This window comes from Topomyia yanbarensis, chromosome 2 (genome assembly GCF_030247195.1).
Source record: "Topomyia yanbarensis strain Yona2022 chromosome 2, ASM3024719v1, whole genome shotgun sequence".
Classification (NCBI taxonomy): domain Eukaryota; kingdom Metazoa; phylum Arthropoda; class Insecta; order Diptera; family Culicidae; genus Topomyia; species Topomyia yanbarensis.
In genome coordinates this window covers 602335-674423 of record NC_080671.1, presented here as the reverse complement: position 1 = coordinate 674423, position 72089 = coordinate 602335, and the positions used below count along the sequence as shown (strand labels likewise).

Genomic DNA, 72089 nt, shown 5'->3' with positions numbered 1-72089 from the left:
GTAGGATCTCAAACAAACGTGCCGCTATTGAAAGGCTATTGGCGTACAGAGACGGCAAAAAATCAGCGAAATTATGCCGTCATGCGGCTACGATCATTGCACTTACTGAGCTTCGCGTGCGGAGAGCTCACCAGCTGCGTTGCGTTGCGTTGTGACGATGATTTTGGCGGATTGCACTTCATCATGTTTGACTGCTGATATCCAATAGGAGTTGCTTAGGAAATGGTAAGTAGGAATTCATACCAATCCGACCTATGTTAAAACCTCAACAGCATGATAGCCATCATTGCCGGCCGCCCCCATCTTCATCGTTCACGGGGAAGGATAAAGGTTAAGGTAGACAGGAAGTTGCGATGCTCCACCTACTTAACAGAAGGACTCTTCCGTAGGTGTCGCGGAGTTGGTAGTTTGGAAGGGTATCAGGTCTAGGATTCGCTCCAAGCAAGCGATGCGACCTGTAAAGCATATTTTATTAGGTAGTTGTTTAGTCAGTCTTCGAGTGCACGATCACTCGAAAAAGAAAAGATCTTGTTTAGTTTTTGGTTCTTTTTAAACTCTGGGCAGCCGGCTACCGAGAGTATTTTATGTTCCCTAAACAAAAGCAATTTGAACTCCACACAGCCGACCGTGGTAGTATTGCCTAGGTAAGCTAATCTTATCTGCGTAATGGGCCGGATCACTATTTATTGTAACAGTATTTAGACGGAATTTGTTACTTCTTCTCAACGATATATTTATTGGCTTGAAAACTACCGAGTGATAACACATTATACAGGCAAAAATAGCGCGAGATGTTATAAATCATGGAAAATATTTCTTATTTTCCATATCAGATTGTTTGTGGAATACAAGTATACGAGCGATAATAACGAACACTGAAGGGAAATATAAAGGATTGTTAACCTGATGCTTGTTAGCAATAACGGAGCTTGAAATTAGGTTCATAAAAACAGACGCGGCGAATTTTCATTACGTATTGACCCGTGATCATAGATACTAGTCAGATTATTCGTATTGGGACTAATTTCCGATCAACTATTCATGTTTACGGCAATGTTTTCTCGACTAGATCTGTTCGCACCCTCTCATTCTGCTACTATCGACAGAAGGGTGATAGCACCCAGTCGTCGCCGGTCTAAGGACCAAATGTCATCAATAGACTAAGACTCGCGTGGAGGCATGAGATAGGAAACTTGTGAGAATTTCGTTATCCCACCGTTTGACGACGGTACTTTTGGATGAATTATTCAAAAACCTCAGTTCCATTTCATGGGCGTATGTAGTTGAGGAATAGGGCGTAGTGAGGGGCGGGGGTGGTTTCGTCTTCAATATATAGAAATTCGAACGGAATTAAGTTGGCGATGTTCAGAGTGATTGCATATCCTTTCTATAGGAGAAAGGGAAAAATGGCTCTCTCGGTTTTCTCGATGCACCACTATCGAGCGTAATGCAATAACTGTCTTAAAGCAGTTTTCTGTCAGAGTGTCTTTAAAACTGATGTACAAATGATGTTTGCAATACCGTCAAACCCGTCAGCCTAGGGGAAGGAAAAATACTACTTTTTTCTTTAAGAAAAATAACAAACAATGGTTTAGAATGGTCAGCAATACAGAGTGCGCCATCTGGATGTATCAAATTTCAACATTGAACAACTCCGTTATTTTCCAGCCGATTCTGAAACGTCATTTAGTGCCATTTTAGCTATGAGTCGATTTACACCAAAAGAACGCGCTGAAATCGTAGCGCTTTACATTGAAAACGAACGTTCAATACTGAAAACTGTGCGTGTGTTTTGTGACAAAATTTTAATGATGAAATAAGCTCACTTCACCCTTTCCGGTAGAACAAAAAATAAACAAAATTGTAGAATTTGGAATACAGAACCCACACGTTATACATCAAATACCGCTGCATGGCCAGAAAGTAACTGTTTGGGCCGGAGTGTGCTGCAAAATAATCATCGGTGCTTATTTTTTCAAAGAAGGAGAGACCATCGACGGCACACGCTACCGTTTGATTTTGGCGCACTTTGTCCACAAATGTAGGAAAAAAGTCTGCAAAACTTCTATTTTTTACAAGACGGGGTACTTTGCCACACCGCAGCCGCTACAATCAAGTTCTTGCAGAACGCGTACTCTCAAAAAATGGTGATTTGGGATGGCCTCCTCGTTCTCCGGATTTAACGGTACCAGACTTTTTTGTGTGGGGTTATTTGAAAAGCAAAGTTTATTCTAGCAAACCTAAGAACCTTGACGAACTCAGAGCTAATATACGAGCTGAAATTGCTGTGATTAAGCCTGAAATGCTTTCCATTATCATGCAAAATGCCCGCAAAAGAGCTGCTTTTTGTGTATCAAATAGGGATGGTCATTTAGTCGACGTTGTATTCTAAACCTGGTTTATAATAAATGGCATAATCCTAAAAAACTTGTTTACTTGTGAAAATCGGCTGAAAAATCACGGAGTTGTTCAATGTTGAAAAAGGAAACATTCAGCTGTCGCACCCTGTACTTTATGTGTTGTCTCCAATATCACTGAGAACTGACATACAAGTAAAGTAAGTAACTTGTGTAAGAAATAAAACTGTCGCTTTGAAATGACAACAGCGAGTAGCAACTTGCCACTAGTCGGCACTTCGATCGGCCAGCAATTGCTATACGGGACTTGTGTGCAAACTAGGATACAATGGTGATTCACGCATGCGAATGCGATGGTGATTTTTAACGTATTTTAATTTAAATGTTTACACAGGTTTTTCGGGAAAATTTGTTCTAACTTATATGTCTGTTCTCTGTGCCAATACTAAGACAAATAAAACAAAATCAGTTAGAAAATGGTCTCAACAAATGAAATTTTTGCCACCAATCATAATAGTTTCAATAATGTTGGGTTTTAAAGAAACATCAGAAGAAAAAAAAATCACACTGTTATGTAGATTTTTATGCAAAAGTGCTCAAGATCAATTATTTATGCTTTCCATGAATTATAAGCACAAAATAATATTAATTTTATTCAGCTTTTTGGCCTAGTTACCCCATAGTACAATGCTAGATTGTCGGTCATACATGCACACATACACTCTCAAATACACGCACACACAGACATTAGCCGAACTCGGCGAACTGAGTCGAGTGGTATGCGAGACTCGGCCCGCCGGGCCTTGGTCGATTATCATAGTGATTGAATTACTTTTCTTCAGGAGAAAGAAAAAAAACGTCAAACTGGTTGGACGACTTATCGTACTGCAACTACAACCTTGTGTGGCGAATCGGTCATACGACAAATCGTTTCAACAATCTATAAGATTGGTCCTACAATACGTCGTACGACCAATCGTATCGTGTATGGGCCGCATTAGTCTCAAATGAAAGGTACAACGTTCCCATAAGCTTCTATTGAATTTCATTAAATTCAGCGTTTCGGTTCCGAAGTTACGGGTTTAAGAGTGCGGACACACAGCAAATTCACATTTTTGCCTTTCTCCTATAGAAAGGTTATGCAATCACTCCGAACATCGTCAACCTAATCCCGGCCCGGAGCGCCATTTTTTTACTTTTATGTATTTTAACAGTGTCGTAGTTAGGGGGATACGGTGAGGGGCACCCTCCCGTATCACTCACCACCCTTCCCTAAACTGCCCTTCACTCATCAAGTACCCCTCCACGCGAATAAAATTTTCTAATTCTTCTAGAATAAACTTTCATAGTGGGTCTGAAAAACCAGTGAAAAATTTGGTTTGAAATGATTTTGAGTTGAGAGACTAATTTAAAATTTCTTAACAAGTTGAAAATTTTTGGCGGGGGTCCAAACCCCCGAACCCTTCTGGATCCGCCGCTGGTTTCAAGTGTTTCAGCGTCGACACATAGCAACTCAAGTTCGTAGCTGTCGATTCATTGTACGTATGTGTAAATCGCACTAATCTAATAGACAGTTCCACCATTCTATTAAACATAACCAGCCATGGAATCTTTCCGTTTTCAGTTTCTTATCATATATAATCAAAAATACGACGGTGGCCAGTGATTTTAAATGGTATTTTATTTATTGATCTAGACTAGCAAATCCACGAAATGCTGGACCCATTTTAATAAATTCTGCATCATTTTTGATATCATTCACTTTTCTTCTATATTTAGGAACATATTTTATTCATCAATATACAAATATTTATCTTGCACAGCCTTATGTAATGATTAATTTGGAGTAACTTTATTAAGAGTTCTATTATCTATATATTTATACGAGAAATATACATCTATGAGTTGGTAGGGATTTTCTAAGAGATGCCAAAGGACCTAACCACTGATTGTCAACAATTTCGAAGAAAAACCAAAAATTGTAATTATAATAAATCAATAAACGTGATTCATATGCTTTGCTTCAATCATAAATTAAACGATAACGCCAACTGAACGTAGGTCGTTACAGTTCTCGACAAATTGGTAAACCTGGTTGTTTTGATCTAACGAAACGAGATGAAATTATTCTCATTGTGCAAGTATGATTGTAGCAAATAATTTCACATGCCGTCAACACAGGAATAGCATAGTAGGTACAGGGGAACGCGGAAACGTCACAACGCCTGTGGTCTCATCGTTCGTAATCCATTCTGGATACACATTTGTACGCGATATAGACCGGCTCACAACCCGCACAAATAGCCATATCTACGTAAAACCTATACATCCACAGCTCTGGAACTAATTTAGGTACCTACTAATTCATCATCGGTGTAATGAAATCTCGCATTTGCTAAATCCGCCCGCAAAACCGGTTCGCTTTTCCTGTAGCAGCAGCAGCCGTGGTTAACCAACACGTGTCACCTCGTACACGTATAACAAAAGGCATTAATTTACCTGCTCTGCCTCGGAAATTAGACCGAACCGGTAATTGCTGTGCAGATTTGCATTGTTACGTGGCAAAATGAAGCTCTAATTTGTGAAATTAAAACCAGGTTAGCTGAAATTTGATAAATGACGTTACTTTAGCGTTCCATTGATGTATGCATGACTGGAGTGTGGTTTTCCTTTGTTTCGGTGAAATCGTAGCAGGCACTGAAATTTATTGAAAAATTGTTTCGTACATCATACGTTGCGTTGGCATGACAAAATGGGGCAAATATTATATCTTCAACTACAGACCCAGACTGACACGTTTGTCTTTCGTTCTGATTTGGATGCTGATGGCAATGAAAAACTTACCGACGTGCACTGAATAAATAAATTTAGGCTTCCGACTGAGCAATATTCCTTTGAGACAACCCTCTGAGTTGACATCCAGCTTGCTCCGCTAGTTTCTCTACTATGCCACCTAACAACGGTTATCTGGCTAGTTTGGTTAACCAAACCATTTGTCTAGCAACCCACTAACAAATGACTGCTGCGATCGCAATTTTTCTTCATCTGTGACGCAAGTGCCTGCGCCATTGCAGGAATGTGTTTGATCTCTTTGAATGGAATATCACTACAATCAAGCTGCTTGAACAAACGCGGCTGCCATAACACAGGATGTTTTTTTTTCGAATCGTCTCGCCTTCCCACACAATTTCATTTGTGGAAAAATAATCCATAATTTCTGCTTCTGATCCGTGGGTCCGATTGTTGTGCGAAGTTGAGGTTGACGTTCAAATATTTGCTCGGTTTAGTAAAACGTTTCTGTAGTTCAGGAAATACCCGTTGCTCGTGTCATTTATTAATTCCAGCGCATAAAGCTGCAACCATCATCACCAGAGCAGCTCACGACGATTAGCCACTGTTCGTCGAAATCGATTTCAATGTACTACCACCAACTGACTGCTAACTGGGAATGTTTTTGTTTTAAATATGCACATAAATAATCAAATAATTGCGCAAGCATAATTAAGCCAACCGACCAGTGTGTTATCGAACCGGTTAAATTCCGATCTCGCGGAACATTCCCGGGCATTTCGATCGGCTGGAAGTGGGATTGACGTGCTGGCGTTTTAGGAATGCGTGATTCGCTGTGCGGTTGTGCGGTTGGTTAGTTCCGAGGCTCTCTAGCTCTCGGTAGCAGAAGCGAAAGCAGCTGGGGAATGTGGATCAAGTTTGCCGTTCGTACTGATGGATGGGCGGATAAAGTGGTCAAACAGATGAACTTTTAGTTAGGTTCGTGCGCCGTAGGCGGGGGAGGGGGGGGGATCAGTGGATGGCTTGGATATGAACGGTTACTGGCAAGCGTTTAATGTTGTTCCATTAGTCGGCCGACTGGTAACTACTGTTTGGGAAGTGCAGCAGCAGCAGCAGTAGCAGCAGCGTATAGTTCATTCGCATCCGGTTGGATCAAAGCAATCCATCCCATCATTATGTAGGTACCGACTGGGAAAAGTGCTACTGATGGGATGAAATGTTTTAGCAGCACTTTCGGAGGGGTTGCTTCAATGGGGCCACTTGAAAGCTTTTCCGACCATCTTTCTGTCGGGTATTGTTCGTAAATGTGTTGCTCTTTGAAAGGTCTGAAAAGTACACGGGGTTTGTAGCTACGGAGTTTTGAATATCCCAAAAACAGCAAACCTATTTTAGGTACATTACTGATTCCTTAGCCTTGTCTTAGCCAGAGCCGTGGCGTTGGATTCTGGCGCCCTTGGTGGGGTTTCAGTTTATCAGGAATCAGAATATATTGGCTTAAATGGAACGTTCCCCGTATGTAGTCGAGGATTTGTGCCTTGCCGTGTGTTTTCATCATTTTCTGAGCGGAAGGAAAGGACAAGGAGGTGTGGGGAAGTAGAATTGGAAGTGTGGGAAAAATAACAGCACAAAAACAAAAATAAACAACAAGTAAGTTAAACTCACAAGTAGCTCAACTTTTCTGCGAGTAAGCCTAAAGCTCTTTACCACATTGAATAAGAAGCTTTAGTATGTCTCTGAGTTTCAGTCGTTCAAATATGGTTTAAATTTAAGGACGGCCGAAAACTCGAAATCGCAATTGCGCTACCGCTGGACACAGTGGCGTAATTTTCTTATTTTTTGGGGAGTAGGTGATATGCAATATTTTTGTTTATATATATACAGAAAAAATGTTCAAAAACATTCTGAGCAGTAAAAAAATGTTCAAAAACCAACAACTCAGCACTCAAAACAAAATATAAACGTTATGCCTATTAATTTCACAAATAGATTTTTGCAATTAGCGGAGGCAGATAGACACTATTTGCTGACACATTAACCTCATGTGTGTATTAACAGAAATATTAATCTTACATTCACATTTCATAACTAAATGGCACATAAAACCCGATTCTATAACAAAACGAACATATAACTTACGTGTGTGCATGTATAGTTTATACAGTTAACACATAGAAGGTATGTGTGCGCGCGATAACATTAGCATTTCTTCTTCATATGGATTTTAAGTGGTTTGAAGCAAATAGAATTAACGTTGCAATTTTTATCAATGAAGGAACGAGTTTGGATAGTCAAGGTAGGAAAGCTAGCTGTGGATCTAGAATTAATGCTCTTCCCCTACGAGGACAATATGGGCGGCAAACTTCAGACTGTCTAATTTACTAAGCCCTTCGGTTCCCTTGTGCTATTCAGCACCACTTCCTCGTTGAGCTTCCGACTGGTTCGCGTATTACTCGGTCTAGTCCCCAACGATAGATCTAGCCTACTCCGACGAAAAGTTTCTCGGCGAGAGAAGTACGAAAGCGAGCCAACCAGCCAGGTGCTGAGGTCCAGGTGCGACTTGTGGTGTGTCGTCGCGGTCTAGTTCCCGGCGGTGAATCTGACAATACGCTGACGGAGAGGTCCCAGACGAAAGAAATTCTCCCGATACCGATTCTTATTTGGTTTCAGTACCACAACTTCTTGAGCCCTTAAGGTGAAGATATGTGGAAGCCAAGTTGCTAGGCACCGACTCGCTTGTTTACATTGAGAAAAACTGAAATCTGAAGTGAAAATTCAAACGCACAAATGAGAGTTTCCGAACATTTTCCTTTGGTCATCTGCACCTTGGCAGAAAATTTGAAGTTTTGTTAGTAATCGATTAAAGTTTCGCGAGTGTTTTTGCAGTGGTGTGTGAATAAAGTGCATTTGAAAAAGTGAAATGAAAACGAGAAGAAGAAAAATAAGAGTGTTTCGAAATGAAACCCCAAGTGAAGAGGGGTGATATTTCCGCACAAAATAGGAGCTACAGATGGCATTCCGTCATAAACTCGGATTGATTGTACAGGAAAATGTTCTAGCTTCCTTAAGTAGCAGTTTCGTGGCACACCAGCAAGGTTAGTGTGTTGAAAAACGTATTTTTATATTTGCTCATGTCAGGTACATGGTTAGGCAGGGGAGAGGGGTGTGTGCGGCGTGGTAGCTATGTTGTGGCTCGCATATATAATGTCCTTAAGCTCCGTGACCGGTGCCATTTAGCACCGAAATTCCTTTAAGCCCTTTAGTTCTCTTCTTGGACCATTTAGCACTACTTCCTTGATGATCCATTCAGCTCCTCGACTTATTCGCGAATAACTCGGTCTAGTCCTGACGATGGACCTGACCAACTCTGACAGAGAATTCCCCGGCGAGAGAAGTTCTCCCGAGATCGAGCTAATCAGCTAGGTGCCGAGGTCAGTTCGGCGATTCTAGTGAAACAAGGTGTCCGGTGCACTGGTGCGCCGATGACCCGCGACTAGTGGTGTCTCGTCGCTGTCTACTCAGTCTAGTCCCCAGCGGTGAATCTAGCTTACGCTGACGGAGAGTTTCCTGGCGAAAAAAGTTCGATTCTTCTTTGGTTTTCGCTATTTTTCTATCGGAACAACCGGTGGGGTGCCGTGGTCGGTCTGGCGAATCCGCATGGAGTGTGACGTCCAGTTCGCTGGCGTTTCGATGACTCATACTCGGTGCTCTATTGCAGTCTAGTCGAGTAGTACTCGGCGGTGGATCTAGCTTATTCCCGTGGAGAGTTCCCTGGCGGTGATTGCTCTCCCGAAACCGTTGCTCGATGTCCACTCCGCTGTAAGACGGTCATGATCTACATTATATCTCTGTTCACTGCGTTCCACGTCTTTACGTCGCTTGTCATTCTGTAGACTACATTATCCGGGTTGATGTCCGATCCTCCCGTTTTAAGTAGCTCCCTGCACGTCACTTCAAACCTCGGACATTCAAAGACGCTCCGGCGTCTCCTCGACGTTCTCACACTCCGGGCACAGTGTTGACGCTGCGTACCCACACTGATGAAGATGATTCTTAAGCAGCCGTGACTCGGTAGGAGCTTTTTCAGGTGCAACAGGTTTGAATGAGCCGGTAGGTCCACTTTCCTTTCTCCGTATTGTCCCATTTCTGCTACCACGTCACCATTGAATCGATTCCCATCATCTTCCTTACGTTTCTGACGTTTCATTGATTGTAGCACTTGATATCCTCCGCCAAGGTGATGCAGATGGGGATCATCTCGGCGATAACGCATACTGCCTCCGATACACAATCGAAACTCGTACGACCACCTGCCAGAATGTTCTGTTCAGCTTTTCGCGGTTTCACTTGATTTTCAGCGCCGCACTCCAAGCAGGAGCCCCATATCGCAGTATCGATGACGAAACACTAGATAAAGACCCGAATTATCACTCCCAATTGCTTCAGTGCACGCTTCGATGCGTTCACATGTCCTTCGACGGTGATCTGTATCCGCTGAACCGCTTTGGTACTGTCCGACAACAAATCCGTCTTGTGGTGAGCTATTTTCAGCTTGACCCCGTTCATCCAGCTCTCAATCGCATCTATTGTCTCCGTCACCGACACCTCCATTTCTTCAAGTGTCTCACTCATCACCGTTAGTGACTCGTCGTCCACGAAACCCACGATTTTCACTTTCCTGGGCAGCTGCAGTGTTAAAACCCCATCGTACATCCCATTCCAAAGAGTTGGACAGAGAATGTAGCCCGGAGGCACGCCCGCTGCAACTCGCATTGCCTTCTGCTCTTTGTTCGTCTGGTACAGCAGTGCTCTACTCTGGAAGAAGCTCTTCAGGATCTGGCTCATTATTTTATGCCACGCTGCGGCATTAGTCTATACGAGGCTGGATGGCCAGGTGACTTCCCTAACTTTGGTAGCAACATCAGTTTCTGTGCGGTGCACAATGTATGGGATCAGGAATCTGGATGGCTTGTCTTGATGGTGCTCCAAAACGACGACGGTTGTCGATTCGGAACAGCAATAGGTTGTCCGTGTGCTAGTCGAACTGGTGTCCACAATAGATTACCGCGGGTGGGGTCTAAATGTGGATCAATTCGATGGGACGAACACTAATTGCTTCTTTGGGTTGCGCACTCCAATGCGCAGCAAGTCAGTGGACTGTATTGCGATGGCTCAGCTACAGCAGCAAACGGATGCCTCAGATCCAGCAGTGGAGGACGAAACACGAATGGTGCTCTTTCGGTGGCAGAAAGGAAAATTCCGGATTCTCTTTGGATTTGTTTATTTCGCGATGTTTACGGTTTGAAATTTACAAAAATACTGATATGATACGTACAGAATGCATTACTTTTATACCTGATTCATTTCCGATGTCTGAATCGGCGTTGTGTGATGTTGGCTCCTCTCACCTCCATTGAAACGAAAAAATATGATGGTACGGCTGGACGGGAGGGGAATTCTTGCTAGGACATGATTGAACAGGATTTTATTTCTACTTATGAACTATGGGGGAATGATACAAGTAATGGGATAAGATTTGTATTCAAGAATAAGATTTAATAATGGATTGGGTGATAGTGGGTGGGGAATTTAAAGCAAATATCGGTCAGGGAAAGACAAGAGGAATTTTTATGAATTTAGACGTTCGATACCGAACAGTTTCTGTACCTTCCTCATTTCGGGGATTACCATCGACTAAAGACTTCAGCAGTAGCATCCAGAACATGTCCAAATATGCCAGAATCGCAGCTTTCAGCGCCACGATTGGTATTCCATCCGGACCGGGGGTTTTCTTTGAGTTTAGTCACATCGACGCTTCTTTGAGCTCGTCGTTAGTCACTTACCACTCGGCTGTGTTACCTCCTTCTTCTTCGCCGTACGGTGTCGGTGACCAGGTAGTTGAATCGTGATTCGGGAAGAAACCCTCAACGATATCTTTAGCTTACCCGGACATATTTCAGCTGGTGTCGACGGACCCTCGTCTTCATCATGACGACTCAGTACGCGTCCTCCAGGGATTGGCGTTTATTTCACAGCACAGCTGCTTATTGCAATTGGCTTGCTAAGCTTGATCTCCTGTACCTACCTTCTCGAAACGTCGCTTGCGCTCCTCTCTCACTCTCCGATCTTGCGCTCTGAGCCCGCCTTCTGGCTCTAAGACAAGCAGCGTGTAGCGTACTGAGCTACTCATTTAACAAGTAAGCTGCGCGCCGTCTACTGCATGGCCCTAGTTTTCGTGACATTGTAACTTCACAATCCTTCTTGTTAGATCAAACGCATCAAACGTACTTGATTCCGTTGTTCGCCGAAGTAACTCAACTAAGAGGTTTTCGTTAAAGGCTTTCGTCTTCCACTTTAGCTTGCCGCCCGTCCTTCTCCGTACTGCAGCAGGGTTCCATTGGCCGATGCGGTAGCGAATCGCCTGGTGGTCGCTATGGGGATACTTCTGGCATACTCTCCGGTCCATGTTCGCCGTCCGTCAAGGACTACAGAATGTGGCGAAATTTCTCTCGGTACCGATATCCGTTTCGTGAACCAATAAGCTCCCAGCTCCTCGCTTCGCCGCGATCTACTCGTTATAGTTCTCGGCGGTTAAGCTAGCCTCCGCAACGCGCGGACAGGTAGGTGTCGAGGTCTGCTGCCAATTTGCACTAAAAGGAAATATTCTAACAAGATAAATTTTGCAAATGAAACTTTGAGAATTTCACCAAAATATTTCGGTGGGGGGGGGGGTTTCGTCACCAACCCCCCTTACCCCGCTACTACCCCACTGGCTGGACAGTTGCATATCAGATGATATGAGGTTCCGTAGTAAGATTCACAAAGATCACATGAAAAAGACTCAGCGCGCTGAATAGTTGCCATGTGATAATTGAGTTTGCAGTGGCCGGTTAAAGCAGTGGAGCTTCGAAAAATGCAGGAGATTTTTCGAAATCACTGGGCACGGTTGTTCTAGAAACGCCTTTGCTTGGAGATACGTTTGTAGATTTCTCCAATAATTGCGGTGCTCGGACGATGCCCAGGACCGAATTTTTTCCCTTATCCAACTTGTCGAAATTGGCAGGGCGGGCTCAGGACCAACGAAGTCAATCGCTGAACCTACCCTGGCCAATTCGTCAGCGCATTCATTTCCAGTAATACCGCAATGTCCGGGCACCCAGACAAGGTAGATAGTGTTGACAATGCTTAGTTATTCGATTTGGGTTCGGCACGCGATCACTAGCTTTGACCGTGATTTGTCTGAGCTAAGGGCCTTGATTGCAGCCTGACTATCAGAGCAGAAGTTTATAACTCTGACGGACAAACTCAGTTGAAGGGCCGATTGCACCCCGCACATAATCGCAAAGATTTCTGCTTGGAATACAGTACAGTATCTACCTAGTCAGTGAGATTGTTCCAGTCTCATTTCACGACAGTAGACACCAGCACCAGCACGTCCCTCCATCAGAGAACCGTCAGTGTAACAGACCACTTGCGTTTGTTGTTGTCTTTCCATAAAGCCAGACAACCACTCCTCTCGAGAGGGAATCTTCACATGGAATGTCCTGTAAGACAAACTACAAGTGAGTGTAATATCGCTGGGAGCAAGAATATCTTCACCCCATGTAACCATTTGTGATCACAATCGTGTATGACTGGTAGCAAGATCAACATGATTACTGTTCCAAAGCCCAGTAACCTGCAGTCTGTATGCACATGATAGTGCTTCTTGTTTTAAGTGTATGTGTAATGGTTTGATATTTAGAAGTGCCTCAAGAGCAGTAGTCGGAGTCGTGGTGAAAGCACCAGTCAACGCCATGAGCGCCATTCTTTGCAGATGGTTTAGCTTTGACTGGACTGTCACCACCTCTCCCCTCTGCCACCACACAAGGCATCCGTATGACAGTATTGGACGTACAATTGTCGTGTAAATCGAATAGATGTCTTTAGGTTTGAGACCCCAGGTCTTTCCAAAAGTTCGTCTGCACTGCCCGAAAGCCATGCATGCTTTCTTGACTCTGAACTCAATGTGAGCAGACCAATTCAGTTTGGAATCCAATATGACTCCAACGTATTTGACTTGATCTGCACACAGTAGCTCAGAATCAAAGAACTGCAAGGGACGAACTCCGGTTGTTATTCGCTTCTTCGTGAAAGAACCATTGAAGTTTTGCTTGGGTTAACTGATAGTTTAACCTGTCGACACCACTGTTCGACGGCTCTTGATGCCTGTTGCATTAAGTCAAAGATTGTTCCGATGCAAAATCCAGTAATTAGTATTTGGTAATCGTCAGCAAACCCGTAGGTTGGAAATCCAAGCTCATTGAGTTTCTTCAACAAGCCGTCAGCTACTAAGTTCCATAACAAAGGTGACAGAACGCCGCCCTGAGGACAACCGCAAATACTCAACTTCCGTATCTCAGCCTGTCGCAGTGACGAGCAAAGTATGCGGTTACTAAGCATTGCGTTTATCCAACCTGAGATACATGCAGGTATCCCATGACCGCGCGTCGCTTCCAGAATAGACTGGAAGGACACATTGTCAAAAGCACCCTCAATATCTAGGAATACACCCAAGCTAGATTGCTTGAGCGAGAAGGCTTTCTCAATGTTGTAAACAACATCGTGAAGCAGAGTGATCGTGGATTTCCCACACTGATATGCATGTTGCATTTTGTGCAGTGGATATTCAACTAAACTAACGTTCCTGATGTGATGATCGATTATCCGTTCCAAAGCTTTCAGAAGAAAAGAACTTAAGCTGATAGGCCTAAAACTCTTGGCTTCTTCATAGCTTGAGCGCCCCCCTTTGGGAATAAATCTAACAGTTATTTCTCGCCATGCTTTCGGGATATACCCGGTAGCAAGACTGGAAAGCAAAATCTTTTTCAAGACATGTTTAAGAATATCAAATCCCTTTTGCAGTAGCACGGGAAGTATTCCATCTTTTCCGGGTGATTTGTATGGAGCAAAGCTGTCAACTGCCCACTTGACCGATTCAGTGGAAACCAATGTGCGTGCTAGCGCCCACGAGTCCGAATCACCAGAATGATATCTGTGAACATTGATCAACTCCGGATCGATACAACCTGGAAAGTGTGTGTCGAAGAGACAATTAAGAACATCTTTTTCGTCCGTCACATAAACACCATCTCTGGTTTTCAAGGAGTTCATCTGAAAATCATTCGATTTGGAGAGAATTTTATTTAATCTGCTAGCCTCGTTCAGACTAGAGACATTAGTGCATAGGCTTTGGCAGCCAGACCGTTCTGCAGATCTAAGACATTTCTTATATGCACTACGAGCTGACCTGAAAGCCCTGGAGTCATCACGCTGACGCCGGTTCCAAGCTCTTCTCATATCATTCTTAATTCTTTAAGGCTCAGCCTTCCAGTCCAGGGTTCCCCTAGTCAATTTAATAGTACGAAGTGGACAAGCTTCTTCGTAGGATGCTAATATGAATGAGTTTGTCGTATCCACGACGTCATCTAAGTCGTCTAGTTGACTAATTGTTGGAAAATATCCATAAAATTTAGTCGCCAAGTTTTCTAAAAAGAGGTCCCAGTTTGTGGATTTAGGATTACGATCAGGGATGCCACAATGAAATCTGTGTTTCGGCCAAAAAAATCTTTTTACCATCTGTGATGACTAAAACAGAAAAAAAATCTGTGAAAATCTGTGACAAATTTCCAAAAAATCTGTGAACATCTGTGAAATTTTCATCAAAATTCCAAAAATCTGTCATCTGTGAAAAAGAATCTGTGATCAAAAATTGTGAAAAAAATCTGTGACATTACAGAAAAATCTGTGCATATGATAACCCTGATTACGATATGTTACCACATTGAAGGTGACATCAAAATGATCGAAAAATATAAATTTATGATCGGATAGAGACGGTTCAGTTTCATTTGGAACCTGCCAATTTCCCAGCTCATTCAAAACTCTATCAGAGCAAAGTGTTATGTCTAACACCTCCTCTCTCCCAGCCCTCACAAATATTGGACGGTTACCCACATTCAGAATATGGAGATTTGTACTACTTATGTACTCCATCAGTTCAGAGCCTCTCAGATTGATGTCTGAGTTGCCCCAAATGATGTGATGAGCATTCGCATCATTGCCGATAATGAGCTACGATAATCTGCTACAATATGATACAACGCTTTTCAAATCATCAGAAGGAGATGACTCGTTATGCGGTAGATATGCTGAACAATATTTATTTTTTTGTCTACGTAACGTAACGTAACGTAGTCAGTGTAACTGTGACAACACAGATATCGCGAGTTGTGAGCTTCGATATGAGACACGCGTCAATAGCCTTATTTGCAAGAATGCAAGCACGAGGCATTTCACGTGGGTTAGTCATGCCTGTCTTGTTGTAAGCAATGAAGGCAGTGTTAAGTAACTTTCCAAAATAGAAGTTTCCTTTATGGAAATACGGTTCTTGAACCAATGCTATGGAAGCTTTACCTTCCTGCATGAGTCGAGATAAATTCATAGTTGCTGTACGTTTATGTTGGAGATTGACTTGTGCTATTCTAACCATTGTTGATTAGAGAACTGTACATTTCATTTCCAACATAAATTGCACAACAACTAGAAGATACCAAGCGAGTTGGGATGTTAACGCATTTAGCGAGCCATATCAGGTTTAAATGGGACATGATCATTTGATTCCCACGATTTGCGAAGAAAATAATGGTTCACTGTGTCAGAGATTCGCATAACACAGCAAGGGCAAAACCCAAAACGCTCCGTGCGCGACTGGCATATTTTATACCCTCCAGTCATCAAGTTCTCGGCACGGAACTACACCTTGACTTAGGGTTTCCTACTTTTACTAGCTGTTCGGTTTCCCAGATCCTGACTACTAACCGGTGCAAACAAGTGGCCAACTTTCCGGGCCCAACTTGATGAGTTCTGCTGCGATACCATCTTTGCCAGCTGCTTTGTTGTTCTTGAGCTGTTGGATGGCATCCTTAACATCCCTCAACGTGGGAGTTGGTTCATTCCCGTCCTCTACTGCACTGACGTAGTCAAATTCTCCGTTGCCTTGGTCATCTGTATCTACATTCTCCTCGTCGTTAAGGTGCTCGTCGAAGTGCTCTCCCGTGATAGCTTGGGCGAAAATCCACATGCAGCGATGATGATGTCAGTGCCAGATGAGAGAAATTCTACGTCCAGTTGAGTTACGATCGTTCAAGGTGTCAAGGTACCTTTTTCAACCGGAAACAAAAAACATCCAGTTCCAGTTCTCCTGTGACGCAGTGGAAGTCGGATACGGAGCTTGTATCTACGTTCAACTGGCAAGGATGGTCATAACACGATAACACGCTTAGAGCTGTGTGCTGCACTTTTGGTGGCAAAACTGTACGGCCGGGTCTCAGCAGCGCAGTGGATGGAGAGAATTCCTTGCTGGTTTTGGTCGGATTCTGCAGTCACTTTTTTACATTGGATACAAGCACCTCCTAACATCTGGCAAACCTTCACCGGAAATCGCACATCGGAAATTCAACGACTTACCCACGGCCACAACTGAATCACGTCAAAGCGGTTGACAATCCTGCGGACTACGGTATACTCGCGGTATGCTTCCTAAGGACGTTGTGTCCAATACCGTTTGGCTCGGTGGGCCATCTTGGCGCCTGGAAATACAAGAAAAATGGCCCAAGCATCTCAATCCAGTTCCCCCACCAGAAGAAATACTAGAGAGAAGAAAAGCTGTCCCAATAACGAAAAATATCTTGTCCCAATATCCACTGTATGAACGGTATTCATCATTTTGGAAGCTTGTACGCATAACCGCATAACTATTGTAGATCAAAGAATAACAAAGTGATTAATCCCCCTAAAAGTGAGATTGTAATTTTTTTCCTAAAATAATTTAGCTAGAAGCTCGCGGTTTCCAGCAAAGTTCTAAAAAATATGTTTGTGAAGAATTTTGCTAAAGATATTGAAGCTCTACATAGAAACGGTAGCGAGATATGTAGGTTACTTGCGATTGACCACTTAAAACCAATTTTTCTAATATAACTTCTTAGGATTCATACTCAGTTGCGTTTCGGCTTCGCCTCATCAGAAACCGACACTAACTTATTGTCGGAATAGATTAGCGCCGGCTTGACGCAAATCCCTTAAAACTAAAACACACTTTGTGTTTCAATCGAACGACTGATCAAACGTGATGTCCCGTTCGAGCAGAAGTTCTTTTTATGCCGATGAGACACAATATATAGCATAGTTCTTAGGATTATTTTTTACATTAAAATGGTCTTCTGCAAAGTGGTTCAGGGCGATAAAATACACATTTTTGCCTTTCTCATATAAAGAAAGGCTATGCAATCACTGAAAAAATCGACTTTTCAACCGATGCCCGGAGGGACGAGTGTCATATACCATTCGATTCAGTTCGTCGAGATCGGAAAATGTCTGTGTGTATGTATGTGTGTGTGTCATTTAAACTCACACAATTTTCTCAGAGATGGCTGAACCGATTTTCACAAACTATTGAATTTCTAGTTGATCCGATTTCCGGTTCCAGAGTTACGGGTTGAAGAGTGTGGTCATACAGCAAATTCCCATATATACTGGTACAGCCATGATGTCCAAATGACGTAAAACATATTAAAATAGGGTCAACATTACTCTAATTTGCGGGTCTGGATCACTAATGATCAATTAAAGCAGCTTTGACCAAATTGGCCACCTATGACGGTTCATGACGTCCCCGGGGAAATCGCCAAGTTCCTAAGCTAATATCACACCCATTACCCAGCGAATTCTCCACCGATTTTTATAAACTTAATTTCAAATGAAAGATACAGTAATGTCATTGACTACTGCTAAATTTCATTCGGTTTTGACTCTTGGTTCCGGAGATACAGGTTGGTTGGTAAGGTTACACTGGAATTTTCCATATAAATCGGTACAATCGTAACACCGCAGAGGCTAAAAAACTATTGCAATAAGTGACCAAATTACTTCGATTCGCACGTCTACATCACTGATTGCCAATCAAATATTCTTTCGATATATTGTCCACTATCGACGATTCCGGAAATCCCGGATTCTTGAAGTCCCGGATTTCGGAAATACTCCACAATTTTAGTCACATCGGTTCTTCGGTGATAACTGAACCGATGTGCTCAAACCAAGTCTCAAATGAATGGCAACATTTCCTCTCCCTTTGAACCCTCACATCCACATTTCCTTTATCCACCCCGTATACCGAAATAAGATTAAGAATTTCTGACGTATCCTCTACTCCCACTTCTAAACCCATTCCATCAACATTTCAAAATATAATCACATGAAGATAACATTGAACTCATGGTGATTAAGTTAATTAAATATTAGGGGAGCCCGGGACTAGTTGATGGTTGGGATAAGTTGGCCGAATCCCTTTGTCTTCGTTTTTATTAGACATATAGCGCTGCCTCTCATTGTGTACCTCAAGTTATGTGAAACCCATTATCCAATGTGTTTTTGTTAAAAAACATTTTATTTTGTATAATTTGTGGGCGATATTGTGTTTTCGAGCATACCAAGTAAAGTTTTTAAATTTTCAACACTTTGTGGTATTTAGGGTGATTTTAAATCTATTTCCCAATTGATTTTATTTTTCGATAGTGCGTAAAAAGAGCTTTCAGTATCCGTGTAGATATTAAATCTATCCATGAATTAAAGTTATTTTTAAGTAGTTTTTTGTAAAATATGCGGTTGGAGTAAGTTGGCGGTGACGCACGCGGGGCAAGTTGGCGCTACTATTTACAATGCTAATATAGTCATCAAATATTTTCATTTTTGGAATTCACTCCAAAGTAAAACTTTGTGTATCTTGTCAATGCAGGGTATATTTACTTCGGCCAATCGCCCAAAGGATTTCGAAAATATGCTTTTGAATATGGAATGCGCGTCAAAGTAAAATGCTGGGGTATTGAGAATGAAATATGTTGTAATTGATATTCAACACGAACCTTTGATACAATTGAATTTCCATTTTCTGGCGTATTCATACATATCGCCAATTTACCCCGGGGCTGGGGTAAATTAGCAGGATTTCCGTGTCACACATTTTTGTCTATAAAAACAAAGACAATGCAACAAACATTTTGATAAAATTCAGGGATGTTGGCTACAGTTGAATGTTCTATTTTGCAAGATCTATCTACATCAAAGCGGTAAAAATGGAAACTGAAAACACCACAAACTAGCCCCGGTCTCCCCCATTACTTTTTTGTATAAATTGAGTCTGCGTCTACTTTCATGGTAGTCGTGGGATACGTGCTAAGTGAAATAAGAATGTAATAGACAAAACCAGCTACACTAATAGAATATATTCGTAAATCTCTGCGAATTAGTTTCGTACTGACAATGTTCATAAAATACACGAATTTTTCGTACATATGATGAAGCATTCGTAGTTCCATTGAAACACTTTTATTTTTTATTACGAGTTTTTCGTGAAATCCACGAAACGACTTTCGTAGGCTTACAGTAATGTTTCGATTATATCACCATGCGTTTATTTCAATACTCGTTTATATCACCCTCGATTATATCACGGTTTTGTCTCGATTATATCACGCTTTTTGAAAAACAGAAAAGGCACGCTACGTTTTGATCAAATTAAGCCACATGTTGTGTCCTGGCACTTTATGGTTTTTTTACAACTGATTTGTTTATTTACATGTAGGGTAATGAGCCTATTATTGGGTTTCGGACTATTTCGTTAAGGGTTTATATATGATGAGGTCGGTCAAAAAGACGAACTTTTCTATTCATATATCTTAAAGTATAGAATCTTAAGAAAGCATCTGAAATTTTTATAGAGGTCTAAGCAGTAGAAGCAAAGTTATAGCGCTGTTCATCTTGTCCATTTACGTGAACGGAGGGCGTGGCGCGAAATTTTAATCTCGAAATCATGTTTTACCAAAAACGTTGTTGCAATGTCTACGAGTGTCGAAATATCTTTCGGCCGATTCCAATTTTAGTTTTAAATTTTTATTTGTCGTGTCCTTGAGGGCCGCCTGGTGTATTCGGTAAAAAATCGACTTCTTTTTATTCGCTTAATTGTTAGTTATCCGCAGGAAAATCTAACAAAATAGTGAGAAAACCAAAATACGCATGATGTGGTAGGTATGCCGAGATATGCATTTTCTCTTGAATTCATTACCTTTTCTTTTGAAAGGACACACCAACAATTGGAGATGGGACTAGTTCTATGAATGTTGAAACAACGACAACTGAATCGTAGTCTCTTCGAATACACTGTTTTTAATAGTCACGATATTTGTCCAAAACCTTAACGTGCCTAGGGTTGCCACCACTCCGGTTTTGACCCGGAGACTCCAGTTTTCGGGAGCGATCTCCGGGTCTTCGGGTTTTACATCAATTTCTCCGGGTTTGGTGGGAAGAAGCATAGGTTCAATTTTTTTGAATTAATTGGTTTTTTACAAAATATTTAAAAAGTCTAAGTTAACTATTACTCTGGTTCAAATTTATTTTTCCCGACTAACCCTTCGTTTCAAGGTGGCGAAGAGTTCACCAAATATTGCTAATTTCTTTCACAAAGCAATCAAAATGAAAACAAATAAAATTTACTACAAATTAACCTTCCGGAAGTCGCGTTAGTGCACTGAGTGCACGCTGCTCTTAAAATCTAGCGAAATCGTCTTAGGGGATCAGTGGCTGCTCGTTCGGTAGGACATATGCGCGACTTCCGGAGGGTTAAGGAAAGTAGGGGAACTGTGGGTAAGACGGACAGGTGGGGTAAGACGGACACATGGTTAATTTAGGGATATAACATTAAAACTTCAATTGCATTGTATGTGTACCCTATCATTATGGGTAACATTGAATTATGAAACACTTAGTAGGCCTTGAATACTACTAAACGTGTTCAATTTAAGTAAATATTGATAATCAGTAGTGCAGTTTCGTGCGGATGCAATTTTCAAGTTTCCGATTTTAAGGTTTAGCGATGAAAAAATCAATTCTTTCGCGGATTTTTTCCTTTATTTCGATAAAGTAACTCTTAAGTGACACCTTCGTGGAAAATAAATAATATTTATGCGTGAATAAGTACAAATGTTTAAAAAATATGTGTACTGGTGGGACAAGACGGACCTTCTTGATTAATTCTATTGATTCATCCTATTTATGAATGTCTCACCCGTAGAAACGAAATTAAAGCAGTCAAACGTGAAGAACCATCAAGTTAGCTGAAGTCTCGCATGCAGTAGACTGCAGGATGTACGTTAATGTGCCCAAGGCTAAATACGGAATTCCTAGAACCTGGTAGACGATTTTGTGCATGTTCCATATCTGGCTGTGTGTAATCGAATAACTAATGTTACCAATTACGCGTTTAATATATAACTTTCCAGTTTTGTATAAGTGATTGTGACTGATCATTGGAACTGATTGTCTAGCTCTCTTTATGACAACGGCAAAAACGATATTAGAAAATACATCATTTGCTTCAACTCTAAATCGATCCCCAAAGCGTCATTTTTCACCTCAAACTGAACATATATATTAAGAAGGACCACAATCCATTCTAAACATCCGCAAGAAACAGTAAATTTAAATATTTTGCATTGTGATCATCCTTTCTGCAGCATGTCCGTCTTACCCCCACCATATGTCCGTTTCACCCGCAGTCTGGAAAAGTGCAGATATTTCTTCGTTTTGCAGTTCTTTAAAAAATGCTACTTATTGATTTTTGTAATATAATTCCTCTAGGCACTTTAAAGCCAACATATGGAGCTACAACATAGAGTATTACATGTTGACAAAAACATGCTCTTACTATGTTATATTTCAGTATATGCTTAATATGTCCGTCTTACCCCCAGTTCCCCTAATATTTCGCTTTGGGCTACAATTGAAATTTTGCATTCCACTAAGTCGCTCAAAATGGTGTAAAAAGTTATTTTGCTGCAATTTTACCAAATCATTTCACTCTTAGTGGTGCTTATCACCAGCTACACTAAGGTCTGGCAGATTTGTTCTAATACAACTAACAAGGTCAACACCAAACGAGTTCTTCTGGTGTTGTTGCTACTCCGGCAGCGATCCTTAACCGGGCTAGGGAGGTGAGTTTTGCCCCTTTGTTGCGAAATTAAAATTTGTTGGTGTTGAATAACCAACATCACATACTGTGATGTCGCAGCTCTGCCTCCTTTGCTCTCCTTTTCCTGTTAGTTGTGGAGGAGAGCAATGCTCGTTCGACTTATCCTCCACAGTGAGACTAGCTGGTGCTTTTGTATTCTTGGCACTTAGTCGGGGAAGTGAAATACTACACCACATTAAACCGATAAAACCGTTCTCAAACGTGAAAAATTTACAGTTTTACTTTAACGTAGCAATATAAAGCGATTAAAGTGCTATAAAATGCCGAGCAATCGCTTTGATTCCAATTTCTGTTTCGTTCCACTCAAAATCCACCCCCCCCCCCAAATCAGTGACAAACTCTGGGTCAAAGCCTCTCCAGAGGTGGCAACCCAAAACGTGCCAGATTCCTTCAAGTTCAGCTTTGGGTGGTTCAACAACTTTATGAAACGGTAAAGTGAATCTGTGTGGGGAAAAATTATATGCTTATGCCATATCGTTTGACCCAATGCTTTGAACATAAATGGCAGACGCTGCTCTAACCAACGGCTTCAAATGGGTAGTTTGATAATAGAAATATGGCAAAAATAGGCTCTTTACCCTACCCTACCCTACCTAACTTTAACTTTTTATTACTTTTTGTTTATAGAAACACATGGGTTAATGCTTGAATGTAATTTTTTGTTTCGTTTTGAATATATCCGATCGTGATATAATCGAAACATTACTGTATTACAAAAACGGCTTCATTAGACAAACAAATTGTTCACTGTTATTTACGAAAGACTCAATAATATTTACGAGCACCATTCGTCAAACAGTCAACGTCAAAAGAGCTTCAATCGAGGTAGAATATGGAGTCCTTGCTGCTATACGTCGCAGGATCTCACCGGATGGAACAACACACTCTGAATCAGCCCCTTGCTCTTCGCAAATGGCAACTGTGGTCGTCGTTTGGACAACTGATGAATCAATACTGAACGATTGGCAGGTTCCAGCATGACAGCGGCGAAGTAATACCTCGCCCGTGTCCCGTAACCTGTTTAATGTTCTTGAAATGATTGATAGCAATACGGACGCCGGATTTTCGTTCATCTTCCGTAGCTTCCATCCACTAGACGGCAGTGGCGATACGTTAATTGTCAACTACTTCGGATTTTGGTGCCTCCGCCAGCTAATCGTCTGTTTTTCGATTGATTGAATTGTCGCCAACATTAGGATCGATCAACAGTAGTCGCTTTCCCGAGGCCACTGCCACCAACTGTTCGGACACTAGGACACAACGAACGAACGATGTCTCTCGTTTGAATAGTTTGAAGGAACGTGCTGTCGAGACTTCCCATACTGAAAAGAGAACGATAGGAATTGATAGCTGAGACCAGATTAAAGCAAACACGCTTACTTTTGACCGTCTGATCGTCTGAGTCAGTGACCAGATATTCTCCTTTCGGCGCTATGCTAATGGAACGAATAATATCGGTATGCGGTTGTTAATCAAATTCTGAAGCGTTGGGAACGGTTGCAAATCCCTCGGAGATGGAAGTTTTGGAATTCGATATTACAACACTGACCCGAGTTTATTTACCACGAATACACAAATACATATCCAAGCACTATAAGAACCGTTTTCGACTGTATTTGCCGAAATAGGGAATTTCTCGGAACGAATTGTACTTTTGAGGGATATAATGAAATTTTCTTTTCCACAGTTCTTCCCCGTGACTGTTCCATTCGGCCAGTTCCCGTACGATAAATAAATATTCCAGTTGTGGATTGTAGGACTCAGCATGTCCCGGTAGCGGTCTCTTAGGAGCGACAACATGATCATGAATGCGACGCATTTCTTCCTTGATTGGTGCTAAGTGAAATAAGAATGTAATAGACATTTCCACAATTCTATTAAAAAAAAAACCAGCTACACTGATAGAATATATTCGTAAATCGCTACGAATTAGTTTCGTACTGACAATGTTCATAAAATACACGAGTTTTTTCGTACATATGATGGATTATTCGTAGTTCCATTGAAACAACCATGTAGAACTTAGGGCCTTTGTTCAAAGCGGCTTGCTTTTCTACCTCGGCACGTGTTTTAATCCAACCCATCTTGAGTGCATGAACAAGGCCAAGGATTTTCATCTACTCCGATTTACTTGGCAAAAATGAACGCTTTTGATCCGTAATATTAGGAATAGGCATCTTTTTTACTTCTGAAGTGAACCACTCAATCCAGGGCTGCAAATACTAATATTAGAAAATTCACTAATGAGAGATAATTTAAAAATTAACCTGATAATCGTCGTACTGATCATCCGGATTTCTTCCAGCCATAATACGCTTCATGAGCCGAACGTTTTCGTCACTCAGCACAATATTTTGACCAGTTTGTGGATTCTTAACTATTCGCCAAAAGTTCGGATCGATGGCATCAGTTTCCGGCAGTTTGGTCAATTTGTTTGCATCTTAATCGTATCCAACGTGTTTATACTCATCGTAGCAGTGCATCGGAATGTTTTCCACAGTGTTCTTTATATCCTTCTTGTCCGATGTATCTCCAGCAGCATACTCGTCCTGGTTCTTGATGTGCGATATTTTTTTCTGGGAAGACACCTACGCCTTTGAAATCCGGATAAATTGGCTTAATTTGCTCGCCTGGTCACTTTACTTTCAGCCTGTGTGTATCTTACCTCGTCCGATTTATAAAAATCGCTGGCACTTTCCTGGCCTGCGGATTCCGTTGTCTTTAGACTCGATTTAGAACCGTTCTCATTTTCCGTCTCCAATTCCAATGAGGTAAACGCCTTCCGTTTCCCCGCAAACCAAAAACTACTGAACGCACGTACAAACGGCTATCAAAAATACCACGCGATTTTCTGAACCACCTTTCGCTTCCAGTAGATCCAGAATCCGGAGCAATACGGATTCAGTTGAGCCATCGCGAACTGCTCGTTTGTTTTGTATGAAGAAGTTTGTGTTTTTCTCAACCGGAGCAATGTCAAAATAATATGATATTAAATACTACAACTTTCCTAAGATGAACGAATGAAACAAACGTTTATTAAAATAAACAAAACATTTCGTTTCATTCACGAAAAATAATACAACGATTACATTCGTGCAATGTAAACATCTTCGTACACGCAGAAGAATCAGGCCTTTTTGAATCAACAAAACGTTTAGTTGAATTAAAAACGTAGCGAATAACTGTTTCAAACTGAAATGGGCGTTTTTCGAAAGCATGTATTTGGTTTAGTTCAACAAATACTTCTGTTTACATTTTAAATAGAAACCTTGTTAAATCAAAATAAAATTTGTTAGATCTAACTGATCCCTTTGTTAAAAACCAGAAGAATCTTTGTTCAATTTCAACTAAATTTGAGTTGTTCTCTCCTTTGGTTAATACAAACGATTTGTTTTTGTTTCTTCAAACTTGTTTGATTGGTTTAACTTATCATGATTTTGTTGTTTCAAACGAAATATTTGTTGAAACTACTGAAAAGCCAACAAATAAATTAGTTGATGATTTCAACCAACAGTATTGATTGAAGCAAACCTGAATCTTGTTTGTCACTATATCAAACCGGAAAATTATTTAAAACCACCATTTGTTTATTTTTACTAAAAAAATTTCTGTCTGTGCCATAATGAAATCGATGTGGCCACATCGATTTTTTTTAATTAAAAGAAATCGATGTTGTCAAATATCGATCCCAAAAGATCGACTGAAAACAATAAGAGGCTAATAAATACGAAAACTTTTCTAATGTAAACGAAATTAATGCGTGCGACCAACGAAATCGTTCATCATATACATAAACATTTCAATATTAAATTTGCAAAAAGGCGAAGAAGATTTGTAAACAAACTTTTATTTTGATGGTTTCTCTTAATTTACTATAATTTCAAAGCAGAAAACAATTGAAATTAATTCTACGAAGGGTAAAAATTTACATTAACGCATATTTTTCATGAAATTCTACTCTGCAGCAGTCTAATGAGCGAAACAAGTTTGTTTACAAAAAAACACTTTTACCCTTTTGACGAATTAATATTGATTTATTAAAATAAACGAATCACTCCGTTTTATGAACGAAACATAATGTCGTTATCAACGATAACATTCGTGCAATGTAAACTAAATAGGTAAATTTCATGAAAACTTTCGTTAATTAAGCGGCCATTTCTTCGTACCACAATAAAATCGATTTGGCCACATCGATTTATTTTAAATAAAAAAAATCGATGTTGTCAAACATCGATCCCATAAAATCGACTGAAAACAATAAGAGGCTACCAAATACGAAAACTTTGCTAAGATAAACGAAATGAATTCGTGCAACCAACGAAATCGTTCGTAATATACACAAACGATTATTAAAATAAACAAAACATTTCGTTTCATTCACGAAAAATAATGTGTAAAATTTACGAAAGCTTTCGTTCACCAAGCGGCCACTCTTGTTCATGTAGTGAACGAAACCTACTGTTTACAATGCACGAAAATACTTCGTTGCAGAAAAAGATATCATTATATTTACGAATTTATATTATCAGTGTAATGAATCATAGTTTGGATAAATGAGAAAGGCATAGTTGCACCGCTAGGAGGATTCAAACGGGTTTTTATAAATACTATGAATCTGTAGCTCTTGAAACAAAAAAGTTACCGTTAATTTTCAAATATTTTTATGTCAACTTCCACCTTAAGAAACTTCCTTAATCGCAACAATTAGCAGATGGGTTTGATTACAGTTGAAAGTACTAACTTTTTTCTTTCAATAGAATACAAAAACTTTTGTCTGACGGAGACTGCTAGGTAGGTTAAGTATAAAACCAATATTCAATATTATCGACTAATTCGTTTATTTCACATTAATTAAATTATTAAAAGAAAATTTCATTCACCTTCTACCTTCCCTCACCTCCAAGTTTTTACCGTTCACTTTTCGCTAACACACTTAGAACCAAACTCACATGTCTCGGTCCATTATCATCAACATTTATAATTCGAGCTGTTGTGCTAAAGAACTTTATAAACATTCCCTGCCTTCACTCTGTTAAAAAATATTAGAAAAATAAAATTATCATTTAAAAAGATAGAGGTTTAAAGAAATGGTACTGGAATATCGGAAGGTTAATTGTAGTTTATGGTGCCAATCCCATGGATTTTACTTATTTATTGGCGCCATCTTTCTCACAATAGGCCAACCACGGGTTTTCTATCTATTCTAGCAACAACGTTGCGTAGCTATCAAAGCTGAGTAAAAAAGTGCCACCTCAGATTTTACCTACCGAACAATCACCAGGACATCCCTGCCACTATAGTTTATTTTACGACCGAAAGCGTTCTCCTTCCGTTATAAAGAGTCATCTTTTTCCTCCACTTGAGTGTTCGATTAGCAGCAGGATTTAGCCAATCACCAATGAATACATGCGGCGGCATGGCAACACCATTCCGGCAACAACTACCGCCTGCTACGATACGGCTGCCGGCGACTAGCACAAGAAAGCGAGCCAACAACGCGGCACCGGAGTCCACTACTCTTGACAGGGTTCGACCATAAAATCTTTATTTCCTCTTACACGCCCGGGGCCAACGGCGAAACGAAAGTGGTCGGACGCGTTCCCCCCTACCAGATCCGATCCGATCCGGCTTGTGGATGCCTTTGTGAGGCTGCGGAGCAGATCCGGTTGCTGGTGTCGCACTCAACTCTATACTGTCTGTCTCCTTCGGGGCAAATATAATCGTCTGCCGGCACAAAAAAAGGACCCATTTTTTAACCATATTCAAGTTTTATGGTTATTTGCAGTGATATGGAATGTTTCATGCTGCGTTTTACGGTGATTCGTTTCTGCTGTGGTTCTTCTGGATCGCTCTTCTAGAGCAAGTTATTTAAGAATTGTTTTTTTAACTACTTCAGGATTGAGATTATGCCCAGTAACGGAGCTTTACTGTTTCGCAATTTCGTAGAAAATAAAATACAAAAGCAAACGGCATCTTGAGTAATTCATTTATTCCGTAACAGAAATATGAAAGCTCAATTGAGTTACGAACAGACGAACGACTTGCAGTCGTGTGCAGGGAGATGGCCATCAATTAAATAAATGTCGAACTTGGGCTAGGATAAAACATTCCCCTCTGTCAGAATGGTTCACTTCATTTTGTACTCTAGATTCGATCGAATCGAATTTCGTATGCCATCTCGCCTCTCTCTTCTCTGAACGAAAGAAGCAACCGAGCTTCGAGCTGATTGAGATGACGGATGATGTTCGCTTGCTTTGCCAGCAGGAAGGACCCCAGCTTCCACGATAACCAGTGCTCGGCTTGCAGACATTGCACAAAACGAGTCAAATTTAATCTTCGCTATGGGAAGATTGAATTTTCCGAGAGTAGAAATTGGAAAACGAGAAAAATTGAATTATTCGTCGCCCGGGTGTTCGCCACACGCGGCTGATATGCGACGAGGGTGCTTTTCCGCTGCAAATTGACACAAATTCCGAACTATCAGATCGAAGCAACCTTCGATGTTACCGGCTTTGCTTTGTCTAGTTCTAACCAAGCGCCTCCATCGGAGGGAGTTTTTTCGATGGGGACGCATGGCTAGTTGTGCACTGTCGATACACCTTTTTCCTCCTACCGCGAAGGTGTTCAGAGCTAATTGCAAACGACTCAACCATATTTTTAAATTCCATTAGGAGCTTACCCACGGTAAAAATAATTTCCTCTGAACTTTCTCGCAACTAAAACCATAAATTAAAAGTTTTCATTTAACTTATTCCGACTTTGTAGCAACGGGGGTAGCTTCTGAAAGCACTAATAAACCAAGCGAAGAAAAAAAACACACACACTGAAATAAAAGTGTTGCTTGAGAGAATATCCAGAGCGGGAAGCACTTTTAGTGCAACCGACGCTCTGCCGTCGTATCCAGCGCACTCTTGTCTTTTCATCACACGTACTTAGGTGGAAAGTAACCGCTTCCGGGTGCCAGGGTTTTGAGTGTTCCTGAGGTAGGCAGCTTCCGGGGGTAATTTTCAACTTTCAACGAGCTCACAGCCTGATAACTGCAACTTTAGTGTGTTTCACGGTTGGACGCATTTTGCCCCTCTAATATCTGGGAGAATTTTCATGGTGGCGAAGTCAATTATTCTGGGGAAAAATTTTCCAGATTTTTTAAAACTTATCTAGGTCACCCCAGGAAGCAGCGAAGCGACGCCGGTGGAAAAGATTGAGAAAAGCTTTACCATCGTCAATTTCTTATACCGTCTGACGGAACTCATCAACGATTAGATTAAGTTACACGGGGAAAACTGCCACCCAGTGCGAGTAGCAACAACAACAACAACAATGGAAAGCCGGAGGAGCGTCGCCGCCAATGCGCGAAGAAGTTTTAATTATCTTTTCATTTGCATATAAATTGCCCTTGCGGTGTTGGAAACGAGTCGAACAAAAGGGGTAATAATGGGAATGTTTTTATCAAAGTTGGATCTGCCAAATGCTGAAGCAGACTTTTTATGTCTGTTTATTAACGTTGGGAATAGTCGTTTTTTCGCTGAACTTGATAAGTTAATGAGTTATTTTACCGCAGTGTGTGAAGTTGTAGAATTCGATACTTGCTCTCAATTTATCTGAAGCGTGCTCATCAAGAACAACCATCACAGTAAACATAGACATTATTTAATGTATATTTCAAAACTCAATCGACACGTTTATGAGCACGATTCCAGTGGTTGCTTTGTTTTTTCGCTCACCACAAGATTTTCACTGACGAATGGAAAAGAAACCAAGTGGAAACCTGGAAGCCGACAGTGTTGTTTACTAACATTTATATGATTTCAAAGCTTACTTCCTAAGCCATCTCTAAACCGATTTTGATACTGAGTCCAACCGATGCTTTACCCACACCGAAAAACAATGCCAAATGAATGTACTTTCAGACCCACTTCTCAGTCAACTTCGGCTTACCAGAAGTACCACTTTGGCAAACAACTGCAAGCCACCGATCTTCCATACTCCACTGTACTGTGAAGCGCCAAGTTAACGCAAGTGGGTGCAGCATTTGATATTGTTGAATATTTTATAATGTTTTCGAAAACGGGCTTCGTATATCAGCTTGTCTGGTTGTGGTAGCCCATGGTAGCATTCAGCTGGGAAGTCCACTACGACGCAGAGAAGCAAACACTTTCCTGTTCATTACGGATAGAGGCCGCCCGAAATTGTACACCAGCACAGGGTTAGATGATAAATTAGATTTCATGAAAACCGCATCTCCGTGCGATGTAAGCTTTTTTGGCTGTAGGCAACAGTTATTTACTCTATATGATAAAAGGATTTGTGGTTGGTTACCTGTTGCATATGCCGGCGGATGAGTGCTGTTTATTTCAAATCAGCTTGAATGTTAGGATTTTGAGTAATTCAGTTCAGGTAAAAAGTTTAATCTAGCGAATTGATCGAAACTTTTGTATATTAAACTACATCATTTCAATAATATTCTGTAATTTTTTTATGCAAAAATATCTACAAGCGACTCGGTAACGAAGCTTTTTGTGGATCGTCTCTGGAAAAACATGATTTGCGGTGTTAACACTGCCATTCAAAAACTATTTGACCGATTCATTTCAAACTTTGCATGCGAATTCTATGTTAAAAATATCTAACCGCTTCGTTTAGTTTTTTAGATAATTTTTCAATTAAGGGTTGTTTTAGCTAATAAAATGGCGGAATTGCTATTTTTCAAAAGAAAAGCTCCCAAACGATGCGTTAGTGTTTAACCAACCTCATACTTGTGCAATACAATATCATATCCCATACACACACGCTGTTGGCTCATGCAGTGCAGAGATAACTTGAATAACACATACCATCGTCTCCATGCTGTCCCATTTGTGATCGCTGCTACAATGATGAGAAGTTTATATAGCTCATTCGAATGACTACTCATTATCTGGCCTAAGGTGTAAAGTAGGCGTTTCAGCGAGTAGATGTTTGTCGGTTCCAGTCTTGATGCTCTACCCGTTAATCTTTTTTTTTAGTAAGGCTTAGGTCCCAACACATCCATACAAACGAAATATTAATAACAGCGGGGAAAGGGTACAGAGCAAAATGCGTCAATGACGATGCTGAAATACCGACGCGGTGGCTTGTGGAGGCAAACGACGATATTACCGCACTCAACATTAGTGTGAAGCTTATATATGTATGCCATTTTACTACTTCACCAGTGTGTCGTCATGGTAGCAAAGAGGTGTTTTTTTTCTTTTTTTTTATTCCTTGTACTCCCACCACACCCCCCCCCCCCCCCATACCAAAAAGCTCGCAGTAGAGAGCCCCTGGTGACAAATCCATGCAAATATTACCAAGATAAAAATTACAACGCGGTCCAATAACTCGGCTTTGTCCAATAAATAATTTACGAAATGTGTATAGTAGGGTGGGACAAAAAATAGTTTCCAGCTCCGAGCAACTTTTTGGGTACCATGCGTGTCCTAGAACATCTGTGCAAATTCTTAGCTTGATCCGTGAAATTATATTTTTGCGCCCACTGTTCATAGTTTACATGAGATTTTATATGAGTAAACTAACTTTCACAAAATAATTCCTCCAGGAGTCGCCCATTGCTTCTTAAAAATAAACGGTTATGTGGCTTTTGTAGGAAATTTAACAAAGAAACAAAGTCTCAAAAACTACGAAACGATCTGACGCTTGAGAAAAAAGTTATTAAGCTGAAACCAATTGATGCTCTTACGATTGATAAAATATTCATTTTTTCTAGCACCACTTCTGTTGGTTGTCCAATTATATGCAATTTTGTTTTGATCTTTTCTTAATGTGTCTAAATCATTTTTTATACTGTTTGGCCACTTTGCAAGCGTTTTGAGGGATGAATTGAGTCTTCTTCTGTACATAATAAGAGAAAATTAAAGATTTTGTATATAATTCGACCGTCAGAAGCAGTGATGCTATGAAAAGTAAAATTTTCATTAACCTTCAGGGCATCGATTGGTTTTTGCTTAATAACTTTTTCCACAAGCATCAGATCGTTTCGTGGTCTTCCAAATTTTGTTTCCTTGACAAATTTCCTATAAAAATCAGACATCCATTAATTTTTGGAGGAAACGGGCGATTCTTGAAAGAATTAATTTTTAAAAGACGTTTTCCCCATACGAAATCCCATGTAAACTTTAAAACGCGAGCGCAAAAATATAGTTTCACCGATCGAACTAAAAATTGGCAGAGTTGTTCTGGGAGCCAAATGGGACCCAAAAAGTTACTCGGAGCGAAATTTTATTTTTTTAATATAGCCATGTCCCACTCTAGTGTATGGAGAATACAAAACAAGACAATTACAAATAACAAAATATGGGCGCCCAGTGGAAGCATGTTCCTTTGAACGAGCCCACTACTTAAAATTATATGTTTTTAAATTAATTTATTTATTATTATTCCAACAAAACGAACAAAAGTTTAGAATTTAGTCAATTGTATACAAGGAGGAAAAAAGTTGTTAAATTACAGTTGTTTGGTGATTGATCTCCTTTTTCTTGCATAAACTCAGCAATTTTCGATTTCATATAGCGCTTCAATCTGGTTTTAAATATGTTGTTGTTGATTGATATTAGTTCGTTGGGTAGAAGATTGTACTTCATTGGGCTTGCGTATGAAATACGTTTTTGCTCGAGGCTCGTTAATGTTCTCGTTCTTAGGAGATAATGAGCTTGCCTAGTATTCTGACGATTATTAAGGGTTTATTTGTAGATGGTTTTCAGGCAGAGTTTGCAATTTCCTCAGTTTTGTAGTGCATTCAAAACCCCACACCATCACTAAGTATTGTAAAAGTATACAATCGTTTTAACGCTATAAATAGAAGCTAAGTAAAACATCAGAAGGTACTTTGGACTCGCCGCCTTGCTCCACATGGAGAGGATACTTTCTTTTCAACTTATTGAATATGAAATAGCCAAGAGAGTCTTGAGTCAAGAGTGATGCCCAAGTACTTGAATTGGTCCATTCTTTCGACAACGCTTCCTCCTATCATCGGATTACGGTGCATAGGGATTTTCTTCCTAAGAGCAGGAAAAATCATGTATTTTGTTTTTACCAAGTTCAAGGAGGTTTGCGTTAAAGTAGTTAATCAATATATGAAGATCATGCTCGATTCTATTAATGATGTTATTTACACAGCGAGAAGGATGAAATAGGGCAGTATCTTCTGCAAATAACCGAGGGGTCCCATAGAGTGAAAAATTTCTTATATCATTTTTATCTATCAAGAAGAATAAAGGTCCTATGTTGCTACCTTGTGGCACTCCTGTAGTTATGTGCTGCGCTGAACTATATTCGCTTCCTATAACTACGAATTGTTTTCTATTTCAAACATAACTTCGCATGATTTCAAGTACAATACCCCTAACACCATAGTATTCTAATTTATTGAGTAACACATCGTGATCAAGAGTATCGAATGCTTTTTTTTCAAATCTAAGAAGACAGCACCTAAAACATTCTTAGATTCGATGTTATTGATAATGTCTTCTACGAGTTCCGTAACAGCGGTAGTAGTACTGCATCCATGCCTAAATCCGTATTGTAGATTGTATAACACATCTTTCTTAGTTAGAAAGTCCGTCAAACGGTTCACCAACATTTTCTTCAGGATTTTGTTTAAAACAGATAGCGTTGATATAGAACGATAATTTGAGGGTAACGAAGGGTCTGCTGATTTAAATATTGGTGTGACTTTTGCAACTTTCAGGCATTCAGGGTATTCTCCTTTTTCTATTATCAAGTTAAATGCATTACATAAAATTTGTGAGAATGGAATTTTTTTGAATCCAGTTCCTTTATGAGTAACAAGGAATATTGAATTCACAACGCGTTGAATATTTCTGCAGGGGTGATAACTTTGTACCGGAGGAATATTGTTAGCTAGTTTTTGCCCAATCGTAGAAAAATATGTATTGAGCACGTCACTAGCCTCAGCGTTACTGGTTGTACTAATCTCGTCCAAATTTAATGTTATTTGTTGATTCTTTTTTGATCGTCCGAATAGTGAGTTGATATTTTTCCAAACATTAGCATGACTGCTATTTTTCAATATGTTTTCGTAGTACGATCTTTTACTAACTTTTTTTAAGTCTATCTGCTTTTTTCGACACGTGGAGAAGCATTTCTTTGAGTCTGACCTCATTAGGACTGTTTTTAACTTTCTTTAGGTAAATATTTTTTACTTTCATCAATGTCCACAAATCAAATGTCATGAAGGACAGCTATCTTCTTTGAGCGTTACATACTTAGTAAATGTTCTAGTGTGTTTATCCATTAACGAGTTATAGTTAGAAATAATATTGGATAGACACAGATTCACATCAGAAAAGTCGTTAATACTGCTTATATAGTTACTGAATGAAGTCTGCAATTTACGTTGATCAATCATCTTTTTCGTTAGTATGAATTTATTATATAAGTGGGCATGCTTATAGGAGGAGATTATTTGAAGATGATCACTGACATCTGAGAAAATTGTATCATTTCGTAATCGAACCGCATAATCTATTTTCGATACAAAATGGTCAAGAATATTATTGCTATTGGGCCTTGTTACAAAAGTATTGGCGCAAGCAAAACCATAAGACTCCAAAAGATACTTGTACTTGACCACAACGTTGTTATTAGTCAAGTTCATAGGTATACTAAAATCGCCGGCTATGAAGCACGAGTGATTTTTCGATCCTGAAGTTAACCATTATCCTAGTAAATCGCAAAAATCATGGAAATCATATGAAGGCGGACGATATACTCCATGAACATCAATGAAGGTACCATTAAGGTTTAATTCGGCATGGATGTGGTGGAGCCCACCGGATGCTAAGTTCGTAATAATTCTGTGTTTTATTCGGTGGTTAATAAAAACAGCTAAAGCATGAGAAAGTTTCACTATATCCTGGAATATTATAAACTACACTATTGCAATGTTTGATCCACGTTTGTCCTATTACTAACATATCTATTTGCGCTTTACATTGTTCTAACGTTTCCAAGATATTATCGAACTTTTCCAATTCGTTCATTCCCCTTATGTTCCATTGTAGGATCCGAAGATTACCTGAAATGTCATTGTATTGGGAATTAAAATCATCAATCGTATGGTGATAAAAATGTTCGATTGTGAAGGTCATTTTTTAATTTTTTATATGATATAAAAAGTTTACGAGAGTTTAGTTCTTGTAACTTTTCTTGCCTTTGGGTGAAGGAGATGGTTCACTTTGAGACGAAGAAGTGTGCGCTATAGCTGACGTATTCGAATACCGTGAGATGACACGGTTTAATTCTTCCCTGTTGCGAATTACTACTGGTTTGGAATTTTCTTCTTTTTTCACTAAAACTGCTCCCTCTCTACCAGGCCAGACATATTTGAGCTTGAGCGATTCCTGAGCGTGAAGCATTTCTTTCAGTAGCTCCAAAGATAGTGGGGTTAATTCATCCCGAATAACTATATTCGATGGTCTTCCATGTACAATTAATTTTGGGTTAACAGACATAAATTTTTTAATCTCTCTCTTCCTTGTAATCACCATTTCTTTTAATACAGCAGATTTGAAAATAACTCTGATTGGTATCGCGATATTGGATGGATTATTTTTGTTGAAGGGCATTCTAGATGCATTTACAATGGCATCTGGCTACATTTCAACCTCCAATTTTTCGATAGTTTTAAATTCTGATGCGTTCTCATTTGAGAGCACTGGTATCCCTAAAACACGGCATGGTTCAGGGTTGCATTTTTGTGAGTTTTATCTATATCGGATTCCAACTTGTGTACTGTTTTTTTTGAGATTAGAATGAGATTGATTCAATTCGGTGAGTTCTTGCTTAAGAGATTCATTTTCAACTTTCAAATCGTTGAATTCAGATAAAATTGGATTGAATTTAGTTGATAGAAATTCCTGTGATGTTTCTATTTCAGTTGTTATTGATCTCACTTCAACTCTCACACTTTGCATTTCCGATGAAACAGTGGCTGTTTTGCATATCGACTGAAACGAGCAGATCGGTGTAGAATCTGCCGTTTCAAAAATGTAGCGTTAGCAGTGTTTGCGCCTTAGCTAAAGGCAATATTAAAAGTGCTCGAATCATTTATCTAGTTCATGGGTGGTGGGTATTGAGGAGGAAAGTGGGTGAAACAGAGGTGAACAGAAAACCTAGTACAGAAGATAAATAATAACGGGAAAACTGTAATAGGGAAAATAAAAATCAAGAGAGAACCGGAAACTCTGAAATTGAAAACCGGAAGAAAGAAGAATTAGTTAAAAGGCTAAGTTTCTTGGTCGGTCAGGAGAATCAACTCGATCTTTCCCTTTTGGACCGCCGAGTAGAAAAGTTAGATGAACAGTTGTAAAAAGCAGTGAGGAAAATCATAGTATAATTGAAGTACGTGTGCAGTTAAAAAGTGAAAAAGGAATATAATGTTTTAAAATTGGTTTGATTTCAGATTAAAAATATAATTAAAATGCTTTACAAAAAATCGTGAGTCATGCAGTGAAATGTATTTTAAGAAAAGTAAATATATTTAAAACTAATAAAACCTACGGATTAATTTAAATAAAATTATTCTAGAGAGCAGTAAGGTTAAAAAAGTGAGTCGTTAGAAAAAATAGACTGTGAAAGGAGTTGTGATAATAACAGGTAAATGTGTAGCAATGAAATCGTGTGTCAGGTTCTTATGCAGTTTGTATTTTATACAGCCACATTCCGGTGGCGAAGCCATCTTGGGGTTTTACCGCTGCGGGATCGAAACCCGGAAAATCGAGCGAGTGCGATTTTGATCATTTTCCGTCCGTGCAGGATCAAATCGCCAGTGGTATCCGGCTTAGGTTGCCCTGGGTGTACCTATCGCCTCGTGGTTGCGTACCACTATAGGTATATTCGGAGAGCGTTGGTCATCGGTTAAAGTTACTCGGCCCACGGGCATCACACGCTACACGTGATAGCCAGATTCGTGGCATGGTCCTCTAGGGGAAAGACTACCAACGCCAGAGTGATCAGCCCGGCTCACGTCCCGAAATCGGAGGCCCTCCGTATGATACCACCCCGTTAGCTCAGCTCGGCAAGGAAATCACGCCGATAGGCATCGAGCGTTCGATCACAACCCAGAATACCCCACCGTAAGTGAATTTCCACCATCATCGCAACTCACTACCGTTTGCTACCTGTGGGCGAACATTGTCGACGCATCGTTAGCAGCAACTGTCGGTCTCGCAGAGATCGGCTTTCTCGTCGGTCAGCATCGTGGTAGCTAAACCACCCAGAAGGGGGTGGTCGGCAGGTACCGAATCGTCGTCTTCAAATCCTGTAAGTACGCGAACCTTTGACATACACCATAACACCAGCTACGAGTAGGGAAATCTTGTTTGTTAACAAGTAGGGGAAGAGAAAAGGATTAGGGAAGTAGGAAGACTCACGTAGAACAAACACAAAAGGGGAGTGACGTCACGAGCAGGGACTGGGTAACAGTTAGCTCTTGCAGGAGGCAGAGCAGAGGATTGTAAATAACCTTTTCGAAAAAAAAAACAAACGAAGTCTCGCCAATTTTTAAATTTATTAAAACGTACTTTTCATTTTCATTAGTATTTTATTCTTTTTTTATTTACCTTCAATAAACTAGTATTTTCCTCTAAGTAATTTCTTTTAATTAAAATCAATTGGATGAACAACTAGAAAGATAGAATCAGTAAGTGATTGGGAGCATTTGGGAAGTTATTGGGATTGGACTTGGGGAACATTGTTTGTGTCGTTGGGAAGGAAGTTGAGGTGGTTTTTTCGTTGGTGGGTCAAGACATCGCTAGCTGGGCATTTTTGACCGGAGTTCTTGGCAGACGACTCCGTCGTCTGGCGCGAAGCCGAGAATTTAAGGACCCCTAACCTGAGCCCCCTTACACGACAATTCGATTGTAAATATCAGCGCAATTTGATGAACAGAAATATGGGCTGTCTTTTATGCGGCGGACGGCATTGCCAATAATGTTTTTACACTTAAAATGTGAACTTGAGGCATGTAAGCAGTTTGTTCGCATTAAGTTCTTTTTGTCGTGACTAACGACTTACCTTTCAATATAGGGGCCTCTTATCAAAATTTCGGAAGAAAAATGATATAAGATTTTGAACGGTTATATCTTTTGTTGTACTGAATGGATTTAACGAATTTCTTCGGCATTTTGTCGAAAATATTTGTACCAATGTTGCATTAAATTTTGGAATATGCAGAACATTCATTATCAACGGAAAAATAGTGTTTTGAAAAATCTTTCGAAAACGAATCGGAAAAGTGCAAATTTTCAGCCCATCCCGCACAGAGCCGTCAATATGGTGCACCAACCGAACAATAAAATGATGAAAAGTTTTAAATATAGGTCCACTACATGTTTGTTCTAATGATTATTCGTATTGGGTTGCTTGACGAGAGCAGTGGGGGAAAGCCGGCATATTCGTTTTAGTTATGCCATTAGAAGCCGGACGGAAAGGAAAGGCTCATGCACGCCACGAGAACGAGCGAGAAAGCGATAGTAGTGCATATTAGCGAAAGCGTTACGTACATTTTGAAACTTAATAACTTTTCTTCTACTAAACGGATTGCCAATCTTGTTTCATAAATCTATAGGAAAACGTTCAACTGCTTGCTGTTGTTTGCTATACAAAATTTCTTTAAATGGTTCAAAAACTACTTTAAATGAGAATCAATATTAATGATAAAACCTATAAATAGGGGTGTCGCAGCTTTTCTCAAAGCCAGACGTGTGTAAGACGCAGTGCATAACAAACGTGCATGGTCGTGAGATGCTGCATCGGACGACCAATCAAATCGGCTACCACCGGAGAGAAGAAAAAAAACGTTGGTGGAGGTGGTGGCGGTGCGAAGGCCAAAAAGCCAAAGGTTAAGAAATGCAGTCACTGAAAAGGCGGTAGCAACTGCCACTAAAAATGCCACCAAAACACCGAAGACTGCAGCGAACAAGCCGAAGAAGGCCGCCAAACCTGCCAAGAAAGCTGCCCGAAGAAGATAAGTAAATTCACGCGTCTCTAATGTTGCCAGCAGTCCTTTTCAGGACCAACAAAATACTTGTAAAGAACTAGTGGTGCTTATTTTCCGTTAGCGCTGTTAATTGTAGATGGATTTGAGTCATAGTTATATGCAAACCGTCCTTAGGATGAATATATAATGGAAAAAGAATTTTATTAGGAAGTTCCTTTTATTAATGTGTATAATTAAAAATAATTATATAAGAAAATATTTTTCAAATTAATCTACAAACCCGAAGATTTTTGCAATTACTTCCAAGAAAATCAGTGAATGTGGCAACTCTGCCACTAAGGGAAAGCTACACCAAAACGAATGATGAAAATATTTTCATTTATCGCACAAAAGGGTGGTCTTCCATCTGCAACGAAAAGTTAATAAATTGACACAAAGCGTACTCATTAGGTGTGAGCTGCGAAAGAGGAATGTTCATATTCATTAGGGCATTGCAAAAAAATTTTTTTTTTAATTCTCGAAGGCCCCCCCTCTCATATTGTGACAAATGTTAAAGTAAGCTCAGATGCCAAATTTCACATCATTTGGACAATTTTAGACCCCCGCTCACTTCGCTTGAAATTTTTTGAAATATGGAGGAAAAATACATTAAATGCAATAACTTTTGAAGTAGCAATCAGAAAATTACAATTCATACCTCTTTTGAAAGGAAATAATTTTAGTATTTGAATAAAGATGTATTTGTTTCTAGAAAAATACGGGAAAGTGGGGTACTGGGTCATTTTGGCCCCAAAATCACCTATTTTTAATGAGTTTTCTGCTCCGTGATGCAAATCATACATATTTTGTAGTTTTTCTAATGTGACAAAATCTCAGAAATCGAACGGAACCCTTTTGACCTTAGTCCGAATACGAGAAGTTGGGGTTATAGGGCTTTTTGTCAGTCATATTAAATTTTATCATTTTCTCATGCATATATCTCTATTATTCTTCAATCAATTTTCATAAAATGTAACTTATTGAACGTGTAAAATTCTGAGGAATAGAACAAAAATAAAAACGTTAAAGGTAAAATTCAGAAACATCAAACTTTTTGATATTTACTCTATAAATCTCATTTTTTCGTTATTTGTCCTAATACCTCAACTTCCCCTATTTTTCCAGGAATGAAACTTTTCTCATGTGATCCCTAAGCATATTTTACAATAAAAGTAGTAAATTAAATAAGATTTTTTTTTTTTTTTTCAATTTGTTTATTTGATAAGGCACGTATGCGTTAGCTTAAAGGTGCCATTTTTTCATTGTTTTACATTTTGAATTTCTTAAAACTAGGGGGTTACACATTTCAATATTATTTTGTTTTATATAATGAAACTAAAAAAAAAACTTTACAGCTAACTTATACATATAAAAGAGTGTATAATATAATATTCGTAAGATTTGGGGGACGGGTAATTTTGTGTGTTCTTTGTATAGTAATTCACTTTATGATTTTTAGAAGGGAGATTGTAGGAGAAATTAATTATTAACTAAGCGGAACATTTTACAAGCTTATTAACTAGAAATAACTAGAAAGAGTGGTTCAAGATTAAGGGGAATTAATTAGGGCTATTTTAAAGTAGTGGTACTGTTGGGCATTTCTTAACGAGATTAAATATTGATCAACTAAAACTAAGCACTTAAGTTTTGGGAATATATTCAAGGGGAGAAGGGGGTGAAGTCATACATCTGTGTATCAGAGACATGGGAGGGAGAGCAGACAAGGCTGAAGGGGGGGGGGGGGGGTGAGATATAAACTTTCAGTTTCCGGCATCAGGAATTAACGGCCAGGATTACAGATTCGAACGGATTGATCAACTAACACTAGGAGATAGGGGGCACATAAGTTTTGGGAAGATATTGAAGGGGAGAAGGGGTGAAGTCATACATCTGTGTATCAGAGACATGGGAGAGAGGGTGGACAAGGCTGAACAGGGGGGGGGGATATAAACTTTCAGTTTCCGGCATCAGGAATCAACGACCAGGATTACAGATTCGAACGGATGTATCAAGTATTGGGACGCCGGGCGGTTTTCCTCGAGCCGGCAGGGGTTCCTCCAGACGATTTCGTAGTACGGCTCAGATACGGATCGGGAACACACCGCGCTGCGTGTGTGATGTTGTACTGTAGATCTCGTGTTGTTGGTTCATTCGACAGATGTTTTGTCTCGTCTTGGAGTCGTATCAAACCATCGTTTGGGTACGGTAGGCGGAAGAGGGCACTTCTGGGAATGATAAGAGAAAAGATAGGGGCATTTAAATTTGGATATTGATGGTTTTGAGGAACGTGTATATAAGGGACATGTAGAGAATATCGCGGCTTGCTAGTACGTCTCGAACCGGGACATTGGGTGATCTTCCTCGGGCCCGAAGGGAATCGAATAGTTGAGATCTGGCAGAACAGAACTCGGCGCATGCCCAGACAACATGTTCGATTTCGTGATAACCGTTGCCACAAGCGCAGATACCGCTATCCACGAGCTCAATACGCCGGAGATGTGCGTCCAGCGTGTAGTGATTGGACATGAGCCGAGACATCACGCGAATGAAATCCCGACCCACATCCATCCCCCTGAACCAAGGTTTCGTCGATACCTTAGGGATTATCGAATGTAGCCACCTTCCCAGTTCACCATTGCTCCATGAAGTTTGCCAACTTTCGAGGGTTCTCTGATGAGTAATACAGAAAAATTCGCTGAAGCTAATTGGTCTTTCATATATGTCACCTTGTAAAGCGCCCGCCTTAGCTAAAGAGTCCGCTTCTTCATTACCTGGAATGGAGCAATGCGAGGGAACCCAAACTAAGGTAATCTTGTACGATCTTACAGACAAAGCACGCAGGCGGTCCCAGATTTTCCCCAGAAAATATGGAATGTGCTTTCTAGGTTTCATTGAACGGAGAGCCTCGATTGAGCTGAGGCTATCCGAGACAATAAAGTAATGATCGGTGGGCAAAGTATCAATGATCCCAAGGGTATACTGAATAGCAGCAAGTTCTGCGACGTAAACTGAAGCAGGATCATTGAGTTTGAATGAGGCGGTGAGGTTTTGATTGAATATACCGAAGCCAGTGGAGCCGTCGAGGCTTGATCCGTCGGTGTAAAACATCTTGTTGCAGTCGACTTCTCGAAATTTACTATGAAAGATGCTTGGGATCACTTGCGGACGTATGTGATCCGGGATTCCACGAATCTCGTCTTTCATGGATGTATCGAAGAATACAGTTGAATCAGAAGCATGAAAGAGATTGACACGGTTGGGATAGTATGAAGAAGGATTGATATTTTGTGCCATGTAATCGAAGTACAAGGACATAAATCGGGTTTGAGAATTGAGCTCGACAAGCCTTTCGAAATTTGCAATTACTAACGGGTTCAAGATATCGCATCAGATGAGCAATCGATATGAGCGGTCCCAAAATCGATTTTTCAGCGGAAAAACGCCCGCCAGCACTTCTAAACTCATCATATGTGTCGAGTGCATGCAACCCAAAGCAATACGCAAACAACAATATTGGATTCTCTCTAGTTTGATGAAATATATGCTCGCAACGGAGCGAAAGTAGAAACATCCGCACTTCGTCACTGATAATATCGTTGTTTGCTACAGCCTGATTAGGTCTCCTGGATGGGCACCCCACCATGTTCCGGTTATTGTACGGAGAAAGTTGATCCTTTGCTGGCACTTCTGTTTCAGATACCTAATGTGACATCCCCAGGTTCCTTTAGAGTCGAACCAGACCCCGAGATATTTGAAAGTTGAAACCTGAGCAATAGTTTGACCCATTAATTGAAGCTGTAGTTGCGCTGGTTCACGCTTCCTTGAAAATACGACTAGCTCAGTTTTCTCCGTGGAGAACTCGATACCTAGCTGGAGGGCCCAAGCAGACAAATTGTCCAAGGTATCTTGCAATGGTCCTTGCAGATCGACGGCTTTGGGACCTGTAATAGAGACCACACCGTCATCTGCAAGCTGCTTTAGCGTGCAGGAATTGACAAGACATTCGTCAATGTCATTCACGTAAAAGTTATAGAGAAGGGGACTTAGACATGAGCCCTGGGGAAGACCCATGTAGCTAATTCGTGATGTCGATAAATCACCATGCGAAAAATGCATATGTTTTTCAGACAGCAAGTTTAGCAAAAAGTTGTTTGGAGTCGGTGAAAGACCATGCTGGTGCAGTTTCTCAGAAAGAATTTTGATAGAAACTGAATCAAAAGCCCCCTTTATATCTAGGAAAACTGATGCCATCTGCTCTTTGCTAGCATAAGCCATTTGAATTTCTGTTGAGAGCAACGCAAGACAATCGTTCGTCCCTTTGCCTTTGCGGAAACCAAATTGTGTATCTAACAGTAAGCCATTTGCTTCAACCCAATTGTCGAGGCGAAACAAGATCATTTTCTCGAACAACTTTCGGATACAGGACAGCATCGCAATCGGTCGATACGAACTGTGGTCGGAGGCTGGTTTTCCTGGTTTTTGACTGGCGATGACCTTCACTTGCCTCCAGTCATGAGGGACAATATTACCCTCAAGAAACTTATTAAATAAATTCAACAAGCGTCTTTTGGCAGAGTCTGGCAGATTCTTTAACAAGTTAAATTTGATTCTGTCTGGCCCTGGGGCTTTATTGTTACATGATAAGAGAGCAAGTGAGAACTCCACCATCGAAAACGGTGTTTCGTTCGCGTTATTGTGAGGGGACGCGGCGCGGTAGATCTTCTGTGCCGGGGCGGAATCCGGACAAACCTTCTTGGCAAAATCGAATATCCAACGGTTTGAATATTCCACGCTCTCATTGGTACTGTTTCGGTTTCGTAAGCGCCGGGCCGTACTCCAAAGAGTGCTCATCGATGTTTCTCTCGTTAGTCCGTCGACGAACCGGCGCCGGTAGCTACGTTTTTTGGCTTTTATCAAACTCTTCATGCGCGTTTCCGCCATCGCGTACTGGCGGTAGCTAGCTGGCAGGCCGTCGTCCCGGAAGGTCTTATACGCAGCGGCCTTCTCCGCGTACACGTCTGAGCACTCTTTGTCCCACCATGGATTGGGAGGACGCCCGCGTGAATTCGCGTCTGGTACGCGTTTAGTCTGAGCTTGAATCGCGGTATCGAGAATCAAGCCAGCCAGGAACCCGTACTCTTCCTCCGGAGGAAGCTCTTGTGTCGATTCTACTTTTTCGGATATCGCGGACGCGTAGCTCTTCCAATCAATATTTCGTGTGAGGTCATACGAAACATTGATTGTATTCGGTGGCCCTGAACCGTTAGCAATATTAATTACGATTTGCAGATGGTCGCTGCCGTGGGGATCAGAGACTACCTTCCACATGCAATCTAACCGCAGCGATGTCGAGCAGAGGGACAGGTCTAAGGCGCTCGGACGCGCTGGAGGGGCAGGAATCCGTGTCATTTCACCCGTATTCAAAATGGTCATATTGAAGTTGTCGCAAATCTCATGGAGTAGGGTAGATCGATTATCGTCATGAAGGCAACCACATGCCGTGCCGTGGGAGTTGAAGTCACCTAAAACTAGCCTCGGTGCGGGGAGGAGTTCCGCAATATCGCAAAGCCGTCGGTGGCTAACTGAGGCTCTAGGGGGGATGTAGGTGGATGCAATGCAAAGGTCTTTGCCTTTAATTCTGGTTTGGCAAGCGACAACTTCAATGCCTGGTGTCGAGGGGAGGTCGATCCGATTGAAAGAATAGCACTTTTTGATCCCCAAAAGTACTCCTCCGTAAGAGTCTTCTCGATCCAAGCGAATAATATTAAAATCGTGAAAGTGTAGGGTTATTTCTGAAGTGAGCCATGTCTCGCATAGGGCAAATGCATCGCATTTCAAATTATTTAGTAAGATTTTAAACGAATCGATTTTCGGGATAATGCTTCTGCAATTCCACTGTAGAACAGTGATTAAATCCTTGACCTCGTTCGATGAATTAGCCATCGAAGGATACAATCGCTGAAAGGAGGGGCCATTTCGCAGTGAACTGCATCAAGAATGTTTTTACTGCGGGGAGAAAGCTTATCAAGATACTTTTAAGGGGGTCAGAAATGTTTAACGCTGTAAGAATACGGTCCACAATGTCAGAGAAATTTATTAAGCCAGCACTGTTTTCTTTCTCTGGCTGAGATATGGGAACACTTGGGGTTTTTGATGTTCCTGGAAGTGCTGGGAACTCCTTTTCTGAGCTCAGGTTACTGAGACCGGGAGCGACTTGCTTCGGTTTTGCACCAGTACTTCCTTGAGTAGTTATTTTAGGGGGACCATGAAGAGACACCTTCTGGCCTTTACGACGAAGCTTGGAAGAGGAAATGTTCTTCCTTTTTCTACTACTTCTAGGCACAGCAGAAGATGTTCCCTCCTGGGGTTCATCACAGTCGCCTTCGTCAGTAGACAAGTTGGTAAAGATGTTCGTAGAGACAGGTGGCGTAGCTATCTTAAGCATTTCTGCAAAAGATCGCTTAGAGCGTCCCTGAAGGGAACGCTTAAGATTTTCCTCGCGCTGTTTGTACGCGGGACATGAAGGGAGATCATGTGGGTTTCCCCCACAGTAGAGACACTTTTCGACATCTCTACCACAGGAATCATCCGCATGATTCCCACCGCATTTCCCACAGCGGGCTTTATTGCTACAATGGGAGGCTGTGTGTCCCAATTGTTTGCAATTGGTACAAGTCATGACCCGCGGCACAAAGAGGCGAACAGGTAGACGAACCTTGTCAAAGAGGAGGTAATTGGGCAGGGCAGAGCCGGCGAAGGTCACCCGATAAGAGTCTGAGTTGACGTATATTTTCTTACCGTCAGCTGCGACTGATGCTGAATGCAAACGTTTGCATTCCAATATCTTCACTGGCTTAAGCATGGGGTCTTTGAAACAGCCAGTCCCATATTTTAGCAGGTCCTCGCAATTCAGACTCGAATCGGAAACGACCCCACTGACTTCAACCCTGCTAGCTGGAATATACACCCTGTACTCCCTCGTAAAGGGCTCGTATCCAGCAATATCGTTTGCCTGAGTTGAACTGTTAACCACCACCCGAAGCTTATCAGGGCGAATTTTCGATATTTCTGTCACGGCCGAATACCGATCCGTCAGAACTCGAGAAATCTGCAACAGATTCAAACACTTTTTTTCTTTGGTCCGGAAGAAGATTACAAATGGCCCGGTGGCCGAGCTCGGATATACCTTGAGCCGGGGAGCCGATTTTATTTCGACGTCCATCTCACCTTGAGATGAACCGCCGTCAGGGGAAGTCATTTTTGCACGGGCCTATTGCCCAGTGCACGTTATTAAGACAACCAAGAAGGGGAAACGAAAACTAATACTTAGCTTGTGTATGTAACGGTATCCAGACGGCTTACTAAAAGAACACTGCTTCACTTCACTGACCGGCTAACGGTACTCAGAAACAGAAACACAAAAGAAGGGAAAAAATACTGAAACCTCAACTAGGCGCAGAGTGTGTAAATAACCTTGAACGCGGATTAACACTATTTGTCGCTATAGAGTGTACGGACCGATGACAAAAGACTTCTATCTCGACTGAGTGCTCGATAACGAATGAAATAAATAAATAAGAATTTTGTTGTTAAATGGAGTTAATATGTGCGATTTTATGATAAAAATGTGAAATCGACACTATATGTCAGATAATTTGATGTTCCTGAATTTTACCGGTAACGAATCTATTTTTGTTATAATCCTAAGGATTTTCCACGTTCAACAAGGTATAGTTTATGAAAATTGAGTGAAGAATAATAGAGATATATTCACGAGAAAATGATGAAGTTTAATATGAATGACAAAAGGCCATTTAACCCCAACTTCTCGTATTCGCACTAAGGTCAAAAGGATTCCGTTCGATTTCTGAGATTTTTTACATTAGAAAAACTACAAAATATGTATGATTTGCATCACGGAGCAGAAAAATCATTAAAAATAGGGGATTTTGGGGCCAAAATGACCCAATACTCCACTTTCCCGTATTTTTCTAGAAACAAATTTATCTCCATTCAAATACTAAGATTATTTCCTTCCAAAGGAGGTATAAATTTTAATTTTCTGATTGCTACTTCAAAAGTTATTCCATTTAATGTATTTTTTCTCCATATTTTCCCATAGCACCAATTTCAAAAAATTTCAAGCGAAGTGGGCGGGGGTCTAAATTGTCCAAATGATGTGAAATTTGGCATCTGAGCTTACTTTGACATTTGTCACAATATGAGAGGGGGGGCCTTCGAGAATTAAAAAAAAAAATTTTTTTGCAATGCCCTAATATTCATGTACGCAGTAGAAACAAATCGTCGACAAGGTTCGAATCGTTTCAAAAGATTCTCGTCTTGTATCACCATAGTTATCTACAAACCGTCCTTATTAGGACGAATGCAAAATGGAAAAAGATGGGTTGGTAAAGTATATGATATAACAGGGGTGTCGTGACCATACCAAGTTATTTCAAATCTTGCAAAGCATATATTGACATAATTTCAATGATTATTCCTATATGAATGCAATGACAAATTTTCAGGTTAACACGGCAATAACTTTGCAATTTAAAGAACAATTTTATATTTTTAGTTATTATATAATAACTGTCATCTCTTCCAAACAACTTAACCCTCTGCTGCCTACCTCGTGGTTTTGCGGGGTTAAGGAGAATCATTGTAAAATGTCCAATACATGATTTTATGTTGTTACCACCACTAAAACCACTTCAAAACACTCCCACCTGTCATACAAGTACTACTGTCTACTTGTTGAAATCATATGAAATTATTGACCTGTATTCAATGCGAAGAACTCGATAATAAAATTGTTTTACTGAATAGTTTAACGAACGGGATCCCCAGGAAAATTTCGCTAAGCCCAGTGAATCGAACTTAATGCGTAAAATTTAGCCATTTGAAAGAGATACAAGCAGAATTTTAGGAATATGATCTTCGCGGTTATGTCCCGGACATTACCCGGCTCTAGTTTTTCGCTAAGCGTGATTCATTTCTGTGCACTAGGAAAAAGATTCCGATGGTTGTTTCGAGAGACAACAAAGGTTCTTTTCAGAACCACCATAATTATTGTCTAGTCTAGTCTACACATACACAGCCAATACATGTAAGGATTCTGGAAAATTGCAGACGTTCGTCCACAATTTTTCTTGTCATTATTAATGCTTGTGGCACATATTGAATATGGCACAAGCATTAAAGCGTCCAGGCCAACTGTGCAGCGTACAAAATAAAGATGATTCAAAATTATACGGCAATCAAATTATTCATTCAATGAATAATTTAATCAACGGATTATTTTGAACCTTGAATAAGGAAGAAACATGGACAACCGTACACAACCGTTTCAACTTGATGGGGGTTTGATAAATCGTTGGGAGTCACTTTGCTAAGAGGGTTACTGTCACTCCTTTGGTCCTAGGTTCCTGGGATGGTATTTAGCCTTACTCGTCCTTACTCGCTCTCTGAAACAATAGAGAAAATTGGCGAAATCGGTTAATTAGTAAAACGCATAAACATACAAACCAACAGACAACGGTAGCGCAGCAGTGTGATGCTCCCGATGAGACTGAAAACTCGTTACACTTCTCAATATGAAATCTACCCTAAGCAAAGTAATTATCTATTTTAATAGTCATAAGCAAATTACCAAGCTGATAAGAGCCAGAATCACTCAGTGTGCCGGCAGAAACTTTATACTGTATGTGTGTGTATGTATGAATTTATGTATGTATGAATGTATGTGACCAAAAATAAGCACATCGGTTACTCGGAGATGGCTGAACCGATTTCATCAAACTAAGTCTCAAATGAAAGGTACAACGTTCCCATAGGCTGCTAATGAAATTCATTAAATTCCGAGTTCCAGTTCCGGAGTTACGGGTTTAAGAGTGCGGACACACAACAAATTCACATTTTTGCCTTTCTCCTATAGAAAGGTTATACAATCACTCTGAACATCGTCAACCTAATCCCGGGCCGGATGGCCAACTTTTTTTCACTTACATAGGTTTTCTGTATTTTAACAGGGTCGTAGTTAGGGGGATACGGTGAGGGGGTCCCCCCACATCTCTCACCACCCTTCCCTAAACAGCCCTTCCCTCATCAAGTACACCTTCACGCGGATAAAATTTTCTGATTCCTATAGAATAAACTTTCCTAGTGGGTCTGAAAAACCAGTGAAAAATTTGGTTTGAAATGATTTTGAGTTGAGAGACTAATTTAAAATTTCTTATCAAGTTGAAAATTTTTAACGGGGTCCAAACCCCCGAACCCTCCTGTTTCAGCGTCGACACATAGCAACTCAAGTTCGTAGCTGTCGATTCATTGTACGTATGTGTAAATCGCACTGAATATCTAATAGACAGTTCCACCATTATATTAAACATAACCAGCCATGGAATCGTAGTTTGGTTTAATGAGAAAGGCACAATTGCACCACTAGGTGAATTAAAACGGTTTTTTTTTCATGAGCGTTGCGATCATCTCGTATTGTGCGCGAACAGCTTAATGTTCAAAAAGGATTGCTTTTGGGAATGAGGTTGTGAGCCCAAAAACAGAAAATCTGAGCGCGCTGTTTTGGGTGTACGATCCTTCTGCGAGAGGTGATCAACGAGCACTGACAGGCGGCACTATACACCATGTCTCTAAGGCAAGAGCGAGATACATGCGAAAAGATACGTACAAAGCATAAATCCAATTTCTATCAATGTGCTCTCATCTGGACATACAACATGTTCGCTTTCCTCGGTTGCACCTATTGTGTTGAAAGTAATATCTGGATGCATCGCACGGATTGTATCTTGGCCTACATAGGTATTTTTGTCAAGTTAGTAATTCGGAAATGTAGTACTTTTAATTGGTCGTCCATGTGGCGCAGCAGAATTTTTTTTATTGATGTATTTTCAGGTTTCGGTTTATTATGAAAAATTGATGGACATATTCATAGTCCTTTAGAAATTTGTTTTGAATTTGAGCGACCTAAAATAAAAGTCGCAAGGATAGAGCATGTTTCGCAAAATCCGTTTCTAACATATTGAAATATATAAATCAGAAACTTTAAGGATAAAAATCGGACAGAAATCCTTTAGCATAAGAATCGCTTAAAAAGTTTTCACCCATAAAACTCGGCAAGGATGAACCTCCAGTATAAAAATCGTTTTAAAATAAATAAATCGCTCGTGGGAGCATCCGTATATCTTGATGTTCAAGATTAAAAGTCGGCTAACAAAACTGCTTTGTAAGAATCGGATATATTTCTTTCCGGTTTTTTTCACTGAAGGTTTTTTTTTGTCCGACTCTTACAAAGAAATGTCCCAGTCCGATTTTTATGCTTGATGTTTATATCCGGTTTTTATATTCTAATATATTTGAAACGGGTTTTACGAAGCATGCTCTGTCCTTGCGACTATTATTTTCGGTCGCTCATTTCATACAAGCTTTAGTTTTAAAATATAAAATTTTTCATGACGGATTAGTAAGAATCCCATTCTTCTGAAAAAAATACTCAGACAACAAATGGAAGCCTCTTAGTAATGAATTGGAAGAAGAGGATTATACTATAAACAGAGGCAAGAACACATCGGTTATAGAATATTATTCGAAGCTACCAGGGGCGTTTGACTCCCAAGAAGTTTTAAGATTACGCTTTCATTTCTAAATTGTAAATAAGGACGTAGTAGTGGACGTGTCTGAAATGATATTTTGAGTTATGAACAGTGAGAAAGGTAGTGGACTGATAGGAAGTGCGAACAGAAAGAGACGAATAAAGATTAGGGTAAATTTGGCATGCGTTAAGCCAAACCGAAATGGTATTCAATTGTCAATTGCAACGATTAATACCCTGTTTGTAAATTATTCTTAAATGTTATCAGTAAATGATCAAATCATCCATACAATAAGAATGGAAAGCCACCACTTGTGGCGAGATACCCTCTGCATATGCTGAAAAAATCCTGAAAATGCAAATTCATGACGCTATATCTCGAAAGCTTGATTCCCCTGCAAGACAATACTACTGTTGCTACGTCAAAAGCCAATCGTATTACAATTAGTCTACAAAATAGATTCATATTATTCCGAAAAACATCATCCTCTGCACTCATTTGAATATGACATCATTGAAAACAGTGCGGAGCATGGCAGTCGTTCATTTCAATGTTTTCATTCAATTGAAACTGTGTTTCAGCAATTTTCGCATCATAGAATGACTATTATTCCATCCAACCACCCGCCAGCCCGTCGCATCACCATCGCCCACAGAAGCACAACTTTGTCGGTCGGACTCTGCTCTGTTGTGGAGGACTGTTGTTTTTCGTTCAGCTTTTCTGTGTCATCGCACTCGGATGAATAATATTTTCAAACATATACTGGAAAAACAACGGACCATAGTAGGCATATGCCAATTGAAAGTCAGTCGGTGAGCGCCATTTCGGATGGTGTATGCAGTGTGTGCAGCATAGCTGCAACCGTCAAGCTGTCAGGGATTAAAGCAAAACATTCCTACCATTTGTAATATTCCTAGTGTCAGTAGGTTCATTGCACTAACATTATAATTGTACTGTAAGCCAGGAATTGTCGACAAAGTTCACTGGAACGTTGTTTTTCTGACATTTCCAATTGTAAAATTCATTTCGGGAGTTCCAGATTGATGTTTTCCGAAAATCTAGAAAATAATAGATGCTTGACGACAAAAAGTTTCTGAATGCCTTCCAAAGACTACAATCAACAAAGCGTCTCCACCAATAGAAAGTTCAATGGAATTCATGCCTGAAAACTTCAGAATGTTTTTTTTCTTTTCGCCGGTCACTATTTCTGGCCTACGACAGCCGCGTTCATCAATAAAGTGCGGATCTCTGGCAGTACCAAACAATATGATTGTGGCAGAACAATTTTAAGAAATAAAACTTTTTAACTCGAAGCAAACTCCCGCCGGCATTCCCACGGGGCGGCATCAAAGACGAAGAGTGGAAAATAATTCCAAATTTCAATACCGATGTCCTCCGAAATAACCCCCCTTCTCCACTCACCGAAAAACGTACCCGTGACAACCGGGAATCTCAAAAGTGGGGGAAGTTTGTGCAACAACTTGCTTCGCTCGCCAGAAGAATATTAAGGAGCTCTCATCACGGTTCCCCGATCAAACGACCGACACGAAGCCTCCTGCGCCAGTTGCTATGCGGAAAACTGTTTGCTATGCGGTTACCGAACCGTGCCAAGTAGAGCAAAAAAGAGAAGGAACGATGACGACAACTGTAAAATTAAAATTTGATTGCATCTTTTCCGATTTGCAAATTGATTGCAGATTCTGTTTTTTTTTCTTCTTTTGATGCTAGTTAGCATGGTAAAAGAGTTTTTGCTGCCATCTGACGTCAATTGCTGTACATCTTCTTTTTACAATAGCTGTCAGTTACACTGTTCAATAACATTCATTTGGTGCTATTTTGACATTGCAGCATACCGGTGAAGTCGGTAGTTTTTTACCTTCTTCACCTCATACTTGTATGAATGGTTTTTCGGGTGAAATAGTTATTCAAAGATGCAGCACAAACTTTCCAAATAATATCAAGTCATAACCAACAAGATCCAACTGTGACAAACGCCATTCTTAGTGGCAATTGTCTATTCATTAGCCACAATAAATCACAAACTGCCTGACCAGGAAATCCGTTCAAAGATTTTCAATTTAGATCAGGAACTCGCATCAACTTCTCTCGTCGGAAACATTCCCGAAACTGCACTCAACTCGACATGGAACACAGCACCGGAAAGGGCTTGACCGTTTAAGTTTACATTATCCGGATTAGGCACCGAACAACATTCAATTTTCTCTTTGTCTTCTATAATGAAAGATGAACGAACGAAAAGTTGTTTGACAAATTCGAACCCGTACCCGAATCGTCCAGCGACTCGGCGGACCTCACTTTCAGTGTCACCGGAAACCCCCCAAGTAGGATGAATGGAGACAATGAATTTGTGTTTCTCTCAATTTATCTGCCTAATCTATTCAATACTGCTTCCCTAGTTGCATGATTTATACTCCTTTGGAGTTCCGGTCATTTGGCAGATGTAGGCCATTCTGGCCGGTTACTTCCAGCTGCAGGACCTACAACGTTTCACATCACATATCTTGTAAGTTGAATGTTCGAACCCTTGTATTTCATATAACAATAGCTTGTATAAAATTTACCTTGATTTAATTCCAAGGAATGAGTTTCCGGTGAAACTTTTAACAAGAAACCGACATCTGTCCTACAAAACTAAACACGAGCGACTATGTTAGCATAGCCTGCTACTACTACCGAAAGGAAATTAAATCCCATCACGGTTGTTCGTTCAAAATTTGAACGATGATGCATCATGTTCGGAATCGAAAGAAGAAGAAGAAAATTGTTGGGTTTTCCGGTGAAGCAAAGTTTTTTTTTCCGGCCAATCAATTTATTCATTGCATATATGTCGGAAAATTCGTGACATTGTATTCCCATGCGTTGATTGATATGAAATCACTAACGCGTTCATCAGTGAATCAAAAAAACATTCTCAGTCGAGGGTACGATATAATCCCTTTGGGAAATCAAAACAGGGTTCTGCTAGTGCTTCAATAGGATGCAAAAAATACTCGACTGGTGCAGATTAGGGTCGAGGTGCTAATTGAGGCACTACAGAAAAAAACTAATACTAAATATTTGAATATTCATTTTGAGTAATACATATCGATAGTTTATATGAAATAGAAGAAAATTGCTACTATTCTTCTATAGAGTATTTAAAAGTACAATTGATTATCTCGATTCTCATTCATTCATGTTGCACATTTGCTTCAACACTCGAGCAGAAAAAAAAATACTTTAACATATCTCCTTGAGGTGTCATACCAAAATTTTGTATTAATTGCTAGCTGCACACGTTTCTTCAATAGTTTATGCAATAGCAGTGCGAGTTTTGATGTGATCCCTATAAACAAACTTCGATATGAGTCGCTCATCCCGCACTAGTGTCGCTATTGATACTACCACGACAAGAGATAACCTACTCTGGTTATCTGCAGAACAAAAATGCAGCACGACACGGATGTCATTCGCATGAGAACTGTGTGACTGCAGCAGTGAAGTCCGCAGTAGATCTCGGTTCGTGAACTTTTAATTGCGCTAGCAAAGCATAAAAAAAGAGTCGTTCGTAAATTAATCTTGTGTCTCTAGGGTAGGACGAACGTCCAATGAAGTCTGCCTTCTGCCGTCTTTCGCTGTGATTATTCTTCTTGTAGGGTCCAGATGTTACGTTAACGTCCCTAAATGTCAAATCTGTGATACACTTTTTTGTCACAACTGCAAAGTCTTGGCACTACAACTTTTTTCGTAAAATTTTCGCCATCTGTTTCAAAGCAGACTTGGTTGCCGATTCATACCATCTTGTAGCCGATCAAGAGGCTGGTAGATAACCCGAGCATATTATTTTCTGGTATAATAATCACCAAAGTTTGATTTTATCACACGATAACATACGTGGAAACCCGAGTGGTTCGATACTGAGTGCCAAAGAGGGATGAGCTTGTGAGACCACCCCTGGCTGCTACTCCGTTATCGATCTGGACTAGCTGAAGCTTCACAGGGAATCAGTAGATAATATAATTGTTGATCATCATGACGGTCTCGGACTGACTATTTAGTAACCGTATCCGTGTCCGCCGGTTTCAGGAATATTTCCTGAACCTCTTTCGCTTCCAGTTAATCTCTCGGACGAAAGTTTTTCTCTCTTCCGGGATAACCGAGCTTGTTCCATATTCTACCGGAGCAATGTCAAAATAATATGCTAATAAATACGAAAATTTCCGAAATCGCTAATAAAATAAACGAATCATTTCGTTTCATTCACGAGAAATAATTTCGTTTTCAACGATAATATTCCTGCAATGTACACTAAATATGTAGAATTTACGAAAACTTTCGTTCACCAATCGGCCATTCTGTTCATGAAATGAACGAATCCTACTATTTAAAATGCACGAAAATACTTCGTTACAGATAACGACGAATGAACTCGTGTTTTGCCCGATAAATTTCATTACTTTTACGAATTCATATTTTCAGTGTAATGATTTGGCGTAAAACGAAATACTACCCGTTGAACTGTTGGCGAATCCGTCTCTGAAAATTCTATAAATGTTACTTATCAATTTGCATTCGTCGACTTTGTCTCATCAGAATCTGTTACTTACTTAGTGCCTCTTAGTTTGATCTAAGCTGTGTAAATTTTGGAACGAACCAAAGGGCAAAAACGTAGGTCTGGAACTGCAACAAAATGAAAAGATTCAATTTGTTCGAAAGTTTCCGATTTAACCAGATTTTGATGAACGTTATAGGAGCCCATAGAGTGAGCTTGTTTTAAAGACTCCTTTTCGGTGAGAGTCGAAGCAAGCTTGAGTTACTCTCGCGCGCGTTCGCTTTAGCTTTTTTGGATTTCTTCGCGTAAATTGCATACTGTTGTTGCCGAATACAAGTACAACTGTGAAATAAGCGGTCGATTTCGTCAATAATTCGCACAGAAAAAAATATTTTGTGATTTTAAATTCATTTTCATGCATATATTTGGAGCATGAATATAATTGTACAATTAAGTTCCACTACAAATACACACAACTTGTCGTGCTTTCTTCAACGAATTTTATTATAATTTAACACGTTGATTGAAGATTTCAGTTTCATTAAATGGGATGCAAATGCACATAAATGGATTTTTAATCCAATATTGCTGTAAAATAAATGACATTTCATTGACTGCATCAAATTCAACTTAATTTTCAATCAAATTTTTAATTCAAGCTCTGTATGTTTACATTCGTATTGATTTACATGTCGTTTAAATTTCATTATTTTTTGGTGTGGCATTTAATTGCTCGTTTTTTGGACGAGTTGCGGTGTAGTTTGGCAAACTAAAAAGCGTAAACCTTTTCGTAGGTTCATAGAGATTAGCCATCGAATACAAGCGCACTCGAATTCGTGCAGTTTGAAAAGTACCGTAAACCGGGGTGACTTTGATCATCGGGGTGACTTTGATCACTCGAAACTTTTTTTGTAGATCGCTTATTAAACCATAATAGTCTACCGAATCATTTTAATTTGAACTGATTTTTACTCTAAACTTATAAAATACTGATTTGTTATACTTTTTGAATATATTGTTCGGTTTTTGGGTACAACAACTACAAAAAACCGAAATTTGACTTCACCTGATTTTTACGAAGCTTCGAAAAGTGTCTAGTTTTTATAAAACAAATAAATCTCAGATTTAAGCAAGAGTAGTAAATTACAAGCAAGTTTTTATTTTCCTTTAGATTGGGATATGCTAAATTTAGTTTTAAGAGTTTGTTCATTTTAAATAATTTTTTTTGAAACTAGTTGGCAATAATTTCAAATTATTTTAAGCTAAAATTCGCAACATTTTTTTTTATTGTTCAATATTCCAACGTGTTAAAATGGATGAAACTGTTTGTACATTGATAAAACACTGAAACAAAACAATTTTAGCAGTTTTAAAAGTTTTCAGAATCTTTTATTCTAGTTGGACACAAATCATACGAATTTTGGTTACTCGGATTTTACAGAACATTGAAATACTTTGTGTAATACTAATTAGCATCTATTTAACATTGAATATATTTCCAGATTTAGTTTAAACAAACATTTGAATGAGAAGCATTAACATCAATAACTTAATGTGGGTGAACATGCAGGTTATCAAAGTCACCCCGGAACACGAAAAAGAACTTTTTGAAAAAAATAGCTGTAAACGGACAATTTTAGGCAAAACCATCCAATCTTGTTCTCCATACATCAGTACATGGTTTAAAAATATTAAACTCGAAAAAAATGCGTTGCGTCTAAAAATATGTAATGATTACTTCGAAAAGTGATCAATGTCACCCCGGTTTACGGTATACCTGAACTGAGTGTCGTGCCACAGTTGACCCAGCAATCATTCGATAGTGTGTGAGTCAAGAAAGCAGAGATCAAAGCAAAATACGTGCAATTGAATCTGATTTTATCCGTTTCCATCAACTATTTGCGATCTTAACCTAGGTTATTGAGCATCTACTAAAACCCTGCTCGCAGTTTGTCTTCATATCTCGCCCTGAGCAGAAGCAAAAAATCGTCCCGCGCAAGTGAAACAGTCAACTCTACCTAAAAATCAATCGGTGCCTATCACACAAGCAGTCCATATACAGTCGGGTCTCCGCGATTAACTAGGGGCGTGAAAAAGGAATCCGCGTTGTAGGATACCCATAGCTTATGGGATTTCGACTAATTGGGGCTGTGGCCGATTATTTCGTCCGTGTCAACATGTAGCGCCATACTTTCTTTGGCAAAGTTGTTGTACTCACTTGGGCCTACAACTTAGTGTAATTGGGTATTCAATTAGTTGAGAACTATGCCGCCAGGGGTGCTATGAAAAAAGAGTAAATAAATCGAAATTCTCGTCGTAAATTCAACTATCATCAAATGGATTCAATGTCAAATATATCAAGACCCTGATTATTTTGAAAGATGGTGTCGTCGGGGAATTTATGAAGAAAGTCCAGAGCTTCTGGATGGCAGAAAGTATAACTCGCAATTAGCCCACCAGGCGGCGCTAGTGCTAATGCAAATATTCAACACATGTTAAAATAATTCTATACCTCAACATCGTGATTAGATAGACTAGTACTGTCTTCAGCAAAGTTGCTCGAGAGGTCGAGGACTACCCAACGGTAACAGATTAGTTTGGAATATTCTCACTATGCGGCGCTAGTGAGCGTAGAAGCTTTCAACATATGGTAGATTATGATATATCTCAAAAGTCTAATAACTTGGAAAAATGGTGTTTTCGGCAAAGTTCTCGAGAAGGTCAAAGGCTACTAGATTATGGATAGATTAAACTGGAATGGACCCGCCAGGCGGCGCTAGTGAGCATTTTCTTTCAAAGCATGTATCTCGAGATCATGATCATTTGGAAGGGTGGTGTCTTTGGCAATATTTATAGGCAGGTCGAGCTCTGTCCTACGGCGAACAAATTAGTTCAAAACTCGCCCACTAGATGGCACTAATGAGAATGAAACTTTCTTAACATTATAGATATATTTCTAAAGTCTGATAATTTAGGAAAACACTGTTTTTGATAAAGTTCTCCAGGGGGACAAGTGCTGTTTGACAATGTAAAAAATATATTGGATCAACCCGCTAGGTGACACTAGTGAGCACGCATTTTTTCTTTCAATTTCTGCATCTCAACATAAAGGCAGTTTAGAAGGGTGGTATCCTCAACAAAGTTGCTTGAGAGGTCGAGAACTACTCAACGGTTAGTTTAGAATACTCTCACTATGCGGCGCTAGTGAGCGCAGAAACTTTTTAGACCTGGTAAATTATGATACATCTCAAGAGTGTGAAAGAAAGATGGTGTTATCGGCAAAGTTATTGAGGAAATCAAGCGCTGCTCGATTATAGACAGAATGAAATGGAATGGACCCCCTATGCGGCGCTAGTGAGGAAGCTTTTTTCAAATTTTATTTCTCGGGATCAGTATAATTGGGATGAGTCAAATTCATCGACAGGTTGAGTTTTATCTTACTGTGATCAGATTAGTTCAGAACTCACTGATTGCTAGGGAGAATACAACATCTACTACGTAGTAATTTAAGTCAAAAGTTTGATAATTCATGAAAATGGTGTTATCAGATTAACGTGGATTTCAGTTACTAGGTGGCATTAGAAAGAAAAAAAATTGTTTACGTATTTTAGCACCTCAAAATCATGACAGTTTAGAAAAAGGCTTTCTTCAGTGAAATTTATCGATAGTTCTAGAGCTGTCTGGTGATGGCATGAATTTATCCTCTTATTCGTTTTGAGGCTACTTCAGAAATTTAAATAAAATTAACAAGAATCAGAACAGTAAATAATTTATTCATAATCGAGTAACCATTATTCTTCCTCAAAAACTTTTCCAAAAACACCATCTTTCTAATTTATTAGATTTCTGAGATAATTTATAATCTACCATATGCTGAAAGCTTCCACGCCCACTAACACCGCATAGTGAGAGTATACCAAACTAATCGTCACCATTGGGTAGTCCTTGACCTATCAAACAATTTTGTTGAAGACACCACCTTTCTAAACTGCCTTAATATTGAAATGGTGAAAATGAAAAAATGCGTGCTTACTCGCGTAACCTAGTAATTACCTAGACTTTAAAAAAAGATCTATAATATTCTGAAAGTTTCATCCTCCTTAGCGCCGCCCAATGGGTGAGTTCTAAACTAATCTGTTCACCGTAAGGCAGAACTTGACCTGCTGATGAATATAACCAAAGACATCACCGCTCACTAGCGCAGCATAGTGAGAGTATTCTAAACTAATCTGTCACCGTTGGGTAATCCTCGACGACTCGAGCAACTTTGTTGAAGATACCACCCTTCTAAACTGCCTTTATGTTGAGATGCAGAAATTGAAAGGAAAAATGCGTACTCACTAGTGTCACCTAGCGGGTAAAATTGATATTTTTCTATACATTGTCAAACAGCACTTGTCCCCTGGAGAACTTTATCAAAAGCAGTGTTTTCCTAAATTATCAGATTTTAGAAATATATCTATAATGTTAAGAAAGTTTCATTCTCATTAGCGCCATTTAGTGGGCGAGTTCTGAACTAATTTGTTCGCCGTAGGACAGAGCTCGACCTGCCTATAAATATTGCCAAAGACACCACCCTTCCAAATGATCATGATCTCGAGATACATGATTTGAAAGAAAATGCTTACTAGCGCCGCCTGGCGGGTCTATTCCAGTTTAATCTATCCATAATCTAGTAGCCTTTGACCTTCTCGAGAACTTTGCCGAAAACACCATTTTTCCAAGTTATTAGACTTTTGAGATATATCATAATCTACCATATGTTGAAAGCTTCTACGCTCACTAGCGCCGCATAGTGAGAATATTCCAAACTAATCTGTTACCGTTGGGTAGTCCTCGACCTCTCGAGCAACTTTGCTGAAGACAGTACTAGTCTATCTAATTACGATGTTGAGGTATAGAATTATTTTAACATGTGTTGAATATTTGCATTAGCACTAGCGCCGCCTGGTGGGCTAATTGCGAGTTATACTTTCTGCCATCCAGAAGCTCTGGACTTTCTTCATAAATTCCCCGACGACACCACCTTTCAAAATAATCAGGGTCTTGATATATTTGACATTGAATCCATTTGATGATAGTTGAATTTACGACGAGAATTTCGATTTATTTACTCTTTTTTCATAGCACCCCTGGCGGCATAGTTCTCAACTAATTGAATACCCAATTACACTAAGTTGTAGGCCCAAGTGAGTACAACAACTTTGCCAAAGAAAGTATGGCGCTACATGTTGACACGGACGAAATAATCGGCCACAGCCCCAATTAGTCGAAATCCCATAAGCTATGGGTATCCTACAACGCGGGTACCGCGCAGTAGGAATCCGCGCAGTAGGAATCCGCGCAGTAGGAAGCCGCGTAGTAGGAATCCGCGTAGTAGGAGACCCGACTGTAACAATAGCCTATACCTACTGTGCGATTTAGTGATGAGTGACGGTGCCCAGCAAAAAGCAACCCAGATACGGCCGAACTGTGTTGCTGTTGATTTTTCGAAATGCCCCGTAAGACCAGCCATTTGGGAAGTGGAAAAGTAATTAAAAGTACAGATGGAACTCAATCTGGATGAGTGAAAACCCTACAAATGCATCATATCAAACATTGCGTGCTGATTTCGTTCAAGAACATTAACCAAACTGAGTCATTCGCCTCGCGAAACAACATGCAGCACACCGCCGAATGCAGCAATGTTAAATATAGCATTCCCGTATACATCGAAAACGGCGCAGTAGAAGTTCGTGTCCATGATTTGGCTACGCGTACCCCTGACAGCGTGATTAAAAAATCCTTGCAAAAATACGGAGAAGTAGACTCCGTTACACATGATACATGGAGGAATTTTTTGGTGAGAATGCGTGTGACCAAGCCAATTCCCTCTTACTTAAGCTTCACAGTGTTAGGAAGGGACGATGCTCTCATTCAACAGACATCACTAGTCACGTACCCAGGGCAAATTCCTACGTGCCAGTTCTGCACGAAGAAGCTGCACCTCGGAAAACCTTGCGTAGAAACTGTTAAGGAAAACTTAACCAATCCAACTGAAATCAGCCCAGAACCATCTTACGCTAAACCACTAACAGCTGCAAAACCAACATCTCCGGATCAAGCACCCACAACCAGAAACAACAACAACGAAACGAATGCCGAAAAATAGGAACATACAATAACGACCGATAAGAGTAAGACACAAACTGGAACATCTGACCGCGAGCAGTAGGAAAGTACGGATGAGGACATGGACATGAACGACAACGCGAAAGAAGACAAACGGATCGAACCTCAAATTGCAGTGGACAACACTGGCAACATTTCGCCCCCTAGAAAAAGGATCTCAACACGCAGCAGAAAACTGCGTCCGAACGAGACAAAAAACTACAAGGGACAGCCCTATGGGGTTGTACGAATTGCAGACGTAGGACTGCAACACGTGAAATATTTAATTTCTTATTACATTTGGATTAATAATTAATCAAACATTTCTTTCTACAGTTCACTTCATGAATCAAACCGTCCTGCTCATCAGGTCATTTTATTTACAATGAGCGATCGAATCGGATTAAAGAAAGCAGACAGAAAACTGTGATGGAAAACCGAACTAATATCTGGAACTGCCTTAAAATTTAAAAAAAATTCTATTGTGTGCGGTAAGCAACCAGACCGATGCTTAAAAATCATGTTTTAGACAATACAGTCACAGTTCTTGACAAGCTTTATAGTTTTATTTTGTCGTTATTGTAATTTTCCTAAAGTACACATAAATGTAGCGAATGCAGTGGTCTTAATCATAAATCGAAGCAAAACATATACAAGAATCGAAAATAGTTTTATGGATGGACTTGGATGCATTTTTTGCAGCGATTTTTTGAGTAACAGTGCATCCATTCATAAATAGGCTTTGTAGTACCTATGTATTGGTAGAACCAAAGTGGGATAGGTTGAGTGGAAATGAATCTCGTGGAATCAATAAATTGATGAAACGTAAATAATAAACCTTCGTTGCACTTTCTTCTATCCATTCGCGTGAATTTGTTGCTAAGAAAGTTTTTGTCTCCTTAGCCTGTCATGGAGACGACAACGCAAAGAAAAACCGAAAGCTTTCGCTTCGCGCAACGAAAGCTCAGATTTCTATCATACACGCAACACTTGGATATACCTACACATCCGCCTCCCCCCAGAAGTAATATCGAGATGTAATTCCTGGGGGGAACGATGGCGTAGCCCAATGGAGTTTAGTCGGTATTAATGGCAGCGTCACCATTCGAGCCCGACTCGCCCCTAGTACACCCCGTGTGGTAGCTTGGACACCTACCAATAGCACGTGTACTGGGTTAGTACGTAAACAGTCTTCTCCATTGTAAAAAAAAATAAACACAAGCGAACGGTGTACCGTGCTTGAATCAAAAAGCTGTGCCAGTACATCGTGTCCGTACACGAATGGAAGATACGCACCAAGCAAAATGAGTCAACGCTGGTGATGATGGGTGGTGCGAAAGAGACAACTAGTACCACGACGCTAGTCTCTGCTACACTGGCTGAGGGAGCATGCAGCGCAGTGCTCTGCTCTGCCTGCTGTCCCAGAGTTAACTGAGCTTGCCGACCAAATCTGCTCTTTAAATAGTCGATGGTGACGTCATTCATAGAAGCGTTGCGCGTTAGGTACATAAATCTGTCGTGCCAGACTAGGGAAGCGCAGCCTTCTGTGTGCAAATGTGTGGCATTTTAACTATGTTGAACATTATTTAAAATTTTAATGCCATTATATCAAAAATCTTTAGGTTTATCTATTGGAATCTATTCTTAGAAGTATTTCTGAGCGATATGCGCAAAAAATGAAAATTTACCGTAAGATGGCTGAATTATAAGCGTTTAAAATTGGACCACTTTTCGTTACATACCATTTTTGTTGAATTTGCAAAGTGCACCCCCATATCGAAAACAAAGCCGTAGTCCTACGTCAAAATGTAACTTAGTTGTTTTTTTTATTGTAAAAAACGAACAATCGGCCTCGTCGAGCTACCGCATTTGGGCCTAAATAAATTTAATAATTATAAAAAAAACCCTGCTCGCTGCTTGGAGCAGAAGGAGTATTTTGTTGACTGGTATGACGAACTCCACGAAAGCTATGCCACCGGATATTGAAAGCAACAAGGAAAATGATCATGATCTTGAGGGGCACGAAAAGGCACATTATAAGGTCAACAAAAATCAACGTACGATACCATTGTTTATGGACACACAAAATATGCACGGTGATGTAGTGTTTTTGTTACTGCAACGAACCGAGGATAAACCGCTGCCAAGGAAACCATTAGTGACGACACGAATGAACTCATGATGAATGAAGTTCCTGTTTGACAATTCTCGGTGGTTTATTTACTTTGTCAGTTGTGTGAGTGCGAGTGCAACGGGCGCTCATCTGTTACATTCGAACTCACGTAACTTCCATGTAAACAAACCACTGCGTATTGTCAAACGAAGTTCATCCGGCTCATTTTGTAGGGTTATGTCGGTTGATGTAAAACCTAATTGAATTAGCCGCAGGAGAGCTAATCGATGGTGCAATATCAGAGGCACGAGGAGCCAGATCCACTTTGCAAGTTCGCAGCCAAAGCCAGGTCGATAAACTACTCACAATGAAAAACCTGATCGACGACACACCGGTCGAAATAAAGTAGCATCCTACACGCAATATATGCCGTTGCGTGGTCAGATGCTGGGATATGGTCTATACTGATACCAAAGATATTGAGCAGTACCTACAAAAACAAAATGTGATAAACATCCGAAGAATTACTCGTCGTACTCCTGACAAGAAAACGATTAACACTGGAACTATCATTTTAACATGCAATGGAACTATCCCCCCACAATACATCAAATTCGGTCTATTACGTGTCCCGACCCGTCCTTTTTACCCTTCGCCTCTACTATGCTACCGTTGTTTCTCCTACGGCCACACCAAATTCAAGTGTAGTAACCAAATGACTTGCGAAAACTGCTCGGATACACACGAACTGATCGAAACCAACGACAACGTTCAGGCATGTAATAAACCCACGTTCTGCAAGAACTGCGAACAAAGCCATTAACTTGCTGATCGTGCATGTCCGGTTTACAAGATGGAGGTAGAGATAATCCGTATCAAGGTAGACGAAGGTCTAACATTTGCCGAAGCCAGAAAAGCGCACCAAAACCGAGTCACAGAATTAAAAGGCACGTACGCCAATGTAGTGCAGCAAAGACTGATCGATGCACAATTGCCGAACAATGAAATAACCACCCCTCACTCAAAAAGAACAAGCCAACAAGACACTGCATCAAGAAAATCAAGAATTACGGACACAGGTGGCAACAATCCTTGAAGTAGGTGCTGAAAATCCAGAAAAAACTGCAGGAACAGTTTAGCCGTTACACTCAACGTGCACAACAGCCAAACGAGTCGCAAAAAGAGCAAGTCAGATCAGAAGACACCATGTGATACTGCACACTCATCGAGGAAGACTTTTGTTGAGCCAAATAGTATTCTAACTAGACAACAGACACGTAGTGGCAGTCAAGCCGGCATCCCCCGTAATTCAGATTCCACGAATTTAAACGAATAACGCTCATTTTTCAAACCATTAGCAAAACTTCCCAAAATCCAAAAGAACGAGGAATTAAACATTACATTCAGCAATTATGAAACTGACACACAACACCACATGTATGATTCATCTGGAGTATCCGATTATGAGCAAGATCAAGAAATGACAGGAGTAACCAACTAGGCGTATATGTAAAGCTCTCACCAACCTATTATAAACACGTATAATTCAGCAAGTCTAAGCCACACTACCCCTACTACAATGCAAGACACAGATCCGCTTACTCATCTTGGAAGGGAAGCAAAGAAAGTAGCTCTTCCACTGTCTTCACAGGCAGAGGTCGAACCGGGGATAGCAGACAAGGCTATCAATACGCCACTGCCTCAGCCAATCTCCGGTCTTCCTGGTGAGAATAATAGTGGTACGCAAACCCAGGACATAAACACTACTACAGCAAAGAAACCACACCGCGGAACCAATTCAAGAACATCATCACATCGATCAGCAATTTCAAACAACCCACACAACGTGTCAGAACGTTGTATCGCTATTCAATGGAACGTGAATGGTATCAGAGAACGCTGTGGGGAATTGCAACTTTTGGCATCGGAATTTCAGCCAGGTATCGTCGCTGTACAAGAAACGCGCCTCGCTCAAGCAGACATAATGAAAAAAATCCACAGAAGCGAGTACAAATGATCAATTCGTCCGGGGCCAACATCTTGCGCCCAGAATGGAGTAGCACTCGCTGTCCACAAATCATTAACACATAAGTTTCTGAGAATAAACACCGAGTGACCGAGTTACCACCCCCTATTTTCCTGATGGGTGATTTTAATGCCCACAGCTCACTTTGGGGTAGTAGCAAAAAAGATGGTAAAGGAGCTGTAATTGAAGACTTCACAGCCCAACACAACCTTATAATACGCAACACTGGAAAACACACACGTCCAGATCCAAGAAGTGGAACCACCTCGGCTATCGATCTACCCATCGCATCACCACAGATTGTATCTAAACTACAGTGGCACGTAGACGCAGATAATCGTACGAGTGATCATACCAAAATCATCGGGAAAACTTGGCACTAAAAGCGTTCCTTGGTGGACCACAGAAGTACGAGCGGCAAGAAAGCTTAGGCCAAAAAAACTTAGAGCATTGAAATGACTACACAACGATGATCCAATGAAACAGCAAGCCTTGCAAGAATTTCAACAAGCACGAAACGAATCCAGAACAGTTGTAAATGAAGCAAAAAAGGCATCCTGGGATACCTTTGTCTCCGGAATCAATTCACAAATACCCGGAAGCGAGTTGTGGCGTAAAGTGAATGCATTATGCGAAAAAATGAACATTCACAAACCCGTATTAGAGGTGAATAATCAAACAATAAAGGATCCCTTGCAGATTTAAGAGAACTTAGCCTGCTACGTTGAATCTGTTTCTCAGTCACAGTCAACTCATACTTGCTTAAAGGAGGAGACTGTCCAAAATCTGAATGAAAATCAGGAGGCAGATTTCAACAGCAACTTCTCTCTAGAAGAATTTCTCTAGGCTCTCAGATTGTTATGCTATCTATCTAGTCCCACCACGCTTTTAGCCTAACACCGGCCCTGAAACTAGTTCACGCCAAATATCATATGGTGTTACACTCGAATGTTTAGTAAGATCACTGCGGTTGTGTGCCAAATATGTTTAGTTTTATCTTACAAATCTACACACCTAGAAAAAATCGTGTAAATTTACGTCTCTTGACCATGACATATACGAACATCAAAAATGGCATAGTTTTATGTTTGATTTTAATTTCACATGTCGTTGAATTTTGCGAGACACATAATTTTACTCCACATATGGCGTTTGTTTAAAATGTTTAAGGATGTAATTTTATGGCACTGCGCATGGAAAGTACATCTTTTATATAGAATTAAACAGAATACTGTTATATTTCGTCAGTTCGTCAATTACGGTTTGTTAGATTGTGGCAAGTTTAGAATTACGTCAACGATAAAATTCAGATTTTTTTGGTGTGTAGTTCATAATTTGAAGAAACACTGTTTCGACCAAAAGCGCTGAATATTGAACGATGTTCATGATGTCAAAAGGTTAGTCACTAATTTCGCAATTACTATGTTCATTGTCGTTATATTAGTTGATGAGTTTTCTATCTGATTTTTCGGGCATAATAATGCCATTCACGTTTATAATTTGAGGAGCTTAGTCACAAATTTAATATTCGTTTTGCGTTGTATATTATATGCACAATTTATAATTATTATATACTTATAATTATCATATTCCAAAATTTTGTGGAATTGTTCACGTGAAAATTTCCAGACCTGGTGCAGAGTTGCATGAAAGTGCAAATGATTAGATATCTTCTAAATTTCACAAGCATGAAGCATATCATGCACAAAATTGCACATTTCATGAACTATATCATGAAATTGGGAACGTATTTTGATTTTGTGAATTATTTTACGAATAAGAACGGTTCATCGTAACTAACATACTCGGAATCAGGAATCAGTTTACGAGGCTTGAAGAGATCCATGAATATTATTTCGTGAAACTAAAACAGTAGATTTATTACCTCATTCACAACAACAAAAACCTGATAATGATCAAGATGTAATAAATCATTACTCAGTACACGTCGAACCGTGAACAATGTTCTTAAATTTATGAATAAATTCACTAATCAACATTTGGTTTATGAAAAATGTTCATCAACTAGCTCACAGACAGTAAAAACGATTTGTCATTGACTAAGCGGAACCCGTGATCAATGTTCATGAAAAAATCAAATATCTCCAAAAATTAAGCAGGCGTTACGGAAAATTGAACACGTTTATAAAACACATGAATTTCTGTTAACGGTCCTGTTCCCGAACGTAGAAACAAGATTATTCCAGAATTCATGGCACTTTATTCCCGAATTGGGGAACATTTTTGTCGGTATTGCTATACAAATTCGTCGTCCTTACAAGCATTTTTATTTTCATAATAGGCCGAAACAGTTTTCATAGACGACGGAGATAACAAAACGCGAAACGAATGTATATTAATACTAATAAGAATTACTGATATATACGCACCCATCCTGAAAACAATATGGTTAAAATAAAATGGAAAAATCTAACTGGCAACTTCTTGGTGCCTTCATAACATCCAGGTGAAATGCAGGTAGACTCGGGTCTCCCAATATTCCAACTTGCGGCTAAGGAATACGCTCAGTTGTCACGTGTCTGTTGTTCCTGTACTCCCGCTCTCCAGGTTTTATACAAAATTTCGGATCTATTTTGAGCTATTCCGTTTCAGTCTCCAATTTCCAGTAAATCGTATGTTACGGCATCAGAAAGCTCGAAAGTTACCGATTTAAAACATTCAACACACATGTTGCTACCTAGTTTGCTCGGAATCATCGAAGTCTTTCCATCAGAATTTGAATACCGAACGCTGTTATTACAAATTATAGTTGATGTGGATGTACGTTTGCGGGTTCATATTTTCAATCTCAAACATATAATTTTTTTCAAAGCAACCATGACGGCAGTGAATTTTTTTTTACTTTGGTCAGAGAAGGTTGCTAAAATGGAACTCATCCACTATGTTTGGTTTTCAACCTTGTTATAAAAATAAAAATTTATATTGCCAAATGTTTTCTTAGATAATGTCTTAGAAGCCCATTGATATTTAGTTAGTGGTTGTGTGTAAAGTAATTACAATGCGTCTTGGAGAATCTAAATAAAAAAAAACTGATCAATATGGTTCGAAATGAAATCAGAGCATTTGTGTATACGATTGACGATGATCATGTTGCAATATTATCAAATGCCTGGTAGACGTTGGAAAAACATGACTCTACAAAATTTCAGTGTAAATCCGAGACCAGATACCTGAGGTACTGATAACTGAACTTTAACCTTTCAATTTGTGCAAGGAATATATCTGTCATTTTTAAATGGCATCAGTAAAATCAACTTACCAGTGCTACGATCGGCTAGCAGACTTCCGGCAATCGGCAGACGGACCTTGCATGCAAACATGGATACGATGGTTATTCGCGTACATATAGTGCGATGGTGATATGTAACGGGTTTTCCCGAAAAATGTGTTCTAGCTTATCCATCGATTCTGTGTCTGAGCTGAACATAATAAATAGAGTTTTTGCAACATGAATAAATGCACGATGATTTGCAGAAAGTTTGGTTGAAATTGGTTGAACATTTTGAGAAATAGAGCCAACTGAACATCCAAATTCATAAGTGACACTATATGAAATCCGCTTGATATTGTCGTACGAACTGGTGATAGATAGGAGAAAGCACGTTGCAATACTTATAATAGCTGTAACACAACTTTGAACACGTAATTTAACAACTTTCACAGTTAGGCACAAATCTCCGGCATACAAGGAACAGGGCATTTGAGCCAATATATTCTGATTCCTGATTCACCTTGAACTGAAAAAAATAACCTTTAGTGAAAAAAATAACTATTCGTGGTATAATGCAGATGTTTTCAAAAAGTGATTCATCGATATTGAAAGTAGCGTTCAATACATTTTGTTTGCTGAACTGAATTTGGACATGACTGTAGTCCACCTCATTTGTTTCGACTGTTGAGGACAGATATAAAAGCTGCCTTTCATTGATCGGATAGTAAGACGGATGTGGATGGTCCGAATAATCAACTGCTGACAGTTGTATTTCTGACACAAATTTATCTTGAAAACAGCTCCACATTTTCATTATACTCTATCATTAGTGTTCATGTTCACTACTCAGTATTGCGTTTTTGAAGAATGGAAAAGATCAACATATCAAGAATTTCGATATTTTTCGAATAGTATATTTTCTAAAATTGATATAAACTCTTTTCAATTAGCATGCTAGATAAAAGTATTGATGTCAATGAAGTCATGTCATTTGAGTCAACAAACAAGCCAAATTGAAGCTAGATGGCCATGGAATATCATTATACGCTAAATGTTTTCACAATGTAACAAATGTTCGATTACGAATGTCATTTATGCAACGATGTTTTCAGAACATTCTATATTATAAATTGGGGAAAATTCATATCAATATTGATGATAAAAATGAAATAAGCTAGATACAATGCTTATTTTATTGAGATATGTGATTATATGCTTATAAGCACATTTTACAATATTCGACATTTTCTTTTGACTATATATTATCGACATTTACGCTGTGCATGCAAACTATTGCAAATACCATAGTGTTGCCGATATGGATGTAAATAAACATCCATTCACTCAAATCTTTCGGAGAGGAAATTCCGATTTTTGAGCACTTTTTGTGGAAGCAGTGAATTAAAAAGGTTTCCTTGGAATGTCACAAAGGGATCAAGGTAAGTTCAGTATTATCTTTTATTTATTTACGGAGATAACCTGACTAGAAAATTGAGCTACGGAAATGAGCCATGTTGATTGGATTTAAACAGGACCAACAATTTTCTGGACAGGAAATCTTTGTAATAAATACATATTTCGCTTTTCGGTAAATTCCTAAATATTGTTTCAACTTCATTTTAGGTAGTAAGAAGACTTCAACGAAACGGGAGTGATATATACGGAGAAACAATTTGTTTTGCGGAGACGTCACATAACCAAAGTTTTCATTGAAGTGGTCCTTTAAATATGAAAACTTCCGAAATCGCTCGTAATATACACATTAGAGTGGCTCGAATATGACATTTTTCAGCACAGCTTTTTTCTTTTGAGTTCCCAAATGCCTGTGCAAAGTTTGGGAGCGGTTGGTTGCTTCCCAGGTTTGCGCATTGCGCTTAAAGTTTGCATGGGATTTTATATGGAGAAATCAATTATTTTGCATTTATGTAAATAAAGATCGGTATTTCATTCACCACGAAAAACCAGCTTCATAAAACTACAGCTCAAACCTTGGTTAACAACTTTGTCAAAGACGGTAACTAGTTACGAATTTTCAAAAAATAGTTATAACGATTTTAAAACTCATGGTTCAATTCAAATGCCGAAATTCATTACTTTTTCCAACACTGCCAGTGCACCACCGACATCGACATTATAAACTTAAATAAATAAGAATAAATTGCTGAATAACATAGACGTAGTCAGAAAATGAAAAGAAGAGGAGAGGGTGGTTTGTGTACTCCCCAGTTCCCTTTTTAGATAGTTTTGTATAAGACAAAGAATCATTACGTCCTTGTAAATGTCAACGACTAAACTTTCTTAATATTTTGATAGACCCAAATATGAATCATACTACAATCTTTGTTGTGGGAAATAACATTTACAATATTTAGGACTTACACCTACAAATTTATGTGTTGTTTTTACTTGAGGCAAAACTAACTCAGGTCTGGAAATCGCGTTGGGTTCTAACCTGAAGTATATTTCTGGTTCACCAAGATCATCTCTCTTGTTCACAAACAACGATCAATAACTTGTTCGAAAGTTATCGATTTAACCAGATTTTGAGGAACGTTATAGAAGTCCATAGAGTAAAGACTCCTTTTCAAAGTATTTAAAATATTTTTTAAATTAATTTTGCTTATTTGTGTTATTACTGTAGCTTCCTATAAGTCATTATCTCTGAAACTTTCAACCATTTTATTATCCTTCAAATTCCATCAGCAATATTATTCTCGAAACGATTACGAAACGAGCAGCATTTGTTGAAACTGGCTAGAACGTGAAGCTTTTCCGCGCTTGTATGGATCGTTACGGAAAATCGAATCTAGAGTCGAAAAATAAAATCAGCTTATCAATTGTCGGTTTTTTTTCTGCGTCTGTCTCTCCCGTGCCAGCACGCTGCAGAATGCATATCTGGAGATTCTGTCTCTTTCCCGTTTCCGGTTCATCGATACCGCGGGAACCGATTCCAGCCAAACCACCCGGAATTATCATCGTTCATCGTGTCTTGCGCGCATCCTCGAAACCGAATGATGCCGGAGAAAAAAAGGGACAAACCCCACCCCCGGTATTTGTGCCGCACGGAAGTATCGAATTTGAATATTAACAAAGCTCTACG

General features: G+C 39.8%; 1 pseudogene; it reads right to left on the bottom strand.

Annotated features, from left to right (window-relative positions):
• Positions 1 to 23113: 23113 nt before the first annotated feature.
• Positions 23114 to 69098, bottom strand: LOC131686219 (ribosome biogenesis protein BOP1 homolog; annotated as a pseudogene).
• Between the last annotated feature and the right edge of the window lie 2991 nt (positions 69099 to 72089).